Genomic DNA, 69752 nt, shown 5'->3' on the forward strand with positions numbered 1-69752 from the left:
AGGCAGGAGCCACTCTTCTAGAAGAGCGCTGCAGCTGTGGGAAAGCTGGACGGGATTCCAGGGGAGGAGACTAGGGTGGCCAGGGCAGAGGCCTACCCTACAAGCACCCTGGGTATCTGTTCATTTACTCGGGTGTACATCTGAAAACACTGATGGGAAGCTGGCGCAGAGCGGGGAGACAGGAGCCTGCTCATGGGCAGTGGGCCGAAGCGGGGGAGTCAAAGGAGAAAAGCACACAAGTGAGGTGACCTCAGATGGGGGCAGAGGTCAGGGACACAGCCCGTGGTCACGGGGCACCAGGGTAAGGGGGTACTAGGGCATTTCTCTGAGAAGGCAACGTGTGAGCTGGAACTGGGTGCCAGGAAGGAGCCAGCCATGGGGAGGGCTGGGGAAGGATGCTCCATGCAAGGCATGACATGTGCAAAGGCCCTGAGGTGGGGAGGCTGGAGTGACCAGAAATGTGATTAAAGGGGAACACGGGGAAGATGCAGATGGGAGGGGGTAGGGCCTGGAGGACGGTTTGGTTTCATGTGGAGGGCAATGGAGCTACAGGAAGACTCAGAGCAGAGCTGAGGCAGGAGTTACAGGGCTGGCACCTCAGGCTTCCCCGAAATGGACTAGCAGTACCCACTGCCCATGAGACAGATGGAGGAACAGGAGGCTTGCGGGGCCTCCAGGGACACAAGACTGATCCAAAGTCTCATGGTTGGAGCCTGGAGCGGGTACGGATCATCCCACCTACTGGCTGAGTCCCCACTGAGCAAAGACAGACCTAGGGGGGCTGGGGCAGAGGTTCTCATCAGCCCATGGAGCTGGCAGGGCCCTCCCCATCCGGAGGGTAAGTGGGACCCAGATGACGGTCCTCCCACGGGCCAATTTCCACTGGGACCAGGAGCCTCCTGGGAAAGGGCTTGCGCTAACTTCGAGGACTGAATTCAGACCTTTCTCAGCCTAGGGGGGGCAAATGACAAGCAGGGTGGTGGGGACTCAGACGGGTGAAAGGGGCTCCTGCCCTGTGGGCTCGGGTTGTCCGGCATGACGCCAGGAGGCCACCAGGGGGCCTGGGGCGGCCCCGACCTGACTGGAACACGGGGGATGCCCGGAGCTGCCAGGTGACCACACCATGAGCCCGAGGATGAATAAAGAGGAGAGCTGGGGTCTGCCAGGCACCGCTGCCGGGCAACACCTCCAAGACACTTGCAGAGGGTGGGCAATGGGGGCAGCAATAGTGATGCCCACCTTACGGATGGGGAAACGGGTGCTCAGAGAGGGAAGGCCAGCTGCCCCAGCCAGCCAGCTACCGAGGACCTCGAGACAGTCAGGTTGGGGAGAGCGCAGGGTGATTCTCCTGGGGTGACTCGGGCGCTGAAGTGAGATGACTGGGTGTCTCCCATGTACCCAGCTCTGCACCACCACCCTTTGGAGGGGGCTCTAGCCCCTCCCATCTCCCCATTTTATGGAGGAGGAAGTCAAGGCTCAGAGAGGTTGTGTCACTAGCTCAAAGCCACAGAGCAGAGTGGGGGCCAGACACTGAGTGCTCCAGAGCCCCCAGGGCAGTGCACATCCAGGCACAGTGGCGTCGGCACCCGCAGATCCCAAGTCTGATGATGACCCCAGCAGCCCGCCCGTCTCAGAGTGACAGCAAATCATATATCCCAGGCTGTTCTCAAAACCCTTTGCTTTCCTCAGTGAACCCATGACCTCCCCAAACGCACACCCCTCTCCCCTGTCCTTTGAGGCCACTGGCTGCAGCACGCCACGCAGCCCCCTGCCTCCGCCACCACCTCCTGGTGCTATGGAAGAGACCCCTCCACTGTTCAACCAACAGTCTTTTATTACCAGGCTCCACTGGCTGGCCTGGGACACCTGGAGACCAACGAGCCTTGGTCCCTGTCCTCCGGTCAGCACGGCGAGGCACCGGGGCCCAACTTACAGGTGAGAGACGCCGCAGCAGTGACGAGTGGACCTGCAGGAACAGAAGCAGGATCCCTGCCCTGCTTTGAGATCAGCCAGGACGGTTTCCAGATTTCAGACGGACCTCCAGCCGGAAGCAACGCTGAGGGGGCACTTCTCCTAGCAAAGGGCAGTGGGGTGGGGGTGGGGTGACACAGGGCAGATGAAGCCGACGCTCTCAACCGGCGACTGAGTGGAAGGGCGCGCAGAGGGGCCAGGACCCAGGGGCCACTTTCTGCCGTGCGGGTACCTCACTAAGAATCCCTTCCCGCTCCCTGGCCTCCACCTGGCACCGGTCAGAAAAGTCCTCTTCTGGACGGGGGAGGAAGCTGGGGGCAGAGTGGCAGGACACGGATAGCTGGCCTGCCCCCAGGCCGTTCCTGAGTCACACGACTCGCCCAGAGTCGCAGCGCACACTGGGCCTGCGGTCACGGCGCCAGGTCGCCCTTCTTGCCAGTCCAGAGCTCCCGGAGCTCAACGTGGCAGCCCAGGTCCCGCAGGGCGGCCTTGGCCACATCCTCACAGTCGCGGTGGGCGGCTCGGGCTCGCGAGATGAGGGCCTCAGCCCCCAGGTCCAGGATGGGCTGTGAGAAGGCTTCGCTGCGGGCCACCAGGTTCCGGATCAACATGCAGGCCTGTTTCTGGAAAGGAGAGCAGGTCAGTGGCTGGGAGTCAGGGGGTGGGGCCCACTCTGACCTTGGGGTCATCATAACACAACAGGACCGCTGGCAACATGCAGCGGGTGCCTACGCTCTGACTCATCAAGTGAGGCCCACGCCTCCACTTCAGCCTCTCGGCACCCTGGCTGGGCTGATTCCCCCAGCTCCCAGGTGAGGAGACTGAAGCTCAGGGTGGCCGAGTGTTGGGCAGGCGGGGCTGACTCCTCAGGCGTGGGACTCAAAGTCTCTGAGCAACGTCCTTGGGTGCTGGCAATAGCCTGGCCGGGGGAGGAGGGCAGGGAGACAGAGGGAAGCGCAGGGCTGTGCCCAGGGCCCATCAGTCAGCACACTGTGGGCTCATTCAGTTAGCATCCGGGCCTGCTGCCTCTGCTGGGCAGCAGTCCTGAGAAGCACCCCAACATGAGAGAGCCGGGGAGAAGCAGGTGAAATGAGGGCCTGCCTGGCCAGGGTGGTTAGGAGTGGGCAAGGTAATAGGCCAGCCGCGGGCACAGCATCCTAGATGAGGGAGCCAAGGCCCCCCGTGGGACTGAGCCTGGTGCATCTGCAGACCAACCAGGAGATCCCTGAGTCAGGATGGTATGAAAGGTGGGAGCGGGAGGAAGGTGGGTTTCTGACAAGGGTGTATATGGCCCTGTCTATGCTTCAGCCTGACTGACCTCCGCAACAGCAGCCTAAGGTGGAGCCGGGAAGCTTCCATGAATCCCAGCAGAGCCCCATCTGTGGGTCCACCCACCTCCCCCCGCCCGGCCCATATCCCTCTAGAGAGACTGTTAGGAAAAGGCAAGATCAAAGGCAAGAAGAGCAACGGAACAGGAGAAAGGACAACAGTGGGCAGAGTTCAGCACGTTCTGGAGGCTGGGATGGAGATGCAGGACACTGGGGGCTGAGCAGGAAGGAGGCCCTGGAGGCCTGGGTCACGGCGGGGGTGGGCCAGGCCAGAGAGGGCCTGCACCCTCCGCTTTGCCCACCCCCAGGACCTGCTGGCTGGCCCTCGCCCCACCTGCCCACCAGGTTCCTGTCCTCCCCGCCTGTCACCCACGCCTACTTGGACGCCAGCCTCCTGAGGGTGGGCCTTCATGGCCTGCAGCGCGGCCTGGGCCCCGCCGCCCTCCATGATGACGCGGCTGTTCGCTGGCTTGCGCAGGGCCAGGACGCACAGGGCTGCACAGCTCTGCTCGCACACCTGCAGGGAGGCCACGGGGATGGCTGAGAGGAGGCAGACGGAACCACCCCCCCCCCCAACCAACTCCTCCAGTGAGTGCTCTGCGACCCCACTGGGACAGACCACTGTCCATCTACATGTGTACCGACCAGCAGAAACGGGAACGATACCCGGATGCATCAACCGAGCTCTTAGGGGTGACAGTCTCGCCCCACCCTGGCCCTCACTCACCCCGCCTTCAGCCTCTGGCTTGCTGGCCTCACCCTAGGCCTGGCCTGGCTTCCAGAGATGGGAAAGGCCATCATGTGGCTACAGGTACTGATCCGGCATTCCAGCCATGTGGCCCCGCCTGTGTACCCCCCGCCCTGGGGTGGGTACCTGGGCACTGGCCAGGTGCCGGGTCATGGCGGCCACAATGGACGCGGTCCCACCGGCGCGGACGATGGCGTCTTTCACATCATCGTTGCCTGCGATGGCCCTCAGAGCACTCAGCACCTGCTTCACCAGCTCCTGGAGAGACAGCAGTGCACAGGTTTCCCCCAGCAGCACCCGGGCATCAGCAGCTGGATGGTGGGGGGTGTGGGGCTGTTTCAATGTCTGCTGTCTGAACACACAGGGGACCACTCTGGGGTGTGCAGGCAGCATGGAACAGCAAGCTTATCTATCACTCACTGTGTAGAGAAGGCAGGGGAGGCTTGGGGAGGTGGGCCCTGTGGTTCTGGCCACCTGCGTCCAGGACAGGCATTTGGATGACTTTGATCACCCCCTCCAGACACACAGAGGGGTGTGTGGCTCAGGTCAGCACCCAGAGCACAGGGGGCCTCGCTCAAGTGCCACACCCTTCAGCTGCCCCCACCACACCCACTCTGCTTCTCTCACTCCTGATTGAAAATACAAAGGTGCCAAAGGATGGTAAGAGAGGGTGGGTGGGTCTGTTTTTCCCCTGAGCTTTAGTTCCTTCTCACAGGTCTTGACAAGCGAAAACCGAACTTTGATTCTGGGCTCTGCAGACAAGGCCAGCATGTTCTGATGCAAGCCTGTCTGGCTGACCAGGGCCCAGAGGGGCCGAGTTCCCTGGGAGACCCAGAGCCTTTCCCAGATATCGAGAAAAACAACAGACAAATTCAGGCGAGGGACTTCCCTGGTGGTCCAGTGATTAAGAATTCACCTGCCAATGCAGGGGGCGTGGGTTCGATCCCTGGCCTGGGAAGATTTCATGGGCTGAGGAGCAACTAAAGCCGCACACCACAGCTACTGAGCCGAGTGCCCTAGGGCCTGTGCGCTGCGACGAGGGAAGCCACCGTAATGCGAACCCCATGCACTGCAGCTCGAGTAACCCCTGCTCACCGCTGCAACTAGAGAAAGCCTGCACACAGCAACGAAGACACACAGCAGCCAAGAATAAATAAGGCAGACTCAGGCAAAGGGACCTCACACCCTGACACAGCTGTGGACACCCACCTGGTGGTCACTGCAGTCAGCCAGCAGGGCCATCAGGACGCTGAGGCCCCCGAGGTCGACGACCTCCTGGCAGAACTCGTTGCGGACAGCCAGGCGGGACAAGGTGCTGCAGAGCTCGCTCAGGATGCTGGGATTGTCGGGGAACACTGCAGAGAGGGGAGGGGGAAGCCCGGGGTGAGGAGCGGAGAACCAGCCCTGGCTCTGAGCCGGCACTCCTGCTAGGAATCCCGAATCCCGCTCCACCAGGGCAGCCTGGCCCCTCTGCCTGGCTGGGTGGCTGCCTGGTGGGGTGGACGAATAAGGCAGGGGGAGAGGAAGGACCACTGGGGGCTGCCCAGGCCTGCGGTGCCCCCTGCTGGCTGCTGGGGAAGACACAGGAATGTGCTTTCCCCTCCGCTGTGCCCCAGATAAATTCCAGAACAACTGATGATCTTGACTAAAAAAAGAAAAACCATAATAGTGCTATAATAAACCACCCGAGACTATTTTTATGATCTTGGGTTGGGAATGACCTTTCTAAGTGCAACAGGACACCTAGAAACTGCAGAAGGACATATGGACAGAGTTGGCCCAGGCAAAAATTAGACACAGATGCTGTAGACAGAGTTCAGAGGCACCAGGGAGGATAGGCCTGACTGAGGGCGATGGTGGGCAGGAGGGTTAGGGAGTCGCCGGCGGAGGGTGGGCACAAAGAGCCGTAATAACACAGAGCTCAGCGGCAGTCAGTGCATACGGCCCCCTGGCCAGGCCACAGCCCCCAGTGGCTCCATGAACTGTAACTGGGTACGCCGTGGAGATACTCTGGAGATGCGGTGTCATCCATGACCAGCTGACTTTTAAGTGTAGCAGATGACCCTCAATGGTCTGGGTGGGCCTCGTCCAATCAGCCGAGGGCCTTAAGAGGGAAACTGAGGTCTCCCTGAAGAGGAAGAAGCTTGCTAGTAGACTACAGTGTTGGCTCCTGCCCAAGCCTCAGCCTGCTACAGACGTCTGAAAGCACCACAACCACATGAGCCAATTTCTTGCCATAAATTTTCCTGTGCGTATATGTATTCATGTATGCCAAAACACACACACACGCCCCCTACTGGTTCTGTCTGTCTGGAGCACTCTCTCTGGTGTGTGTGTGTAAGTCGTGTCCAACTCTTTGCGACTCCGTGGACTGGAGCCCACCAGGCTGCTTTGTCTGAGGGATTCTCCAGGCAAGAATACTGGAGTGGGGTGCCATTTCCTTCTCCACTCACTGATATGAACCCCTGTCAATAAACAAGGAAGATGTAATCCACCCCTCAGAAAAGCAGCTCAGCTTTGCAGCCAGTCAGGCCGTGTTTCCCCCTCTCTGGAGGGGCAGAGGGGAGACTGGGGCAGGCCCCACTCCCCCCAGACAGACCAGAGTCGCACACACTGGCCTGGCAACAAAGGCAGAGCCACAGGGCAGGCTGCAAAGGCAAGCTCACTCTCCTGGCACCTTCTGCGCGCAAGACCCCAGTCCGGCCTCTTCCAGGGGATGCAGTGCCCAGGGGCAGGAGTTCTGGTGCCCGAGAGTCCATGCTGTGGCCTCCTGTGGCTGGCTCACCGGGGTCACCTCGGAGTCAGGCACACGGCCACGCCCGAGAACTGGTGACCAAGTACGAACCAAAGTGCAAGCCTCCCCCTGGGAGCAGCCCCGGTGAGGGCCAGCAACACCTCCCCACCTTTGGGAGCAGCACCCTCCTTTCCCCTTTGAGGAGCCCTCCCACCCCACTCTCAGTCTGTTGTTGGACAGAGTCGAGCGCTTCCCTAAATGGTTCTAGAGCTGAGCACGGGATGTGGTCCAGGCCAGTGATCGCTGGCTTGGAACTCTCCTGGAAAAACTAGGGGTAAGGACAGCGTCCTGCTAGGGGTAGGACCGAACTGACAGATACGACTGGTGCCTGGAGCCAACCCTGCTTGAAGCTGTCCTAAACCCCGACTCTTCACTCTCGCTACATCTGCTCCTACCTTTGGCGGCCTCAATGAGCACCTTTAAGCCTCCATTCTCCTGCACGATCATCTTGGCGTGGTCGTGGGCATGACCGAAGGGCACACGGATGTCGTCATCAAAGGTCATGACGCGCAGGGCCCCGCAGGCCTCGCGGACCACGTCGGCACAGTGGCTGTGCCGGGCGATGGCGCCAGTCAGCAGGGGCAGCACGCCGGCCTTCACCAGGCGCTGCCGGTTCCGCTCGTGCTTCAGGCAGGCATGGCGCACACAGCGGATCCCGGAGCAGGTCACGCGGGCCGAGTCAGCATGGTGGGACAGCGTGGCCACGAGCAGCTGCAGGCCCTGGGTGTCCAGGAGGTCGGGCTGGCCATCCGTCAGGGCAGACAGGGCACTGAGGGCCTGGAGGAGGAGGCCCTGGTCGCCCGCCGCGGCCAACTTCCAGGCCTCCAGGAGGATGGAGTAGGCCCCCTTCTCGGCTGCCAGAAAGCGGCAGGCCTTCTCCTGCTTGCACTGCTCGCAAAAGCGGGCAAGGTGTGCGGACACCTCCTGGGGGTGCGAGCGGGCCACAGACTCCTGCAGGTCATCCAGGGCCTAGGGGACAGGGGAGAAACGTCAGGGCCAGCTCAGTCTGAGGAAGGTCACAGTGCCCGTGCTGGGCCCTGGTGGGATCCCTCCGCCTGGGATCTGGGCCTCGGTGGAAGTCCTGTGGGGCCAGTTCCAGCTGGGGCCGCTTCCACACCTGTGCTTTTAGGAGCGTTGACTGGGCTTGAGAGGCCACAGAGAGAGTGAGAGCGAGACAGAGGCCTTGCTTTCTCAGCGTCCCTGACAAGGAGCCACACACACAGAAGCACAGACATGAAACATTCTAGCTCTGGGCGCCAGTGCAGGAAGTCCCCAAGTGAGACCATCCAGCAGGACCATCCAGCTGAGGTTAGTCAACCCAGCAAAATCACCGCAAACAATAAAATGGCTATTGTTTGGGGCTGTTAGGCAGCCATAACTAGCCGACACACCCACCAACGGCCAGCTCCCTAAGGAAGGTGAAAGCCTCCTCCACCGGTTCTGCCCGTATCATATGCCTCCTGCTTGTCTCTCTCCTTCCCTCCGCAAGTATGTACTGAGCAACTGCCCAGTGAAACCAGACGGTAAACATGGTTGGTTTACCATGCACAACTCTAAGCCCTTGGGGGAAAAAGCCATAATGAGAGACAACAGCCTGAATGGGACAGACAAGTCCACTCCGTACCCTGACTGTGGCCCTGCCTCAGCTTGAGCCCACGATGAACCCGCGCACTCGGAGCTTAGGGCATTCTTTGCATCCAGCCCTAAGGAGAGTGGGTCTACAGACACCATCAGCCCTGCCATGACAGTCAACCATGCCTGTCAGCCAGTCCTTGCTGAGCTCAAATCTGTGGACTTAACTAAGCATATGTTCTGACGAAACTGAATATTAAGAAATTAGTTAAAACCAGGATGTGTGACTTGAATAAACATTTCTTCAAAGATACACATATAAATGGCCACTAAGCACATGAAAACGTGCTCAACATCACTAATCGCTGCTGCTGCTGATGCTGCGTCACTTCAGTCGTGTCCGACTCTGTGTGACCCCATAGACGGCAGCCCATCAGGCTCCCCAGTCCCTGGGATTCTCCAGGCAAGAACACTGCAGTGGGTTGCCATTTCCTTCTCCAATGCATGAAAGTGACAAGTAAAACTGAAGTCGCTCAGTCGTGTCCGACCCTCAGCGACCCCATGGACTGCAGCCTTCCAGGCTCCTTTGTCCATGGGATTTTCCAGGCAAGAGTACTGGAGTGGGGTGCCATTGCCTTCTCCACCCACTAATCACTAGGGAAATGCTAATCAAAACCACAGTGAGACACCATCACACCCATGAACGTGGCTATTGCTACAACAAAGAAACAGAAAATAACAAGAGTTAGCAAGGATGTGGCAAAAACTGGAACCCTGTGTACTGTTTGTGGGAATATAAAATGGTGCAGCTGCTGTGGAAAGCAAGTTCAGTGGTTCCTCAAAAAATTAAACCAAGCGATCCAGCAATTCTAGATACACACCCCAAAGAACTGAAAACAGAAGCTCAAAAATATGTTGGCACACCCATTTTCACAGCAGCATTATTTACAACAGCCAAAAGGCAGAAGCAACCCAAATGCCCATCAGTGAGTGAATAAACAAATGTGGTATTTCCATAGATGGAATATTATTCAGCCACAAAAAGGAAAGAAATTCTGACAAGTAGTACCACACAGATGTACCTTGAGGACATCAAGCTAGGTGAAATAAACCAGTCACAAAAGGATGAATACTGTATAATTTCCCTTAGGTTCACATCCAGGGCTGCCTCCTCCAACTTCTCTTTCTACTACTGCTTTCTTTTGCAGCTAGGTGAGTCACTTTTTCCTCTTTGGATCTCAATTTTCCCATCTGTTAAATGGGGTTGATAACCCCACCCCTGCAGGTATCTTTGGGCTAATAACTGAGACGACACAAAGCAAGTGCCTAGTATAGAACTGAATTCACAGATGGTTCTCAATAAACACTAGAACTTTCTGCTGTTTTACCAACAGCTTACCAGTTTGATGGATGACCTTAAGGAAAGACTGAACCTTTGTGAGCTGTATTTCCCTTGTTTGGGTCACGGTAGAGTGAGGGCAGGCTCTGGGTCTCTCTGTTCACCCATCAGAAAGCCAGGGATGACGTACTTACCTCACACAGGCCAGTTTAAGTGTGGTGAGGAGGGGCTGTAATGTGTCAGTAAACAGTGGATGCTTAATAAGTGACAGCCTATGATTACACTCTCTTTTCTTGGGATTCTTGCCCATTTTACTGAGCAAATTCAGAGCTTGGGAGGCCGAGAGAGGTTCCTCCAGGGGGCCCTCCACCCCAAGGCTCCCAACACCAGGACAAACATGAACACTGTCCACCCCTTAGGCCTAGAGGGCTATCCCTTCCCTGTCTACTATGTCAGCTCTAATCCCACAGTGTCACACGTCGGTGGGTGGGCAGAGCACGGGGGCCCCCACGAGGCCCTCAGACATTGACTCAGGAACCCCAGCTGCACACTCAGGCCTGCCTGTGCTTGCTGGGCTGGCTTGGACCTTCTGATTCTGTGCCTGCCATCTGGAAACACGCAAAAAGGTGCTCCCAACAGAGTAATGACATGACGCAGGATCATACACGTGAGGCTCACGTAGGCTGCCCTCTCCTACCTGTAGGATGTCATGTATGGGATCCTGGGGTCCATCCGCAGAGACTTTTGGGGTCATCTTTACAATGTTGCTCAGATCAACCCCTGTGGGAGGGCGGGGAAGTCAGGAAACAAGAGACAGTTGTCAACCCCGCGGGCCTGCAGCAGTCACACCTGGTGTCCCTTCAGCTGGGACCACCCTACTCTGGAGGCCTGGGATCTGCCCAGCTCTCCACCCCACCCCTCCCTGCCTGGGCAGGGCCCAGCAGCCATGCCTGCGTGGGGTGTGGGGTCTCTGCACCTTGGCCCTGCCCAGCCAGCGGGGGGCAGAGGAGCAGGGAGGACGCACACCAGTGCTGCGGTGAGGGAGGCACTCTGCCTGGAGGGCTCAGAAGGGAGTGCCGCCTGCGGTCTTCACCCTGGCTGCATCCCACCCTTGCTGGCAGACCCAGAAGAGGCCCCCACTGTGCGGAACACGTCTAGGTGCCCCTCCCGTCCCTGTCCAATGTTTAGTCCCTACTCTGTGCCCGGGATGCCAGCTCCTGACCTGGAAGGCTGGATCCCTGGACTTCCTTGCCATCTGGCGTCTGACTGGGTTGGCCAATGGGAAGCCGGATCTGAGAGCAGAGGCAGGAGGAGTGGGAGGACAGGGTGTTCATTCCCAGGTTCCTGCCTCTGCCTCTGTCAGGTGACCCCCGTTCCTTGCATGGCCTGTCGTGGGAAGGGGTAGGTCCTGCTGTGGGCAGCACGGTCTCCCAACCCTGCCCACGTGACTGCAAACAGCTCCCTCCTAACCATTCTCCTCCACGGTCTGGCTAGGGCTTGCTACCTGTTTTCAGAGGCTGGTGACCAATACCCCTTCTGCCTCCATGAACTCACACTCGGGTGCAGGGGGGGCAGGGTGGCAGGTGGCCCTGTTTCTTCGGAGGGAAGTCAAGAAAAGTCTCTTCAAGGAAGCGACCGTTGAAATGAGACCCACTTGGAGAGACCCAGCCCTGTAGATGTCAGGGTGCGGTCCAGGCGAGTAGAGCATAGGCATCAGCGAGGTGGGAGGGGGTGGCCAGCCTGCCCGGGGCACAGTGTAGAGAGAGGACACTGCCCAAGGCAGTCATGCCAGGAAGGATGTGCTCGCGGCAGGACACCGCTCTTTTACACACGAGGCGCCATGGATGGGACTTCCCTGGTGGTTCAGCAGTTAAGACCCCATGCTTTAGACGCAGGGAGCATGGGTTTGATCCCTGGTCAGGGGACTTGGATCCCATGTGCCAGGTGGTGTGGCAACAAGAAGAACAAAAAGAGCCGCGGACGGAAGGTGACTCTGAGGCGAAGAGCCAGCCCGGCGCCGAGACCCAGTCGCACCGCCCTACCTTGAGATTCAAACTGCTCCACGGCCTCTCTCACCGCCTCCTCCGGCCCCATCTCAAACTCCTGGATGTTCTCGCGAACAGCTGCGTCAAAGGTCTCCTGGGTGATGCGCTTGGAAGCCATCTTTATCTCCTCCACGTGGGGCCAAGGACACCCAATAGCTGCTCTCAAGCTGAAAAGGTAGAAGTTAGACTTGTTGAGGATCAGAGGGCAACGGAGAACCTGGCCACCATCTAGAGAGCACCTTCCAAGAGGCCAGAGCCTGTAACTGTCCTGGGAAAATTCTAACAGCCTGAGTCACAGCAAAGGGTGATATCCCCACAGCCACAGAACGCCTAAAAGTACACAAGAAGGCAGGTAGTTTAGTGTATTTTACCTGAATGGGGCATGTTAATATAACGTATGCCCTTAATGGTAAAAAGTTGCTGTTGTTGTTTAGTTGCTAAGTTGTGTCTCACCCTTTCCAACCCTATGGACTGTAGCCTGCCAGGCTCCTCTGTGCATGGAATTCTTCTGGCAAGAATACTGGAGCGAGTTGCCATTTCCTTCTCCAGGGGATCTCTTGGGCCCAGGGATCGAATCCCCATCTCCTGCATTAGCAGGTTGATTGTTTTACTGCTGAGCCACCAGGGAAGCTCCAGTAGTGAAAAGCAGCAGTAGTAAAATAGAGGTAAAACAGTATCTTAATAATATATGTCGTGGAATTTCCCTGGTGGTCCAGTGGCCAGGACTCTGCACTCTCAGTACAGGGCGCCCGGTTTTGATCCCTGATCAGGAAACTAGATCCTACATGGTGCAACTAAGAGTTTGCATGCCACCACTAAAAAGCCCAGTTGCCACAATGAAGATCAAAGGTTCCTCCACAGCTGAGACCCAGAGCAGCCAAATACATAAATAGTTAAAAAGCGATAATACGGTATACGTTATGCGATTATAATAACATTATAATATAAAGTTATACTACTCTATTGGAGAAGGAAATGGCAACCCACTCCAGTGTTCTTGCCTGGAGAATCCCAGGGACGGGGGAGCCTGGTGGGCTGCGGTCTATGGGGTCGCACAGAGTCAGGCACGACTGAAGTGACTTAGCAGCAGCAGCAGCAGCATACTACTCTATTATACAGTTATGTACTTTATATATAATTATATAATGAAATAATGTTATCCTAGCATACCATGGCACTAATAAAATATAAATGAAATTAATAATGATGTTAATTAAAATTAATATTAAATCACACCTATGATTACTTTTTAGACTTTTACTTTTTTTATTACTAATAATAAGTAAATTAGAAGCTAACAGAAATAGTTACCTGTAAGAGGAGGTAGAGAAAAGGGTGGTGAGAGCAGGAATAGAAGCTGGATTATTCTCTCTTAATGTACCTTGCTTTAGAGGGTTGAATTTGGAACTCAGGTAAATGATTTATGTGATTAAGAAAAGCAATATACCAAAATAAAAATAAAAGCAATGCCTAAAAATTAACAGCAAAATGAAACCCATGAACCTAACAGTATGTCTATGTGAATGAGATCATTTCAGGCAATTTTAAAACACAGTGATATGACTGCATATTCTGACTGGGATCTACCCTAAAGATGAAAGTGAGTCGCTCAGTCACATCTGACTCTTTGCAACCCCATGGACCTGTGGAATGCTCTAGGCCAGAATACTGGAGTGGGTAGCCTTTCCCTTCTCCAGGGGATCTTTCCCAACCCAGGGATCGAACCTAGGTCTCCCACACTGCAGGCAGATTCTTTTACCAGCTGACCCACAAGGGAAGCCCAAGAATACTGGAATGGGTAGCCTATCCCTTCTCCAGCAGATCTTTCCAACTCAAAAGACAGAACTGCAAAAGAAAACCTTCAACAGTTTTCAGTAATATGTTATTGGAAACCTCATTAGTAATATCATTTGGAAATGATTACAGATATAGTAAATAAGTAATGATGTTTATATCATGAATAATCAGCATAAAAAAAATAAGATTTTAACAAAATCAGAGAAGTAAAAACTCAGAACTCCTAAATTTGAATTGGAAATATAATATGAACTCATTTTCTCTTGAGCAAATAAAGAATCAATTTTCTATTAATATGAACTGAAAATGCCTGGAGAAAGTAATACTACCACGCAGCAATGAGCACCCAGAACACCAACTGTGGTCTCTACCATTTCCCACCAAAGAAACCAAGGCTCTTGGAGTAAGCGTGGATTCCAGTTTTAGGCAGGAAACAGGCCAGAGGAGCCAGGAGCATCAAGGGAGACCAGAAAGCAAAGAAGCATCTGAAGACCACTGCGGTCATGTCAAAGGACTCAGGAGCCAACCCTCTGGGGCACCTGCTAGCTAAAGATGGGACAAATGAGCATTAAAAAAGAACAAACACAAAAACTTCTGAGCCCACAAGCCACAACGAAGATCCCGTGTGCTGCAATGAAGAGCCCAGGCACCCAAATAAACAAACAAGTATTTAAAAAAAAATTTTTTAAGGACATTCTCTTATACATTCACAGCAAAACTGAAATTTAACACAAGGGATTTCACACTGACAATGATGCTATTTTCTAACATACAGTACACGACGGACTTTCTTGATTACTGTAATATCGTCTTCTGGAACAATTTTGTTTTTTTTCTGGTCCTGGGTCCATTCCAGAATCATGTGGAAAGCACAGAAACTGTGTTAGGGAGACGGGGGCAAAGATGGCAGTAGGCCAATGGCACAGGAGTGTGCAAGTGTGTGCCGTGGGGGGACAAGCCACCCAAGCCCTCGCTTGTCTCTGTGCAGGCAGCACAGGGTGTGACTGTTCCACCTGTGTTTGTGCAGAAGCTCAGGGTCACGTGGGGGAGGACAGGGGAGGCTGTTGGTCAATTCTCATGCGTGACACAAGGACAAAGAATCTGCCTCACAGAATGTGGTGAAAATCCAACCCACCAATTTCAACAAAGCACCGAGAACAGGATCTGGCACCGAGCTCAATAAACATCACTTAGTCGTTCTTTTCCTCTTTTGCTTAAGAGGTGCTTCGGCCAGTTCCTTAGTGGGTAGGGGATTTTAGGGACTTAAACACCTTGTCTCTCTCCCTTGCAGATCTCCCCCTCTTTATTTCCCAGAACAGGGAGCCTGTTCAACGGTTGCTAAGGATTTCCAAATCAAAGCGGGAAGAAAAGAATAAGGATCTTCTGTTTCAAGATAAAGAGTTTCTCCAACTTGACGGCCTGTGTGCTGCAATGAAAGATCTTCACAGAGTGAAGATCTTGGTGCTGCAGCTAAGACCCGATGCAGCCAAATAAATAATTTTTTTTTTTTTAAGATACAAGAACTTCTCAGTGGGGAGCCTGCTCTGGTGAGGGTAAAGGGTCCTGGCCAGCTCTGGGGCTGGGTGCTACTGGGGGGACTCTGCTGCTGGCTCTGCCACATGTTGCTTCCACCACCCTGGCCATGCTTCAGACCCAAGTGGGCCAATGACAAGAGGCCACTGGGTCAGAGAAGAAGTCATAAAGGGGAATGTCATTGTGTCTACTTTAAGGGTGACAAATCTGAAGCTCAGAGATGCAGCAAGAAACCTGCCAAGACCATTTTCTGTCTCATTAACACTTTCCCTCCACCTAGCTCCTCTGTGGAGCTTCCACCTGCTTGTCCAGGGTGCCTCCTCACAGGAGCCTTCCCTGGCTACTCAGACAGAGCCTGTGTACCCATGGCTCTTCCCAACTCAGGAACCTCTCTCTGCCCAGCCCTGAGATCTCTGGGCTAGGGAGGTCAGTGTCCGGCTCTGGAACCACCACTTACGAGTCCTTCGAGGTCCCCTGGATCCAGCAAAGCCTGTGTGTGGGGCTGGGGGCTGCGAGGAAAGTACAGGGCTGGAGCTCATGAGAAAGATGGTGCCTGGGAATGGTCCTCTGGGAGTCACCTGGGGAACAGCGCAGGCCGGGAAAGGAGAGAAACAGCATTACCAGCCTTCACGCTGCGTCCAAGGCAGGCTGGGCCCCAGTATTCACTGCAGCACTATTTACAACAACCGGGACCTGGCAGCAACCTAGATGTCCATCGGCAGTTGAATGGATAAGAAAGTTGTGGCACATAGACACGATAGAAGATTACTCAGCTATAAAAAGGAAAGCATTTGAGCCAGTCCTAATGAAGCGGATGAATCTGGAGCCTATTATACAGAGTGAAATGAGAAAAAGAAAGACAAATACTGTATATTAACACATATATATGGAATTTAAAAAGACGGTAATGACAATCCTACATGCAGGGAAGCAAAGGAGACACAGATGTAAAGAACAGACTTTTGGACGCCGTGGGAGAAGGTGAGAGTGGGATGATTTGAGAGAACAGCATTGAAACACATATATTACCATATGTAAAACAGACGACCAGTGCAAGTTTGATGCACGAAGCAGGGCACCCAAAGCCAGTGCTCTGGGACAACCCAGAGGGATGGGGTGGGGAGGGAGGGGGGGTCCAGGATAGGGGGATACATGTATACCTGTGGCTGATTCATGTTGATGATGTATGGCAAAAACCATCACAATATTGTAAAGTAATTATCCTCCAATTAAAATAAATAATTTTTTTTTAAAGGCATGCTAAGCTGGCGTGCTGCTATTCATGGGGTCGCAAAGAGTCGGACACAACTGAGCAACTGGACTGAACTGAACTGAAGGAGAAGGGAGTCACCAAGGCTCCCAACTAACAGCCCGCTTCCCTCTCTAAGCCACCGTTCTGCTTATCAAGAAAAGAGTGCCCTGACAAACCAGGGGCCCTGAATGATTAGTCCTCCCCCGCCTGCCACACCCACCTTGGTTCAGGTGGCATCACCTGCTTCCTTCCGGCCGTACCCAGTGCTTCTGTTCTCCAGGAGGCAGCCAGAGGGTGAATGGAAAGCAGAGACCATCTCACTTACTTATTTAAAACCCTCAAGTGGCTTCCCAGCCTTCTCTGAACAAAATCCAGTCTCCTTACCAACACTTGCCTTACCTAGACCTTCTCACCTGTGCCTTCCTGCTTCTTTCTCATTCTTCCCAGCTACCCGAGGGACATCCTTCATAAAGCAGCCCCCGCTCTCCTACTCTGTCTTATTATTTTAACATATCTCAACATGGAGTGAAATGTTTCTTCTATTTATTTGCTTTTACTGCCCTAGCCTCCTCCCCAATGAAATTTAATCTGCATGAGAGCTGGGGCTCGGTTTATTAAGTACCCCCCACTACCTAGGATGCGGCCAGGCACGCAGCAGGCACTCAGTACATAGTGAAAAACGAATAAATGAAAAGAAAACGACAGACAGGCGTGTGGGCAATTTTGTCCACGGACGGCTTCCGTAAGTCTATCATTTACCCAAGGCCAAGTCCTCGAGGGGCGCGCCCCCGTCACTAATCCGAGCCCGCGGCGTCCGCTCCCGGCTCCTCGCGCGAGGGGGCTCGGCGGCCGCCGCCTCTCTCCCGGTCTTCGGGGCCACGTGGGGACAGGGTGCGGTTCGCGGCGGTCTCGGGCTGCACCGCCCCTGGTCCCTTTCGGCCGCCGTACGTGCGCAGGCGCTCTGGCGAGGCCGCGCCTCGGCCTCCGTCAGCCTGTGACCCGCTCCCGGGGTGACCAAGAGTGACCGCGAGTACAGGTCAAGCTGAGAGAGCCAACAGCTTGCGGCGACGGCGTCTCTGTCGCCTTTTTCGGGTCGCTTCCCGTCGCCGCCGGCCCAGGGAGAGAAACTGTTGGCCCCGAGAGTGTCCGCCCTGAAGCTTGGGCAGTGCGCCTGCGCGAGAGGCGGTGGCGGCGGCCGCCTGCGCCTGCGCCCCGGGGCTCGGCCGCGGCCTGCGCCTGCGCGGCGCGGCGCTGCGGAGACCGTTGGCTTATTTGCATGTCCCCGCCTCGCGCGGTGGCGGCGGCGGCTGAGGAGCCTGAGGCGGTGGCGGGGGCGGCTCCGCGCGCGGTGGGCTGGGGGTGAGGCCCGGGCCCAGGCGTTGTCGGCGGGTGGGCCCGGGGGTGGGGGGTTTGGGCTCGATCCCGGGAACCCCGGGTCCCCACGATGGCGCGGCGGGCTCGGCCCTTGGACTGCGCGGCGGACGCATCGCGGCCGGGTCGGCCCGGGGGGCGATCTGCGGCCTTCGAGGCCCGACGCCCCCTCTTCTTCGACCTTAAAGGCCGGGAGGAGGCGGGCCGCGCCTGAATGGGTTCATTCGTTCGTTCATTCATTCAGCCTGAGCCGGGAGCGGCCCCTCTGGTGGGGTGATAACGGCGGCGGGGCGCCGACTCCGCCTCTAGACTATTTTTTTAACTGGTTCGGTCCCCACAGCAACCCCTACCAAGAGCTGCCGGTTTAGATGGGGAAGCGGAGGCACGGAGAGGTTAGATCACTTGAATTGATCCTGGCCACCTGGCTGGGACACCCTGCCCTTGTATAGCAGAGAACAAGGGGGCCAGGGAAAAGGCCTGAAGGATAGGGAAAGGGGGTAATGGTTATAAGAAATGACTGTCGGGCAGGGGCAGGCTTGGGTTTTGAGGTTGGAGGTTTCTAGATGGAAGGAATATCTTGCTGGGTAAGGACACCACCTCTGGATTTCTCAATATTGCTTCTCAGCCTTTCTCTAATCAGTCTTCAGGGCTTTGTCCCCACAACCAGTGCCCTGTTTGCCAGCTTCCAGCCCAGGCTGGTTGACCTTGGATGGGTCACGTAGCCTGAACCTCCCTGTTGCACTTTTGTGTCCTTTCATTCATAATAGGCCCCACTTGTTTATTGGGTTGTTGCAAGAAGTGTTGTGGGAGTCCCTCCCCTTCAACAGGAGCTGGCACAGAGTCAGCTCTGTCAGTACATCATTGGCACTAGTCAGGGATTCCCCCCTCACTTGCTGGGACGCTTCTGTCAGGGGAAGTTAGCTCTCAGAGCCTCTTCGCCATGTCTGTGAAATAGGAAAATAGAAATGGGGAAAATCGTGTCTTTCCTAAACATTATTTGTAAAGGTTTATGCTCCTGTTACCTGTGTTGCTTCATACAGTCTTTTAGCAGCCCCAGGAGACAGAGTCACTTTTATAGCACTTCTTTTAAGGAATTCTGAGAAAATGGCCTCAGAGAAGCAAAATAGATTGTCCAGGATCAACAGCATTGTCTTACTTCTTTACCCAGTGCACACCTGTGAGGTTATGTGGGCAGAGCTCCCCTTAAAATAAACCAGCCTTCTTCTGAAGTGCCATACCAGATTATGGATTACTGCTTGGTTACTCTGAGGATTAAGTGGAATAGATCAGGCTTTGTGAGCATTAGTTGTCATTCTTAGTGTCTTTTTCCCCCCTTTTCTCATTACAGGTCAGAGAAACATGGCAGCAAGGAGAATTGCACAGGAGACTTTTGATGCTGTATTGCAGGAAAAAGCTAACCGATATATGGACCCCAGTGGTGAGGCTGTAGGTGAAACTCTTCAGTTTAAAGCTCAAGGTAAATTAAAGTGTGTGGTTTTGGGGGGAGTGAGGCAGGTGGATGGAGCGTGTATTTAGAATTGGGGCCCAACCTGCAACTCCTTAGATTCTACCTTCTTAAGTGGAGATAAAATTTTCTCTTGGTCCACCTATTAAATCATTATGTAGAAGGATGTACTGTCATTATCCAGAGCTTCTCCCCAGGCATCCTGCCCCACCTAAAGAAGGGTTCTTGAATAAATTGCCTGACTCTGTGCCCAGTATCACTACCCAGGTTTGAGCTCGTATCAGGTCTTACCTGGATCATTGCAGTAATCTCCTCCTGAAATGTCTTTCAGTTTCTGGCTTCATTCCCTCAGATCTTCTCTCCCCACAGATCTGTTAATGCTAACTTTGCAGGACCAAGGCCAAGCTTAGGCTTTTGGGGCTCCCTATTTTGGTTTTACATCCTCAGATAAGTGCAGGAGCAGCCAAGTAACTGGTATGCAAGACAGGAGGGCCTCGGAGCCTTGTGGAGCTGCTGAATGTAGGCCCTGCCTGAAAACATTCCTTTTGCATCATGTTTTGAAGTTTTGAAGCATCATGTCAGCAGAATAAAAAATGGTCCTAGTGTAAATGGCAGGACAACTTGGAGGTCCCACCCCACAGTGCATGAGGCTCCTAGCTCTCATCCTCTGCCTTGGGATCACTGATACTGTGTGCCTGTTTGTGTTGTGCATCCCTCCTCTCAGCTCTGTGCGATTAACTCCCTCAGTCAGTAAGACCTGGTCCACAGATGTCTTCCTGCAGGAGGCCCTAGTAGGCCCTAGTAGGAGATTGATCTTACACTGTGTACTTGACCCCCTGCCATGGGCTGGCCTCCTCCAGGCCTCCTTTGGGCCTGTACTGTTTGCTGCTGCACCAGCCCTTGAGCCAGCCTTGGTGTAGAGAAGGCTTCCTCGGTGTTGGCTGGATGAGTCTAAGTGCTTGGGGTGGGGATAACTTATTGTGTGCTTTGGACCCAGAGAAACTGAGGCTTAGAAACTGTCTCCAAAGTCTGAGTTTTCAAAAATTGTATAAGCAGCAGACAAAACCTTTCCTGTTACAAAAGATTGGAAGGATTAAGTAGTTAAGCACAGAATGTCACGACTTCCCTGGCCATCCAGTGGTAAGACTCCACACTCCTAAGGCAGGGTTTGATCCCTGGTTGGGGAACTGAGATCCCACATGCCACACTGCGGGGCCAAAACACAGGAATAGAATACAAAAAGCCTCTTTGCTGCTTCCTTATTCCTCAGAAGTAACCGTATCTGTGGTGGTTTGTGCATCCTTTAATTCTTTTAGCCATATATGAATCCGGAATATTTCATGTGTTTTTATGTATATGTACATGTATGTGTGTGCATATGTACATACGTATATATGTATACGTAAAAACGTGTATGTGTATATCTATGTATGTATATATATATATATATTTGGAGATTTCAGTTGGTTTATCTTATCTAGAGACTCAAACACTAACACATACCTTAAGTTACCTCAAGAAAGGTTGGGGAGGGGGAGACTCTGAACCCAGTAGGACACTAGATGGTTCTGGAACCATCTCTGTGTCATAGAGCTGCATGGTCCATCAGTCAGCCTTTCTCTGTCTGCTGCATTTTTCTGAGGCCTTGTAAACCAGGTCCTGTGGGGCAGAATCCAGCCACTGCTCTTCCTCTAATGCTCCCACCATAACCAGGCCGTCGGAAACCATTGGTGTCTGGATCATCTTGGTGGACTCTCTGCTGGAACTTCCACTCTTGTCCCTTGCAATCTGTTCCCCACACAGCAGCCAGTGAGGTCATCCTTTTGCTCCAACCCCCCCATGGCTTTCTGTCTCATTCATAGTAAACTCTGGAGTCCTGTCAAGGGCCTGGCTTGATGTGGTTTGCACCCACTTCTGTTTGCATCTCCTGTCATAGTAGTTCACTAATTGTGCTGCACATTAGAATCCTTTGGGGGCTTTTTAAACGTCCTAATGCCCAGGTCACACCTCATCCTAGTTAATTAAGTCAGGATGCCCCAGGACTTCAGTGTGCAGCAGAATCTAGGTGCTGCCTTCTTACCGCTTTGTCCCTCCTTCCCTCTTGCATTCTCACCACATTTGTCCTGTACTCATCTCAGGGCTTAGTCCTCACACTCCCTCTACCTGGTAGGCTTTCCCTATAACTGCACGTTCTGACCCCTCACGCCAGGCCTCTGCTGCTCAGACACATTGTTGTTAGAGCTGCCCACCTCACCAGCCTGTTTAAAAATGGCTTTCCCTGTTCACATTCCCGCCGGTTTGGCATTTCCTTACAGCTGAAGAATTTTGTGTTTATTACTGGCTTCCTCAACTGAAACATCCAGGAAAGTAGGGACTTTGCTGTATCTTCCCTGCTGTAACTTCAGGGCCAGAACAGTGCCCACATACAGTAGGTGCTTAGTAAGCACTGGTTGGACAGATAAACTTGGATTTATACAGAGCCCTTGTTTCCTGTGGCCTGTTGACTCGTCACTACTTCCTGGCATCTTTCTCTTTTACGATTGACTTTTGGACTAGCTGATCGATTCTGGTTCAGAAAGTAAGAAGGGTGCTCTGTACAGATGTCTCCCTGAGAGATGTCTCTCTGTTCCTGTGCGCCCTAGTTCTCTTCTGTTTTTGACTTCTTACAGTTTCTTTCTTCTTTTTGGCTACGCCATGCTGCATATGGGATTTCAGTTTCCTGACCGGGGGCTGAACCCAGGTTCTTGGCAGTGAAAGCGTGGAGGCCTAACCACTGGACCACAGGGAATTCCCCTTACAGTTTCTTCGTGCGTGAATGAACACATGCAGACGTAGTTCGCTGTTTTTCTCATTTCTGCAGAGTGGAGGACGAGAGCACACCCTGTTCAGCTTCCACTGTGGTTTCTGTTGTCATGGCCTGTTTGCCTTCTGCCTCCCCTCTTGTTTGCTCAGTCTCTTTTTTCAGGTGTTGGTTGGCTTAATGACCTTTTCTGAGGGAGCCCGTCAGCCTCCTTTGGATCAAGCGCTCAGCTAAGGTCCAGCCAGCAGTGGTGGGTGCGGCGTCAGATGTAGCTCCTGCCTCGGTGGCACTGTGGGCCGAGAGTTCCCCATAGGAAGCAGGGGAGGCAGGCAGCCTCTAGAAAACCTGTCTGCTGTGTGATAGAAGGAGAACTTCACAGGCGTTCCGGTCACAGTAAGGACCAGGTTATGTGGGAACCGAATGCCCATCCCTCAGTCTAAAAGAAGGCTTGTAAAACAGAAAGTGAAGTGAACGTTGCTAGTTATGTCCAACTGTGCTACTCCGTGGAACTTTCCAGGCCAGAATACTGAAGTGGGTAGCCGTTCCAGGGGATCTTCCCAACCCAGGGATCAGACCCAGATCTCCTGCAGTGCAGGTCGATTCTTTGCCAGCTGAGCCACCAGGGAAGCCTTGTAAAACAGAGGTAGGGCAAAGGATCTGGATGAGTGAGCAGCACTGCTGCCTAGCCTCCATGGACTAACCAAGGCCAGATGCAGGCCCAGTTCTCATAGCTTTTCTGTTTGCATAAGTAGAAACCTAAGTTTTTAAGTGAAACCACACATATTTTCCATGTGAGTTTCTAAAATGCACTCTGACTGGGAAAGCACCCTGCTGGTGGTCTGCAGATCACCCACTTGCAGCCTCTGGTCTGACACATACCTTTGTGTTTCTTTTTGGATTGCTTATTTCAGATCTTCTAAGGACAGTCCCAAGAGCCAGAGCAGATATGTTTGATGACATTCACAGTGACAGCAGGTACACTCTGGGTGCATCTGTAACTCATCCTCGAGACACTGGGAGAGAAGGCCTGAGAGGTGATATATTTCCAGGACCTTCCTTCAGGTCAAGCAACCCTTCTGTAAGTGAAGACAGCTACTTTCGCAAAGAATGTAGCCGGGATCTGGAATTTTCCCACCCTAACTCCCGAGACCAGGTCTTTGGCCACCGGAAACTGGGACATTTCCGTTCTCAGGACTGGAAGTTTGCACTCCATGGCTCTTGGGAACAAGACTTTGCCCACTCAGTTTCTCAAGAACCCTCTTGGTCACAGGAGTGTAGTTTTGGCCCTTCTTCGTTACTGGGGAGCTTTGGCTCCTCCAGGCTGATTGAGAAAGAGTGCTTGGAGAAAGAGAGTCGTGATTATGACGTGGACCGTCCAGGGGAGGCAGACTCTGTGCTCAGGGGCAGCAGCCAAGCCCAGGGCAGAGGCCGAGGCCTGAGCCTTGCCGACCAGGAGGGTGCTCTCTTGGGAAAGGGGGAGACTCAAGGCCTGCTCACTTCTAAAGCGGGGGTTGGGAAACTTGTCATGCTGAGAAACGTGAGCACGAAAAAGGTACCCACTATGAGTCGTATCACTCCCAAAACTCAGGGCACTAACCAAATCCAGAAAACCACTTCAAGTCCTGATGTGACCCTGGCGACGAACCCAGGGACAGAAGAGGTCCAGTTCCCTACCCGGAAAGTCCCTCTGGGGCTTGATCTGAAGGATGTCCGGCTCCCCAGGAGAAAGATGAGCTTCGACATCATAGATAAGTCGGATGTCTTCTCGAGATTTGGGATAGAAATAATCAAGTGGGCAGGATTCCACACCATAAAAGATGATGTTAAATTTTCCCAGCTTTTCCAGACTCTCTTTGAACTTGAAACAGAAACCTGTGCTAAAATGCTCGCCTCATTCAAATGCTCATTAAAACCAGAGCACAGAGATTTTTGCTTTTTTACTATCAAATTTTTAAAGCACTCTGCTTTGAAAACACCCAGAGTTGATAACGAGTTTTTAAACATGCTTTTAGACAAAGGTGCTGTGAAGACCAAAAATTGCTTTTTTGAAATCATAAAGCCCTTTGATAAATACATAATGAGACTACAAGACCGGCTGCTGAAGAGTGTCACACCCCTGCTCATGGCCTGCAATGCCTACGAGCTGAGTGTGAAGATGAAGACCCTCACTAACCCCCTGGACTTGGCTATTGCCCTGGAGACCACCAATTCTCTCTGCCGGAAGTCTTTAGCTCTTCTGGGACAGACATTCTCCTTGGCCTCTTCCTTCCGGCAAGAGAAAATCCTGGAAGCCGTCGGCCTCCAAGATATAGCTCCATCTCCTGCCGCATTTCCAAACTTCGAGGACTCTACTCTGTTTGGGAGAGAGTACATCGATCACCTGAAGGCCTGGCTGGTCAGCAGTGGGTGTCCACTCCAGGTCAAGAAAGCTGAATCCGAGCCAACCCGAGATGAGGAGAAAGCTGTTCCTCCTACAAAACCTGAAATTCAGGCCAAGGCTCTGAGTGGTCTGAGTGATGGTAAGGAAAGCAGCAGCAGTTTCTATTTGTTGTGATTTGTTTGCTTTTTTGTCATTTCTCTCATTCTTTTTGATATTTGTACATAGAAGTTCTTTAGCCAGTTGGAAACAAATCAGAATTTTAGGAGAAAACTCACAGTGCCTGCCACTCATTCATACATGCCTGCCACTCATTCTATAAGCGTGTGGATGTATGTTTGTACATAGTATTGCTTTACTCTCTGGGTTGTTTGTATCATCTTACAGCCAAGGTTAAGAAGCCTTGTTCCAAAAGTACCCCTTTTCTGCCCCGCCCCGAGTTTTTACTTGAAAGTAAATACAGGCCACAGTCTCCAAGGATCCCCCAGGCTTCTGAGGGGAAGAAATCACAAACCCAGCCCCTCCTATGCTGGGAGTAAGGGGATATAGGAGAGGCCCCAGCCCAGCATGGGGAGTCAGGAAGGTTATTTCTGAACTGTTCTGAGGGCTAGGTGGTGGAGGTACCTTTCCACCTGCTCACTTTTCTAGACTGGCTAGAAGTTGAGAGATCACTTCAGTATACATGGTAACCTGCAGTTAAGGAGTTGGCTTACTGGGGAGGGGAAAGACAGGGAAGAAGGTAATAGAAATAGAAGTGACTGGCTGTGTGGTGTCCCTTTCCCTCCCCCTGCACTCCCAGGATGGATGTTTTCACAGCCCAGAAGGCCCAGAAGTCATGAGCACACATAGTGGCCACTGAGGAAGTCCCTTTTTCCTCTGATACAGTTTTCGGCTTCCATTGCCCCAGTCAAGTTGGCACCCTTGTGGAGCCCTGACTGCTCCAGGCACTAGGTAGGTCCCTCCATGGATGGGCGGCCGCACCTATTGCCAGAGAGGGAGCCTTTCAGAAGTGAGCTCAGGGCTGAAGTGGGACCTCTCTTCCCCACATCCCCCAAAATAGTGGGGTGGAAAGTGTGTAACAGTGATACTGAGAGGAACGAAAAAGTCCCGCACAACCTAAAGTTGCCCACAACCACCCCCTGCTTGTGCTGCTGTGCAGGTGTGCCTGTAGCTGCCATCTTGCTGTACTGAAAACACTGCAGTCTGGTCCTCTACAGGATTATGAAAGGCTCTTTGCTGTGTTTCGCAGCATTTGCTGCTTCTCCCGTGATGTTGGAGTCATAGTGCCTTTTATTAAAGGCTTCCGAGCCTGAGCAGAGCGAGGTCCCTGTGAAGTTGGCATCTGCCAAGCACTGGCCCTTGCCTGGTCATCAGGTAGATGGCGCCAGTGTCCACGTCTTACGGGACACAGGCTGCCACTACATCCATTTCTGCTAGAAATGCTGGGATGATATCTTCGGTTGAATTTCTAGATTCTTACTATTATTTTCATTAAAAAAAAAAATTTGAATTCTTCTTTAAAGGAGATATCCACAGAAAGATTGCTGGGCCAAAGGTAAGATCCACTTTCTGGCCCTTAACTGTGGTCATCTTCTCTAGAGTTGGTTGCAGTGATGCACAAATTTCATTGTCTTTGAAAACCTCTGACTTTGAAGCTCTTACTGTTTTTGTAAAATCCTGTGAAACTAGCAGTTCTATAAACTGAGAGCCCACAACAAAAAAAGAAAGTAATTTCGGAGGGGAAATGAGATGACAATTGAAGGATTGACGCATCCTGTGTTAAGAACTCACTGATGCTGAGAATGTCGATACCATTCCACAACAAACTGGAAAACCTCTCCAGTTCAGGGCTGATTTTTATTGATTGAATGAGCAGATAGACCATCTGTGCTATTAAAACTAGCAAATATCAAAGGAAATTCATACTTAAAAAAATTTTTTTTCAAACATTCAACAGATGCTTTCTGTGAACACCTATCTTGGAACTATTGATGTTTTTTAATATTTTTTAATTGGACAATTTTTCTTTGTGAGCTTATGTATGTTTTCTGATTATGCATCACATGTGTTTATTTTTTATAGATAAAGCACACAAAAAAGTGAAATCCCTGCTAAATCTACCACCCATAGATAACCTCTGCTGATTTTCTGGTATATTTCTGTCTAATCTCTTTTTCTGTGTGTCTGTTTATTTGTATCTCTTCTTCCTTTGTTCATATTGCAAATTACAGTTTAGATATACTTTTTACATTATTTTAAACCTAGCTGCATTTTATGTCTGTTTTCCCCTTAGTATTGTGAACAAGTTAAGCTGTATGCAAAAAGTGATAACGAGTTGCTACATACTGTTTCCTTCTATAGAATATTGCTCTGTACAGTCACTAAGTTTGCGACCATTTCTCTCCTAGTGATTATGCTCCTGTAGCTTTTGAGAGGATATTTTGCACATTGGTTTCTAGAATAACAGGCCCTTTCCCTCTTCAGTGCTGGTCTCTTGTGAAGGAGGATTTCAGTTGCTGGCGCCTGCTTAGGCTCCATCCTTAGGCTCTACCCTGATCTTCCCAGGCCCCATGCGGTCCAGTATGTTTCTCAGAGAAGACCTTCTGTGTGTTCCAGAGGTGCCCCAGCGAGCAGATCACAAGGTGGCGGACATCATTGACCAGCTGGTCGCACGCGTCATTGGAGGCAACCTGTCTCCCAGAGAGAGAGCTCTTCTCAAGGAGGACCCTGCTTACTGGTAGGTCTCTAAATGTGCTCTTCTGAATCCCTCCCGTAAAGTACAGGGCACTGTTTCTGTTGCTCTGATAGTGTCCAGAGAAGAAAGTGAAGTGTTTATTTTGAGCTGTGGTGTCAGTCAGTAGGAAGCATATGAGGGTGGGTCAGGTTCATATGGGTTCAGACTCCTTGTCTGCTGATTTGAGGATGAGGTGAGAGACGCGTGCAAAGAGTGAGTGTAAGATGAGGAACACGTCACAGCAGTTGTTTGTGATTTATTGCTACTTTCTGTTCAACTGTCTTCGTTTTGTCTTATTGCCTCTTTGCTTGACTAGAACGATTTTTTAAAATTAAAGTTTCTACCATGAATATTAATACAGCATTTGCTTATTAGAAAAGGAGAAGAATAGAAAGTTGGGCGAAGCCACCTGTGCTCTTACTGGCACGCGCTGGCATCTGGGGGTATTTGTTAGCAGTCTTTCTGCTCATGGGAGGCTCTCTGGTTTCTCACACAGTTGTAATTATGCTGTGATATACCTACTCCTTGAAAGTGCTCATGTTTCCTGCCTTTTGAAGACATTTCAGATGGCTGTGTTTACCGTCCTGAAGAGTAGATGATCAGTTTATTCAGCCATCCCTCTCTGTTGGATTTTTAGAATGCTTTGTTTTATAATGACGTACCCTTCCCTTATTTCTTAAACGTTGGCCATCATGTATTGGCTTGACTGAGTCGAGTCTTGGCTGCCCCCGTGGGGGCTGGCTCTCTCTGAGGCACGTGGACTCCAGCTGTGGCATGTAGGCTCCGTAGCTGTGTGTGGGCTTAGTTCTCTGCGGCATGTGGCATCTTCGTTCTCCAACCAGCTGCTGAACCTCTGTCCCCTGTGTTGCACAGTAGATTCTTTTTTTTTCTTTTAATTTATTTATTTTTGGCTACGCTGGGTGTCTATTGCTGCATGCAGGCCTTGTCTAGCTGTGGTGCGCGCAGGCCTTTTCTAGCTGTGGTGCGCGCAGGCCTTTTCTAGTTGTGCGCGCAGGCCTTTTCTAGTGGTGCTGCGCGCAGGCCTTTCCTAGCTGTGGTGCACGCAGGCCTTTCCTAGCTGTGGTGCGCGCAGGCCTTTCCTAGCTGTGGTGCGCGCAGGCCTTTTCTAGCTGTGGTGCACGCAGGCCTTTTCTAGTTGTGCGCGCAGGCCTTTCCTAGCTGTGGTGCGCGCAGGCCTTTCCTAGCTGTGGCACGCACAGGCCTTTCCTAGCTGTGGCGCGCGGGGACGGCCCTTTGTTGCAGGGCACGGGTTTTCCATTGCTGTGACTCCGTTGCAGAGCATGGTTTCTCGGCGCATGGGCTTCAGCAGTTGCAGTATGTGGGCTGAGGAGGTGTGGCCCATAGGCCTAATTGCCGCATGGCATGTGGAATCTTTCCCAACCAGGGATCAAACCCATGCCTGCTGCATTCGTAGGTGGATTTGGACCAGCAGGGAAATCCCCGAATTTTCTGTTCTTGCTGTTGTACTAAAGATGCTTGAAAGGTAAAAATTTCTGTGTAACGGGGCCAGAGCTTTGGTGGTAACCAGTATGATTTCCGGGAGGAGAGTTAGAAATTGTTATGGTTTTATTTTGACAGAATTCTTGAATTCACCAAGGTCATGTTCATATGTTGAATAAGATAGGCATATAACTTAAAAGTTAAAAAAAAAAAATAGCCTAATTGCCCCAGTATCATTTATTGAATACTTTTTATTTAGCAAATCTTTTGCTTTTTGTGCACTTGGTACCATAAGCACTTTACTGATTTAAGCACTAGCTGGCCGAACCCTCATAAACAACCTCTTGAAGTAGATATGTTGTCATCTTTACAGACAGACAGAAAACTTGAGGCTTAAAGAGGCCTCTTGCCTGGAGGCTACACAGCTAGTAACAGACAGAGCTGAGATTCACACTCAGGCGCTGTGGTCTCAGCAGTGCTTAGGCGGAAGGAAGGAGGCGACATAGCCTCAGACTGACAGATGAAAGCAGGGACCAATTCCTCTGGGTAGGATGTCATGTAGACCTGAGAGACCCAGGGGCAGTGTCCAGGGGGTTGTCGAGGTCATTGGGCTGCAGGGAAGGGGTCCTGAGAGGACTGGGAACATGTGTCCCTGGCCCCGTGACCGCTGCACACTCCCCGCAGGCTCCCGGTCACTGACAGCCAGGGTGGGGGACAGAAGCCGAGCCAGGCTTGGTATGTGTGGTGGTGGTGGGCAGGCCTGCAAATCAAAAGGTAAGCATGTGTTTGAGGAAAATCAGCATCATGAAAGAGGATCACCCAACTCAACAGATCTGACACCTAAGACAGTTACTATAAGAAAAAGAAGATTGTCTAAAAATACATATGTGATTAATAGTCTTAGATGGATAATAGCATATTATATCCATGAAAGAGGAACTGCTTATTATGGAAAATAGCCAATTAAGGATCTTGGAATTGAAGAATGATTGTTGAAATAATCTCAGTGGTTGGCTGATAGAAGCAACCTGAATGAAGAACAGATTAGGGAGCTGACTCAGAGATTTGATTGCCTGTGAACTTCTTCAGAATTGCCCAGAGCCTATAAGAAGGAAGAGTGTGCTAGGAAACAGTGTTAAAAAAAAAAGTAAGCTTAGGGTTTTGGTGTATATGTTTAAATTCTTAAGTCAAAATGGTATTTGTATGTGATTTACCAAAAAAATCAATGTTATAACAAAGAGCAAAATGTTTCTGCCATGATCCATTCTCATGCCAGTTCCACTCTTTTTTTTTTTTTTTTGGCCATGCCAGTGCAGCCTGTGGGGTCATTCCCCAACCAGGAATCAAACCCGTGCTCCTCCTACAGTAGAAGAGTGGAGTCTTAACCACTGGTCTGCCAGAGAAGTCCCTGAGTTTGCTCCTTAGAGACAGTCATTTTTAGTTCTTTAAGCTACTTTTAACAGTTAACTGTTATATCCCTAGAGATGACACACCGATGCTGCTCTTTTTTTTTTTTAAATGCCTGAGCTGTGCGTCTTGTGAGATATTAGTTCCCCAACCAGGGATCGAACCCAGGTCCTGGCAGTGAAAGCACCAAGTCCAAACCACTGGCCCACCAGGGAATTTCCCAAAGCATTTTCTTTATAATGAAAAGTATATAATTCAAGCCTCACAGCAACATGGTGAAATAACTTATCATTATCACCCGTCCCATCTTACAGATGGAGAAACTGAGGCACAGAAAGATTCAGTAAATCTCACAGCTAGTGAGTGACTGCACTGGGATTTGAGCCTGGCAGGCTAGCTCGGGAGTGCGCTGTGCCTTTTGATGTTGTGCTCCACTAGAGCTGGGGGAAATGGGCTTGTGACTGATGTGTTGAACCTGCACTTGGCATTAGAATCGACCACAGAAAAGGGACTCCCGTGGCGGGGGTCCAGGTCACCTGGCATTTACTCCGCTTTCTGCTGTGGATAGGGGGCTGCATTTGACTTGAGACCTGGAGCATCCCTGTTGGCCCGTCTTCCCTCATGTGGGAGCCTAGGCTGGTTAGGGTGCAGTCTTACAGGATGCTGCTGCTGCCCGGCAGAGTGTCTCGGGCAGCAGGGGAGCCAGCACAGCCTGCTCCCCCAGATCCAGCCAGACCTTGACTGTGTAGTGAGCATCGGCAGGAGCGCCATGCAGAGCCGCCCGCCAGGGACACACCACAGCACAGAGAGCTGCCAGCATCCTGCTGTGCACTGCCACCTCGTGGCCAGTCTGGCAATGGGGAACCTAATCTAATACACGATCTCAGTAGCAGACAGTCCAAAAGCCTCGTGGAATACTGCCATACTCACCAGACACTAGTTACTCTTTAACACAAACTGAAGTTGAATGTTCACAAAAACCTTGGTATGAATGAGGTCATGGGGAAAATTACAGACCATCCCAGGAAAGGAAAATCATGTTGGCCACATTGTGCAATCCATAACTTGAAACCAGCAACAGCCTAAATAAAACTGGCTTCTAATAACTTTTCATATGAAAGAGAATTAGAATTGAAATTAGAAACTCTTCAGAAGGAAGTAGCAGGTTGGGGGAAAGGTACAACCTTGCATGTGTTTATCAGAAATAAAGAGTGAAGATAACCATTCAATTCATGAGGCAAGGAAACAATGGTGAAAAAAGCCCAGACTAGGAAGGAGGGGTTAACAGAGACGAAAGAAAGTGCTAATGAAATGGTCTGCAAAGTAAATACTGTGAGAGACCCCCCCATTCCCCTTTCTCACCCACTCCTTAGAGCAAATTCTTGTTCACTTTTTATTCTTTCAACCTGTGTGGAAAAACACAAATACACATGGGTGTCATGTACACAGAGGCAGCTTCATAGGGTACGTTTCAGTGCTGGATTTCTGAGCTTGCTCTCCACGGGCTGTATCACGGGTCTCTGTCTGTGTTAGTACATGTAATGTCAGTGCATGTAACTCAGACTCCTCTTTTCTGGACTCTTCTCCTTATGCCTCCGGCACGTGATTTCACATCAATGGCACACTGTCCTTAATGATGTAATTAAAAGGTCGCTGAGTGTCCACCATTTGAAGGGTTTCACCTCCTGAAGGCAGTGTCTGGGAGCAATCCCTGCCATTCCCTGGCAGCAGAGGGCTTCCATGTGAGGCCACCAGGAGCTGTGAGCTCCTCCATGGTGCTGAAATCAAGGAGGAATCAACCAGTGCTCCATCAAAGCTCCTGATCACCCTGTGGTCGCTCTGAGCAGGACACATGACCAGGGCCCAGCGCTGGGCCCTTGGTAGAGCTGGGCAGAGCCTCTCCATCAGCAAGGAGGCCACCAAGTAGAAAGGGTTTGCAGAAGTGCATTTACAGCAGCAGTTTGGTTGTGCTGGTATGTTCACAGATGTCCTGCTGTTCCTGTTTTGTTACATAGGTTTTTGTCTGATGACAGTAGTCTGGAGTATAAATATTACAAGCTGAAGCTGGCAGAAATGCAGCGGATGAGCCAGACCTTGTCAGGAGCAGATCAGAAGCCAGTGGCAGCAGAGTGTGCGGTCCGGGCTATGCTGTATGCCCGGGCGGTCCGGAGCCTCAAGAGGAGGCTGCTACCAGGGCGGCGGCGGGGGCACCTTCGAACTCAAGGGCTCCGGGGCTGGAAAGTGAGGAGAGCCACCACCGGGACCCAGACCCTACTCTCCTCAGGCACCAGGCTGAAACACCATGGCCGGCAGGCTCCGGGCTCCCTGCAGGGCAAGCCACCCCAGCCAGACAGAAGTGATGCTGCCAAGGACTGCCCCCCAGAGCTGGCTGGACCCTCACCTCGGGACCCCAGCCCTGAAGCCTCCGGCCCATCCCCCAAACCAGCAGGCTTGGATGTCTCCGAAGCCCCTCAGACCTCTTCTCCCTGCCCGTCTATTGATGGTGAGTGCTCACCCCTGCCCCTGTTCTCTGGGCCCCAGCCCCAACTCTGATCCATCTCCAGGGGTCTCTGCAGAGGCAGGCAGCTTCCGTGAGCTGGGCAGGGCAGGGCTGGGCAGCAGACGGCAGCGAAAGGGACCCGGCCAGGATGGCGCACACCGAGGCATGCTCCTCTCGCCTCCGCATGGTCTGGCCCTGGAGTCCTGCTGCCCCCTCCTGTTGTCCTGAGCGTGGGGCCAGCACGCCTGCCGCCTGCCGAGTCTGTGCTTCGCTGCGCAGTTCCCCTTCTGGCCAGCAGGGTGTGCCACATGCACGTGCTTGGGGCGTTGAGCTCCGTGATCAGATTCTCTCTATTCTTGCCCCTTGCGCTTCTCATAGGGCTGCCCTGGTTCTCGTTCTGTTTCCTCTTTCCTGCTAAGCTGTCTCGTTTCCTTCCTTAGGGTTAGGTGACTTGCAGTTTCTTCTGTTTCTCCTGAGCATTGCCTTCTCCTTCCACAACAGGGCTGCCCTATGGCCAGTGCTTCCCCTCAGCACTAGATGGGAATGTAGAGGGAAAAACATTTTTCTAGTTATTGCTATGTAACAAGCCAGTCCAAACTATGGCTTCAAAGAAAGCATCGGGTGTTGTTTCAGGTCGGCTAGGCTGGGCCTGCTAGCTGCAGGCAGTGGCCAGTAGTCAGGGACTGTTTGTTAGCTGAGGAGATGAAGCTTGTGGGCTACATGCCTGTCACCCCCCAGCAATAAGCCTGATGGTTGGATTGGGTATCCAGGAGACACAGAGGAGGTGCTTGAGGCGCCTCAGGCCCAGGCTCCACGTTTCTGTCACATTCTCAGTCAGAACGCGTCCCAGGGCCAGCCCCAGTTCAAAGGAGAGTCCACCTCTGCTGGACAGAGCGGCAGAGGCACGTGGCGAAGGGTAAGACCACAGTGACGGGCCGTCTTTGTAATCAGTCTCCACAACCCCATGATGTTCACATGGAAATTGCCAGCTCAGAACCGGTTCATGACAGTTGCTTTATTTTGTAGTTGATACGAAGACAATGGAGACTGCAGAGAAACTGGCCAAATTTGTTGCTCAGGTGGGACCAGAGATTGAACAGTTCAGCATAGAAAACAGCATTGACAACCCTGACCTGTGGTACGTACCCATCACTCCCCTTTGATTTATGGTCACCTCATGAGTGTCCTGAGAGCCCATAGAGGGTTGCCGCCAGGATGGATCATGACTTCTCTTCCACTGAACTCGGGGCTTTTCGGGAGAAGCATCTGCCTGGGGTTGTTGGAGACCTGCCCTCGTCTGGGGCGTCAGGAAAAGCCGTCCCCAGAGGGAAGTTTAAGCTGGATCCAAAGGCTCAGTGGATGTTGGCCAGGGGAAGGGGAGAGAACGCCCCGGCAGAAGGACGTGAAGGCTCCCCAGAACCTTTGCAGAGGCAAAGAGGAGAGTGTGCTCGCCGTGAGCCTGAGGAGGAGGGCGCTGCCCCTGCTGGTGCTGGCAGCTCTGGCCGGGCTGGGTGTGCTGCTCGTGTGGCACAGCAGTGGCATTTGGTCCCAGTGTGAGCAACAGGCACGTCCACATAGTGTTGCCTTGGCACCCTTGTCCATTCTTCAGTGGGGTGAACATTCAACATTCTATAGCCCAAAGGCCACAGAACCCACTCTGCCTGTGGGGTGCGAATTCTCCTGAAGGGGGAGGCCGCCTGAGGGCCATGTGTTCTCAGTGCCGAGCCTTAACGTGGCTGAGCTCTGCTTGGAGTGGGTGGGATTCCCATGCTATCTGGATTGCATTCTACAGCCAGCTAGGGCTTCTGGACCCTTGCCCTGATCCCAACGTGCTGGAGAGTTGTGCCTTAGTTTACTTAAGGATACGGTGAAAAATTTTACATTTCCTGGAACATTTCTGGGAGTCAGTGTGTCTAGGCTCTTATAGCAAATTTGGACGTTGAGTAGGTCTCCTGCACTGTGTACCTCTTCCTTCCTGTGAGACCCAGACCAGCCACAGGGAGCACTGGTGACCTTGCAGGTACTCAGCCTAGTACTGCCTTTTACAGGCCTTGGGGCTGCTGGGCTGCCACTGCATGCAGGACCTCACACTGGCAGGGCCAGGCAAAGGGGACAACTCAGTGAAGGGCAGGCGGGAGCATTTCAGCAGTTTTCTCTTTTCTCCCAATGCAGAAAGAGAACTCTGCATTGTCCTGCTTACTTGGCACTGGCAGGGTTTGGCGTTATTTCTCAGTCTCTGTGGCAGCCTTTTCTGAGCAGTGTTCTCAGAAGATGCTGTCCACTTTGTACCCTGCAGAGAGAGCTAGAAAACTCCAGCAGCCTTAGTGGGGTGATGCATTCTCGCCCCCAGTGCTCGTAGGATAGTTGGAAAATGACTGCATCCAGCACCCACCTATTTAGTAAACAGCAAGATGACTTTGTGTTGCTTTCCCTTAGAAGAATCCCACCTGTAATGTGTTCAGTAGTTGCTTCAGTTAATTCATTTTGTGTTTGTGGTTATGTCATCAGTTTGACACAGTCAAGTTCATTTGTTTCTGCTGAGAATCTAGTTGAAGGTTTTTTTCCTTTCTAAATTTAATTTTTAAAATAAGTACAGAATTTGTATGGCTCTAAAGTAAAAATTACAAAAGGCAAACTCTGAGAAGTCTCATTCCCCAATCCATCAATAATAAGAAGCCATTTTCACTTATTTGTAGCATGTGTGTGAGTATTTTTCTCTCAGGTCTTACAGCACAGGTAGGTTTCTGTGTGTAACAGGGGCTTTTGTGCCTCGCTTTCCCCCTCACAACACATTCAGAAGCCCCTCTGCCTGTCCCACCCGTGTTCTTGCTCTCCAGCCTGTTGTGTTGTCCTGCCCATGCAGCCACATCTCGCCCTGCTCCCAGTGTGCTTGAGTTATGGGTCAGCTTCAGAATGCAGTTAAGAGGCTTCGCTGCAGCCAGGCTTTGCGAGTGTGCCTGCCAGCACAAGGGCATAGGCGCAGTGCCTGCCCCGGAAGATCCCGCAGCCCTGCTGGGCCCACATGCCGCAACTGCTGGAGCCCAAGCGCCCTAGAGCCCCTGCTCCGCAGTGAGAGAGGCCACCAGAGTGAGGAGCCCGCCCGCCTCGGAAGAGTAGCCCCTGCTTGACACAGCCAGAGAAGCCTGCACACAGCAACAAAGACCCAGCACAACAAAAACAAATAAATACGCCTTGGAAAAAACGGAGTACAATTAAGAGATGTGCATGGGCTGGACTTGCAAAGGGATCAGCCTGCCTTTGGCAGGAATTTTACTGCATCCTTCCTTGGAAAAGAAGAAACATAAAAAGAAACAGCTTGTTCAAAGTCTGAATTCTTACTTTATGGATGTACAAAGTCCAGGTAGCTACAAGATTACCCTGGTAGTCAGCCATGCTCAGACTGGTGCTTTGTGTAAGATGTTCAGTAGTATTGTGTCAGTCAGTAGGAGGAAAGACCAGGTTCCTAGAAGGGTGTTCATTTAGAAAAGCAACACTGGTGATCCACACACCCTCCTGAGCCTGTGTTCTCACAGGAAGCCTCATCAGTTCAGTAATTCCAGTTCATCTGCCTCATTAACTAATGATGCTTCATTTTGTAAGGTATACAACTCGCTCTCCTATTTTGATGTCAGTTTTTCAATAAAGTTTTGATTATGCGTGAAAAAAATACAATTAAAAATATTTCCTGTAGCACAGAACCAGTTTAAATATTTTTCTAAAAAGCTGCCTAGTTGTCCCAACACCATTTGTTGAAAAGGTTGTTCTTTTTCCACCTTCGTCAGATACTATGTTTCTGGTCTTTCTCTGGATCTATCTGTCCATAGACCAGTATCATACTGTCTTAACTGTAGAGGCTTTACACACTTTGTAATATGTGGTGGAGCTGGGCCTCTTACTGACCTTGTTCCGGGGGTGCTCCTAGGTACTCTTGCATACTTGCGTTTCTGCATGCGTACCTGGTGGCTCAGACGGTGAAGAATCTGCGTCCAGTGCGGGAGACCTGGGTTTGATCCCTGAGTCAGGAAGATCCCCTGGAGAGGGAAATGGCGGCCCACTCCAGTTTTCTTGTTTGGAGAATCCTATGGACAGAGGAGCCTGGCGGGCTATAGTCTGTGGAGTCACAAAGAGTTGGACACGACTGAGAGATTAACCCTTCACTTCATGAACTTAAGAATCACATTCAGATCCAGAAAAAAAATGATGCTTTTACTTTTATACATTAATATTTAGTTAGGGAAGAATTGACTCCTTTATGAGGCCGAGTTGTCCTTTCCAAGAACAAGGGCTGTCTTTCCTTTGGCCCAAGTATATTTTGTGTGTTTTTGGTTTCTCAGCACTAGCCACACCTCCAAGCTATGACTAAGGCCATTGAACTCTGAGGTGCAGAGAGGCCTTGTTGCCCCCGTATTCACACAGCTTTGTTGCGGGACGTGAGGCAGGAGGTGCTGTGGTTGGCACACCTTTCTCCATCTCATGGCTGGAGGGCGGGAGGAGCAGAGAGTCACGCCACACGCAGGCCTAGAGTGGCCGGTGGCGTAGAGAGAGGTGAGGTAAGGCCGGGCCGGGTCTCCCGGCTGTGGTGGCAGAGCTCGTTCCAGCGTGTTCCCTGACCGTCCCTGCAAACTTTGTTCCTCCAACTCCCTCCCCAAGAAAGCAGTTAGGGCTCTTATGTTTCTGCTCCTTTGTTAAATTACTAATACTCCTCAAACTTTCTGTCTCATTGTAAGGCTTGCCATCAAGAAAGAAAGGCTGACTTTCTACCACAGCTGGAAGAAAGCGGTCATGTATCTGCTGCTTTGTGCCACCTCCAGTTCTGTCAGGTCCATTTGGACAGTTTCAGCAAATAGGAAAGTTTAGAGAACCCTCTGGTTAACCAGTGTATCTCATCTTTATCCTAGGTTTCTACATGACCAAAATAGCTCAGCTTTCAAATTCTATCGAAAAAAGGTATTTGAACTGTGCCCGTCGATTTGCTTTGCGTCATCTCCACTGACCCTCCACGCCAGTGAGAGTGCCGATTCTCAGGAGAGCCCCCTGGAGCCCATGGAAGGAGAAGGAGAGTTTGAGGACGAGCCCTCTCAGCATGAGGCTGAGCTGGAGAGCCCAGAGGTGATGCCTGAGGAGGAGGAGGAGGAGGACGAAGAGGAGGACGAGGAAGGGGGTGAGGAGGCCGCCCCTCCTGAAGGGGCCTCCAGGCCGGCAGAAGGGTCCAAGTCTGAGGGCTCGGAGGGCAGCCCCCCAGCTGATGGCCTCCTGAGCGAGGTGGCCGAGGACAGCCCGGCTGGCGGGCCTGCCCTGTCCCAGGCCTCCTCAGGGGCCTGCTTCCCCCGGAAGAGGATCAGCAGCAAGTCACTGAAGGTCGGCATGATCCCAGCTCCCAAGAGGCTGTGTCTCATCCAGGAGCCCAAGGGTGAGTGCCTGGGTATTAGTCCAGTGGCCACAGTGCATCTTCTGTTTAATACCTGAGGAGGAATGATGCTCAGCTGGGGGCCGTGGAAAATTGTGGAGACGTGGCCTGTTTTGAGGAATTTACCTGATCCCCCCAACCCAAGTTTAGCTGCAAGATGACTGCTGGCCCCTGTCACCCCTTCTGCCTCTGATCACTCCAGCTAACCTTTGAGAATCCCCCTAGGACCAGCACAAGCAGGGGCTCTTTGGTCTTGTATTTTATTTAACCTAGGATAGTCCTGTTGGTTTTGCACACAGTCCAAAATGTTCATGAGAAATTGACGTTTCCAGAGATGGCACTCTAAGGAGATGCTGCCTTTGGCTTCCAGCACCCCGCATGTTGCTCGTTATTTTCCGTTATTGCTCAGCTTCCAACAGGGGGATCCTGGCTGTGGAATAAACAGGCCTGGGTCGTCTTGGCTGTTAACTGCCTGTGATCTAGAGGGGTGCCCAGCTTTCTGAGCACTGCCCGCCTCCCTCCTGCAAGGCCCCAGGGTAGTGATAGCTGCTTGATGATGTTGAGGCAGGGGCCATGGAGCAGTCTGGGGCCGCAGTTAGTGGGGCCTGTGGAGTCCACGCTCTGCCGGCCTTGGCCATGGAAGGCCGTCTCCTGCTCGTCTGTAGGACGGGTCACGGTTCTTGAAGTATGGTTTGCCAGCAATGAAAGCGCACCCTTTCCCAGTGGACAGTCCATGGAGTTCTGGCAGAGGTGCACAGGCGCGTGCCTCCAGCACTGCCAAGCTGGGGCTTCTCCCAGAAGTGTCTCTCTGCCCTCCACAGTCTCCTCCCTGGCCCCGGCAACCACTGACCACTTTCTGGCCTTGTGGTTTTGCCTTTTTCGGACTGTAAATCATAGCATGTGCCACTTTTGGTGGGCTCCCTGCTGCCCACCCAGGTCTCCGCACAGCCAGGCCTGGGTTTCTTTTGTGGGGCTGATCCTTTGACGCTTGTGTGGGAGGAGGTGGTTTTGGTGAACAGTGCCCCGCTGTGTGTGTAGAATCTATGTGTTCTAAGTTTTTGAGAGCATCATATTCACACCCAACAGTGTCAGTCTAGTTTTGCCTGCTAACAGTTCTCATGGTTTCTGTTTAGAAACAGTGTTGCAACCGATTGCTAACTCTCTACTACCAGAGGGCAGTAGCACATCAGAATGCTTGTTATGATGGCCTTCCTGGGGGAAAAGTGAGCTTCTCTGAATTTTAGAAGCTCTCAGTTATTTGATAGGGTGGTTGATGAGATAGTACCAGACCTGCTAGTCTCTCCTTTCGTCAAGTATTATAATAATAATATGATCTAGTGCTCTGTATGGAGAAGGCGCTGGCGCCCCACTCCAGTCCTCTTTCCTGGAAAATCCCATGGACGGAGGAGCCTGGTGGGCTGCAGTCCATGGGGTTGTGAAGAGTCGGACATGACTGAGCGGCTTCACTTTCACTTTTTACTTTCATGCATTGGAAAAGGAAGTGGCAGCCCACTCCAGTGTTCTTGCCTGGAAAATCCCAGGGACAGGGGAGCCTGGTGGGCTGCCGTCTATGGGGTCGCACAGAGTCGGACACGACTGAAGCAACTTCGCAGCAGCAGCAGCAGCAACAGCAACAGCAGCAGTGCTCTGTATGAGAAGTGTGATTGTTTTTACTGGAAAGTTCTCTGTGGACTTTATTTCTTTATCTATGGAACACTTGCAGAGACATGAAGAGGGCGCAGTGTCACAAATCAGTTATTTATTGAAGCAAAATGCCTTCCTGCAGTCATGGAAAGCAGTGCGTGTGTTGGGTCCGTCATCGTAAACGTGGCGGTCACACTTAAGGAGACTCCTCCAGCAAGGCAGTGCTCAGCTGAGCCTCTGTGCTCCTTTCCGTGCTCTGCGGGCCAAGCGGCTGGCCCCGCAGTGCAGCTCCTAGCCTGCTCTGCCGGCAGAAGGGCCGTTAGCCAAAGCTGCAGCACGCTTGTTTTCTAAGTAATCTGGAGAAAGGACCTGTGTATTTGTATATACACATTTCTTTTGTCTTCCAGTTCACGAACCAGTTCGAATTGCCTATGACAGGCCTCGGGGTCGCCCCGTGTCCAAGAAGAAGGTGAGCATGGCTGGGCATCCTCACATGTGACACAGAGCTTGCCCTAGTTCTCAAGGGTACTGGCTGCAGGCTGCACTCACTCTGCAGGCCAGGTGTCAACATGCAAAGAGCAACAGAGCCTTGTGCCTCTTAAAGCTGCTTGCATTGCCCAGAGCACAGGATGGAGCAGTTAGCCTGTTTAACGGATGGGTGGGGCCTGGTGTGTGCAGTGGGTCGGCGAGGTGGGCAAGACCGCGTCTCAGCCATCGAAAGGTTCAGGTTCAGTAGGCTGCAATTGTGGTTAAGACAGTGCGCTGCTCTGCTGGTAAGCTGAGTGTCTGTGTGCATGCGCGAGTGTGTGTGTGCGCGCATGCGTGTGCGAGTGTTCATTAATGAACCGGCACCGACACCCTGTGCTCTCTCTTCCATCTGCCCACCCAGAGGCAGCAGTGAGCAGGGCTGTCAGCTACAGAAATGTGCAGAACCGAGCATGGTGGGTGAGGAGGAGCAAGGTGGGAGGCCTGATAGAAGCCCAGGGCAGGCACAGGTCAGCAGCGAGCCCTTTGTGCCTAGAGTGGGGCGGTGGGGGTGGGGCGGTGAGGAAGTGGAGGTGGCAGCAGCCAGGTCACATGGGGTCTCTAGGTGGGTGTCCGCACTGTGCCCCTTCTTTGGGAGAGGTGTCAGGGGGCCAAACCACGGTGGGGATTTGGGTAGAAGACCTGGCCATTATAACTACTGTGTGGAAAGCAGCCTGTGGGCTAGTGGTCCAGGCGGAGCTGGGGCCCAGGCGGGGTGAGGCGGAGCTGGTGGGACTTACTGATGGACGGGATGTGGGCCAGAGAAAGCCAAGAAGAGTCCAGGGTGACTCTGAGGGTGTCGGCCTGCACAGTGAAGGGACCAGGGCTGCTGTTGCCTGAAATGGGCGCCCCTGTGGGGGGTGGGTCATTGGAAGGAGATGAGAGTGAACCTCAGGCAGGTGAGGCTGACCCAGGTCACCTGGGGCACGTGGGGACATCACAGGTCCCTAGCAGTCCAAGAGGTAAGTGGGGAACCAAGTGTCTCTGCAGGCGTCCAGGGCTGAGGAAAGCCCGTGTGGTGGCTCAGACTGTTGTGAGTGCATCGCGCCAGTCTCAGCAGACAGATGAAGCATCAGTGTGATCTCAGTTACAGCTGGGAGCAGGAACCTTCCTGTGCCTGAAGTGTGTGTTTTTAACAGAGAGAAGGCAGCCGTTTCAGGCTCAGCCTGGCCATGTAATCTTGGCATGAGGTGCTGTTTGTACATCTGTAAAGTGGGACAGTTGCACCTACCTTGCAGGTAGGAGATCCCGCGAGGATTAAATGAAATGGTGTTAACCCAGTGTGCGGCCAGCTGGTATCCTGCCACCGTGGGTCTCGCTTTGGGGCGACTGCTGACAGGGAGGAGGTCTCCTTGCAGCGCTCTGCACTCTGCAGCCTGGCCTCAGGGGCATGGCTGTGCTCTAGCCCCAGGAGACCGGGCAGGCTGATTCTGAGACGCAGTTGAAAACTCACGAAGAGCTGTCTGGCTCAGTGGACCCCTGTTCCTCTTGTTGCTTCCACTTGTGCAGCCTTCCAGAAGCTAGGTGCAAGCCTGCCCTTGGGGGACCTGTGGTCGACCTTTCCTGTCCCTTCTCCACCCTCTTCCCACCCACACTGGAACCCTCCCTGCTGCTCCTCGCTGCCTTGATTAGGACAAGGGAACCTTCTCCCTGGGAGCGCGTTCGCCCCTCAGTCTCCCAGGCCATAAATGGATTAAAGAAACAGGCTCAGGTGGCAGGAATTGTGAGCCTCTAGCTGCCCAGACTTCGCAGCACATGAATATTCATGAGTGAATGGAGATCCCTGTAGCTCACACCGGGCAGGTGTCTCCTCCAGAGGCCTCTGGGCCTTTTCATTTGTCTTTCCACAGCCTGCTCTGGAGCCCAGATCTCTGCCAGGGCTTCTTACTTCTCCACCCACAAGGTCATTCCCAGGCCCCATCCTTCCCAGCTGCACCCACTCTCAGCGAGGTCTGCTCTGTACTAGACATGGACCCCAGAGTCCAGGTAAAACCTCGTCCCTGCCCCTGGGAGCACTCAGAGCCCCAGACCTGAGAAGGACCAGACACACACATAGGTTTGGTTAGTAATGCCTGAGGGCTGCCCAGGAAGCTTCCAGAATGGAGTCACTGTCCAGCGTTTTGAAAGCTCACAGAAATGAATGAAACGATGAGAGAGGAGTGGACGTCGAATAGAGAGGGCCCTTTGAGACAGCTCTTCTGTACAGCCTCTCTCCATTCCTATCTGGCCCCCTTCTGCCTTAGCCCTGCTTCCTCTCTGACTCTGGCACTCCAGGGCCTTCCTGCCTCAAGGCCTGTTCACCCAGCCTGGGATATGCCCCCTGATCATCACATGGCCACTTTCTTTATTCAGGTCTCCACTCTGGGATCTTCCTAGTCAAAATTTTGGGCCCAGCCCCTACCATCCCCGCACAAAGTTTAGTTCATAGTCTCAACACCGCAACAGGAGTGGTTGCAGTGAAGCCTGACAGACTGCTCTGGTTCAGTTCTCTGGGGACACCTCAAGCTGTGACCTCCAACCTTTACAAATATCAGCCCACCCAGGGAATGCTGCCAGGACCGTGACTTGAGCCTCTAGGGGCATCAAAGGGGCATTGGGGTGTTAGTACTGGACCACGTCCAGGTGCAGCCCAGGGCAGACTCTTGATCCAGGTGCTTTGCTGCCTCTCATGTGCCACACTCTTCTCTCTCCTCAGAAACCCAAGGACTTTGACTTTGCCCAGCAGAAGCTGACCGACAAGAACCTGGGGTTCCAGATGCTACAGAAGATGGGCTGGAAGGAGGGCCACGGCCTGGGCTCCTGTGGGAAGGGCATCAGGGAGCCGGTCAGCGTGTATGCGGCAGGCGTCGGGGACCAGGGGGCGGGCGGCTGTGCCCGGGGAGACAGGCTCTCTGGGGGGTTCTGGCCCTGAGTCCTTTGACTGGCGCCCCTTGGTTTCCCCGGTGTTGAGCGTGGCTTCTGGCAGGGCGTGTCCCTGTGCAGGTGTTCACAGTTTCTGACTGCGTTTGCATAGCCTTGGTCCCTGACGTTTGGCCGTGTTCATTATGATCAGAAAAGCCGAGTGGTAATTCTGGGTAGTCACACTAACAGCCACTCCCCTTTTCCCGGAACCCACACTCAGACTAGCCAGGAGAGAGCACGGCCCACAGTTTAGGAAGCCCCACTAACGTGCAGCAAGCATTTCCGTTAAAAGTGAGCTTAGCAGCTGCTGGGGAGGCTTTCTGCTGTAATAAGGGGCTGGCTTCTGAGCATGCTTCTCAGAAGGTCCACGGGCCTGCACAGGTGAGTGTCCCTTGTCCCCACCATGAGCTCTGTCTCGATTTCCTCTTTCCCTTGCTGTCACCTGTGTGTGTCCCTCATGCCGCCGTGCCCCTCTGGCGGCTCGGGCTGTGTCCGTGCCCTGGTGGCCAGGCCGCGGGCTCAGGCGCAGCTAACTGTCCATTTTGCTCCTCAGGGGAAGCGCGTCGGAAGGGGAGGGGCTGGGTGCCGACGGGCAGGAGCACAAAGAAGACACGTTTGACGTGTTCCGTCAGAGGATGATGCAGATGTACAGACACAGACGGGCCAGCAAATAGGTATGTGTGTGAGCCAGTGGGGGCTCTCTGCCTGAGCTGACGTGCCAGGAGGTAGGACACAAGCACCAAGGTGTCACTCCCCCCAAGATCATAAAACTCGGTGAGGGAAGCACTAGGGGTGTTGGGCTGTGGGTGCGTCCTGCCCCTCACCTTCCAGGTTTGGCTGAAGGAGCAAGCCCCACACTCGCCCTGCGCGCCGCCTGCAGCCTGTGGTGGGGCCTGAGCGCCAAGCCGCCCTGCGGAAACAGGCTGCCTCAGGAGCGGCCTTGTGTCCTGCGCGTGTCAGGGGCACCGCAGAGGACGCCACTCGTCCCTCGTCTCGATTTGAGGGTCTCCAGTCCTTTTCCTTCCCGAGGGCCTTCGGCCTATAAATATCCTTATCTTTCTCCCCTGCTTTTAGTTGTCTTCCCCACCCATAATTTCCAACTCAGTTTTGAACAAAATCGTTCTCTCCCCGAATAGATGAAAACCATTGGTGAGAAAGATAAGGCTTGCAGCAGCAATTACTCTTAAAACACCACCTCTGTCCCGGATCAGCCCTGGAGCCAGTGCCCAAGCAGGTTTGGTGTGTACACAGAAAACAGACATCTCTGCAGTTTCTGGTGTGGAGGTTCCACCCCCTGGCTTTTCTTTTTCTTAAAACACACAAAAAAAGGCCCCGTTTCCAGCCTGCTTTTGCCTTTCCCCTTCTTCCAAATGCTTCTGGCAGCAGGTCTTCCACAGGTCTCTGCTGGCCCCACTCAGAAGGTGGGGTTGTCCTTGTAGGCACCAGCGCCCTGCGAGCGCTCGGGAGCCGGCCACTGTCGGGTTTCCTGTCCCAGGACACGCTGCCCTCTAGGAGCAGACTTGATCCCGAGACAGTCATGGATTGTGTCTTCTCAAATTCAAATAGGGAGTATGGATCAGGAGCAGTGAAGCCTGCGCCCTAGTCCCACAGCCTGCCGGTCTGGGTGCTGAAGCTCTTCACACACGTGGGTTCAATGAACATGTTATTTATGGAGTCTCAACTCTTAAATGCATCCCTAGAGACTCAATGAAATTTCACCAATGTATTCAGCAGCTAAAGTCATTGGGGAGTAGACATTACACTAATGAAACTTTCCCCAAATTTACATTCTCTTTAAAACCCACAAAGCAAACTAGTTTTTTTTTGAAAACCACATATGGAGTGTTTCCTGCAAAGGGGTAGGAGGTGTAAACTCTTCAAGATTTCGTTTTTTGCGTGTGTGGCAGTGTACAGAATTGTTTTATTAGGGCCTTTGTGCAGAACAGAAAGGATCCTCTTGGGGTGGGATCTGCAGCTGTTTGCTATTTCAAGACGTATGATTGCCGCGCCTTCCAGCTTCTCACACTCTGCCTCTTGCAGCTACATGTGGAATTCTCAGGCTGTGGGGATCTCTCAACCCTTCATCAGAAAGCAGCAGTGTTGAAGTTTTAAATATCTGTCAAAATCGGAAAAATCCTGCTGATACTGTGAACTTGGGGGACAGAGCAGTGAATTACCCCATCAGCCACTTTTATTGGCATTTACGAAATCCTCATTTTCTCAGATCCTCAGCTCTCCTGGGCTGTGGTCCCAGCCGCCTCTGGGTCTCTCTCTGTCTGGCCCGCACTCCGTGGCACAGCGCCGCGCTCCCACCTGGCGGTACCTCTCTTCATGTCATGGGTAGTCCCCTGAGCGCTGCTTGCTTCTGGTCACTCCTGTTGTTTTGGCAGACCTTTATGGGTGGACATGTTGGAGGTTCTTCAGCAGAGTTGAAATAGCCTGGTGGTGTGGTTTGGGGGAACCTGGGGGAATCACCTCCTTTCTTCTTTAATCCTTCCAGCAGCCTTCCATGCTGGCTGTGAGTCAGGCAGAGTGATCGAACTCTGAGACGTGGGCCTGGCTCCCCATGGCCTGCCACAGAGCATGCACGGCCAGCGCACGCCCAGAGCTCTCGCTCTTCAAGCATAGCTTTGACCATCATATTCACTTGGTCCTAGTATGCTCTTTCTTAGCTTTCTGCTTTTATTTATAAATAAAATACTTTAGGAATTCCCAGGATTCAAGCCCTATTCAATCCACAGCCTCCTGCCACTCCTCCTGGGGGTGTCCTGCTTTGGCTGACAATGAGCCTTTGGCAAACGTCAAAGGGAACACCTACTTCTTGAGCCTGGAAAGTCCCGTAAACACTCAGGTGACATTTCTGTGGAGATGGCATTGAGGCAGTCAAGGCGTTGTGGGGGCTAGGGAGGAGCATGGCGGTGCGTCCTGTGCCGTCCGTCGGCCGAGGACCAGCACGCTGGCCCTCCACGCCTGCCCTTGCTCTCTCCGGCAGAGGCCACTCTGCAGGGAGCATGCATGCAAGCAAGCGTGACGTGCAGCTGCGTAGCCTTGTCAAAGTCACAGTGTCTTTTCTGTCATTCTAGTTCCAGGGGCTCTTCCGTGAGGACGACAGGCATCCGGAAAGTGCTAACTCGCCACTTTGGGTGCTTACTGTCTCTGCCTCGTTTCCATCACTGGAAATCATATAGAGAATTTTAGCTTTTTGGTCTTTGGCAAAACCTAGAAGACATTTGTGATGTTACAAAATGGAAGTTTTGGGGGTTTGGGGTTGTTTTCTCTTTTTTTTTTTTAATCTAAGAAGTTGTGGATGTTGTTAATCATTTAGCAGTTGAAATAAATGTAGAGAAAACCCAATTTTCCATGGTCTCCATTGACGCATTTTTCAATCATACTGGCCAGGGAACATGTGGGGGATGTGGTGGGGCCTACATGGAGACAGATTGTAAAATTGCTGCCTCTCAGGCATGTCCTTTGCCAGCTTACTGCCCTGCTGCAGCCGGGGGGCCTGGTGAGTCACGAGGAAAGCCTGCAGGGTGCCAGGGAGCAGGTAGTGATGAGGGCCAAGCATAGTGGCTGGGTCCACCATATTTTTTGTGGAGAACAAGGGGCGAGTTGACGGGTACAGAGATCTGCCTTTGAGAGAGTGTCGGGATATGGGAGCTTTACCTGAGCTACCCGCAGTTCACCTGCCCACCTCATAGCCTTCCCAGGGTTGGGATTCGAGCTGCCAGAGTTAGAGCAAGGCCCACTTGGGCTTCGCCCTGACTCCAGAGCCGGCCTGTGGAATATCTTGAGAGCTCGTTGCTGTTCCCGTGTGCTGTTCCCTGTCTGTGTCTGCTCGCCCCATCGGCAGCCCCTGGCCCTTCTGGTGAGGAGGGAGGATCCAGAATGCAGGCAAGCCTGGCGCCTGCAGGACCTGTGGGGACCTCCACCTGAGCGCAGCCTGATGGGCAGCAGCCTGCTTGGGCCAGGGCAGCAGGCAGCCCAGAAGGTCTGGGGGCTTCGTTAGCAAGTTAGAGGTGGAGGAGACGAGGCCCCTTAGGAAGCTGGGGTGGGTCCCCTGAAGTGCTCCTCTCACTGTCCTGGAGGACGCCCAGGAGTGACAGGGCCACATAATCAAGACAGGAGGGCTTGTCAGCCAAGAAGCCCCACACGTGCTGTCCTCGCCAGAGCCCTGCAGGCGGTGTCTGCCCACGAGAAAGCTGAGAACCCACCAGGGCCCCACCCACGCTCCTCCTTCCTCTTGGGAGACCCCCTTCCCAGATCCTTTCACTGCCCGGGGATGGGGAAGGTTACCTGGACAAAGGCACACAGCAAGGTTCTCCACCCAGGAGAACTCAGGACGGTCTTCACCTCAGGCCTATTTCCCCCTGCGATTTGGGAAAGATTTCTTTCTGTTTGGAAGGTAAAATTTCCTCTGCTACCTTGTCATTTAGGGCTGATTGGAACCTGAACATAACATTACCAGTGTGGATGGCCTCTCCCCACCCCTTCCTCCCCCCTCATCCTCCGCTCTCCTGGGAAGCCTTTGGACCAGGACCTTGAGAAAGGCAGGTGGTGCTGCTGGAGAAGCTCTAGTCTATGGATCTATGTAACATGTACGTGTAATACACGCAAGCATACACGTCCAGGCAACATGAATATGTTTTCATTGTCAAAGATTTGTTAAAATGCAAAACCCAGATAAATGCAGAGCAAAGCACAGAGGTTTCCCCTCTTTCACACTCCCATGTAAAAGTAACAAAAAATAAAAATTTAAGACTCATCATGCATGCTACCTTGCTCCTTGGAAGAAAAGCTATGACCAACCTAGACAGCTTATTAAGTAATTTTGCCAACAAAGGTCCATCTCGTCAAAGCTATGGTTTTTCCAGTAGTCATGTATGGATGTAAGAGTTGAACTATAAAGAAAGCTGAGCACCAAAGAATTTATCCTTTTGAGCTGTGGTGTTGGAGAAGACTCTTGAGAATCCCTTGGACTGCAAGGAGATCCAGCCAGTCCATCCTAAAGGAGATCAGTCCTGACTATTCATTGGAAGGACTGATGCTGAAGCTGAAGCTCCAATACTTTGGCCACCTGATGTGAAGAACTGACTCGTTAGAAAAGACCCTCATGCTGCAAAAGATTGAAGGCGGGAGGATAAGGGGACGACAGAGGATGAGATGGTTGGATGGCATCACCGGCTCGATGGACGTGAGTCTGAGCAAGCTTCGGGAGTTGGTGATGGACAGGGAGGCCTGGCGTGCTGCAGTCCATGGCGTCACAAAGCGTCGGACACAACTGAGCGACTGAACTGAACTGAACCGCCTGCTACCTAGAGACTTGCTTCCTCATGGTCTAAACAGTGTTTCCACATGAGTATAATTTTCAAGTACTGTTTGTGAATAAGTAATGCCTAGCTAAAGTCAAAATATACAGAATTGTGTTCCATGGGAAAATAATTTTCGACAACCCAAGGCACCCAGGCCTCAGATCCCTTTGTGTAGATGATTTTATATATGGGTGTGTTTTAGACAGAACCCTTCTTAAAAATGCAAATTATACTTCACATTCTATTCTGCCTTCTGTGTTTTTTCACTTAACTTTCAAAAAAAACATTTAAGTATATATATGTCTTGGACTGGTCTTCTCAGGTGGGTGCTAGTGGTTAAGAACAGCTGCCAATGCAGGGGACATAAGAGATGTGGGTTCTATCCCTGGGTCAGGAAGATCCCCTGGAGGAGGGCATGGCAACCCACTCCAGTATTCTTGCCTGAAGAATCCCATGGGCAGAGGAGCCTGGTGGGCTAGCCCATAGCGTTGTAGAGTCAGGTGTGACTAGGCACGCATGCACACGGATAGCCCTGGACTATCACTTCTCTCACAAGTTCCCGACCCATAGCCACAGGAGTTGTCCAGAACCTTTGGCCTGACATCACAGATCATCTTCGTGGATACAGCTCTAGGAGTAGCATTTCTGGAGCCCTCCCTGCGTCCTCTCCACCTCACTGCCTCCCTCCACAGTGCTCCCATGCCACTCGACTTTGGGGGCAACCCTGGGGGTGCCCTTGTTTCCCCAGCTGTGTCTGCCTTGCCAGAGCATAGAAGGGCTGTGGATCCTGAAAGTGCTCCACTGCAAACCAGAGCCTGTGACCCTGACCCCTCTGGACCATGTCCTTGTACTGTCCTCAGGACCGAGGCCCAGCTGCCATCCCTCTTGGCTTCCCCCGGATTCCTTTAACCCCATCACCCCCTCCACCCTATTTTCACCTGTGTGAAGTAAGCTCAGCTGCAGCCAATGGTTCCCAGAGTGGCCATCAACCAGGGTAGGGGACCCTGCCTCTCCAGGCTTTGACTCCCCCCCTCTACGCCTGCCCAAGTGTCATCGTGAGGGCTGAGGATGCACCAGCTGGGAGTGTAGGAGAGGGGAAAGGGAGCCTGCCTTAGCAGGCAGCGGGACTCTACACCTCGACTCCTCCAGTGAAATGCGATAGCTAATTTGCAGGGGAATCCAGGCCCACTTGTGGAGGGACTGGTATCGTTACTGACCCTTCCTTACCCCATCCTGTTGGCCCTCAGTTTCCCCACCTGTGAAGCAGGCATTGACCGTGAGGATCCCAGCCCCCTTCAGAGTGCCCTCCTCACCCCCCCCCCCATGGGCAGAGCCACACCTCCAAAACTGCCCCCGTTCCTAGGCTGAGGCCTAGGGTCCAGCCTCTAGAAGAGGAGTAAATTGTCAAACTCCCACGTGTTTGGGGCACGGGTTCTATCGGAGGGAACAACCAGGGGTGACATTCTTTTGCTGGGGCTGGAGCCAGACTCCTGCTCAGCTGGAAGATTCTGCCAGCTGTCCTGTACCTTTTGTACAGATGGGGAAACTGAGGCCCAGGAAGGGGAAGAGCCCAGCCCCAGGCTGCACAGGGAGCACTTCAAAGTCTCTGTGCCCGCTGAAGCCTCGGTTTCCCCATCTAGGGAGGGGCTGGCGCTGTGCTGCAGCAGGCGGCAACCTCTGAGCCAGTCCTTGAGACTTACAGCTGAGCCCTGGGGTCAAGTATTGTCTTCTGCTCCTGGATGTCAAGAGTGAGGGAGACTCCTAAACTGCCCCGCTGGCCATCAGTTGGGGGTGACTCTCCACCCTGCCCTGAGTCCCCACTCTGCCTGCAGGATCTCTATTCAACCTTCAAGGCCCACCTCCCATGTCTCCTCCAGGCAGCCCTCCCTGCTCTGCCCAACAGAGGCCCGAGTGCCTCTCTGGCTTCCCCAGGTCCGTCCCTCAAACCTTTGGCTTAGGGCGTTCAAGTCCCACTCTGTCTCACCCAGGTTGAGAGCTCCTTCACCCAGGCCTTCTTGTCTTAAACCCCCAGCATTGAATGAGTGTTTCATGAAAGGGCAATGAGCACAGTGTCTGAAGGGGAGCCACTTTGGGGTGGGACGTGCAGACCCAAGTCAAGCCCTAAACCGGGGCCATGACAGTGGGTGACCTTGACCAAGGTCCATGACCTCTAGACTCCATCTCCTTCATCCATAACATCGGATGATGAAGTGTAAGTTCAAGGAGTCCGAAACATACCACTAATTGAAAAACCACTTTTCTCCAGTATTTTACAGTGCTATTTTAATTATTTACTTTTAATTTTTGGCCGCACCACACAGCTTGCAGGATCTTTGTTCCCCAACCAGGGATCGAACCTGGGCCCCTGGGCAATGACAGCGCTGAGTCTAGGGAAACAGAGATACAAGCTCAGAAAACATGCATGCATCATGACAGACAAATTCTGGAAAACTCCACACCCACCTATCAACAGGGGTTCCCTGGGAAGTGGGCTGAACTGTAGGTGGGGTCTCCTCTAGTTCTCTCTTTGTGGTTTGAAATTTTTGCTTATATGATTTTAGAGTGACAGAAATTTATGGTCTAGGAAAACGTGGATGATGAACTAAGCCTTGGCTTTGCTTTCAGAGTCAAAGGAGATCACAGGTGTCGACTTCGGAGCCTGTAGCCCAGACTGTGTGCTGTAACCAGTCTCCTTCCAATGGTCTCCCTAGACTGTGATCTTCACATCCAGCAGGAGCTGGCCCACTTCCCGGTGGAGAAGCTGAGGTCTGGAGTCTGACTCCAGACTTACACTAAACACCAGGATTTCCAGTTAGTCTCACTGTTGCCGGAATCTTGGCTCCTTGTCCACCAATGCCAAACAGAAATACGGAGACAGAGGTTGGAGGAAATAGAGAAGAGTAGCTTTATTGTTTTTGCCAGGCAAAAACAAAACACAGCAAGCTAGTGCCTCAAGAACTGTGCCCCTTTCTTGGGAAGAGGGAGAGTTTTATATCCTCTTGAAGGGCTTGCTTTATATTTTTTTCTTTTGCAGAGTTTCAAAATGAACACAGCTAGCATTAGGCAGCCCAGCTGGGTCCGGTGTCCCTGAAGTTATCAGCCCCTGACCTTTCTGAAATGCAGAATGCTACAAGGGAGAGTAGATGGAGAAGAATGCCAGGCGCAGATTATAATCTATATGGAGTCAAAGAGGAATTAGCTTTGTAAAGGACAAGGCCAGCTACAAGTGTTTGTTAGTAGTAACAGTTAAGAATAACTAAGATTGTTTAACTCTTGCAGGCCTGTTTGGCTGTTCACTCATTTCTGTTTTTGCTACCACAAATTCCTCCATTAGCTTATTCCCTCCAGATCAATGTAGGAAGGAAAATAGGCATTGTTTCTTGTCTGGCTAAAGGCAAAACTTCAGTTTTGCTCCATTTGACAAACATCAGTTTCCTGGTCCAGGGGCCTCATCTATTTCCTTCTTCAGCTGCTTTCTTCAGAACCCCAGGAGGGGGACCCCTTGAGCTGAGCTGAGCTTGATTTTTCTCCAGAGACTCCTCTGTTTGGGCTTGTGGGAGTGCCATCTCCCAGTTTCTGGAGTTCCTGGTCCAAGTGTGAGATATGAGGCTTCGGCTTCAAGATCTCAGTGTCTGCTTCTTGATAACTTGCTTTTGTCCAGAGGCAGCTCAGAGCAAAGCAGAACTTGAGGGTTTGAATCCTCAGTCCTAATATGTCCTCCCTGTGCTGTGTGACCTAGGGTGAGTGATTCACCTCTCTGAGCCTTATTGTCCTCACTTATGAAACAGGAGAATAGTAGCATCTAATCCCAGGCTTCTGAGAATCAGCAACGGCATGCTTCAAAGCTCACAAATATTCGCTGTACTGTTTCCATTGTTCTGTGAGGCTGGACGCCTGTCACTGAGGGTCCTTGTTGGCCTTCTCCTCCTAAAAATAAAGTCCCAAGTTCCTGATGTGAAGGAACAGCCATAATGGGTGATCTTGGAAAATTCACCTCACCCCCTGGGAACCTCAGCTTCCTCATTTGTCGATAAGGATATCAACGCTGTCCTGGAGCGTCAGCCAAGAAGTGTGAATGAACAAGAGATTTGGAGGAAAGCAATGCATGCAGCCAATAAATCCCCAAGAAGAGGTGGCCTTGCTGACCACAAGCCCCGACAGGTGTGAGATCACTAATGCCTGCTGGCTGCCTGCATCGGCAGGAACAGCACTTCCCTCCTTGCTGGCTTCCATGAGGATCACCCCAATTTTTTGTTTCTTATTGATGTAAAATTCACATAACATAAAATTCACCGTTTTATTCATTTATTTTGAAAATTTAAAGTTTTTGGCCGTGCCGCATGGCACGTGGGATCTTAGTTTCCTGACCAGGGATCGAACCCACACCGCCTCCCTGCCTTGGGACCATGGAGTCTCTTAACCCCTGGACCACAAAGGAAGTCTTGAGATTTACCATCTTTAAGTGAACAATTAAGTGACATTTAATACGTTCATGACATTGTGCGAGGACCATCCCTATCTAGTTCTAGAACATTCACCCCAAAAGGAACTCCTCGGTCCCCCGACCCAACTGCTAATAATCTGTACTCTCTGCTCTGCCTTCCGTCTCTGGCTCTGCATGTTCTGAACATGTCATAGAAACCGATCACACAGTATGTGCCTTTTGTTTCCGGTTTCTTTCGCTCAGCACGGTGTTTTCAGGGTTTGGTCGTATTGTAGAGTGTTTCAGCGCGCCCTTCCTTTTTACTGCTGAGTAACATTTTGCTGTGTGGCTTCATCCATTCGTTTGTCATTGGACATTGGGATTGTGTCCTCCTTTTGGTGACTGTGAATAGTGCTGCTCAGAGTACTGGCTTATAGGTTTTGAACTCCTGTTTTCAATTCTTCAGGGTCTCCGCCTAAGTGTGGAATTATGGGATCCCCTAGAAACTCTACATTTAATCTTTTGAGGAGCTGCCGAGCTGTTTTCCATGGGGTTGCTCCATACTCCAGCCTTTCTGCCAGCTGATCTGGGCCAGTGTCTTTAAAAGCCATGGTCTTCCCCCTCACCTGGCAAACACACTGAGGTGAACCTAGGGCCTGACTCTCGAAGTCCACAGATGTGAGGCAGAATCCTGAGAAGAGAGCAAACAGAGGGAGGCAGGGAGAAGTTAAGGGGTCTTTGATGTGAGATCTGATGTAGCTTTTCACAAAGAAGTTAGACCCTGGGGGGACAAAATCCAAAGCATGATATGATTTTTTTCTTTAGGAACCTAAAGGATAAAATTGCAAAGTGTGATGTGATTTTTGTAGAAAACATAGTATATAAAATGTAAGCAGATACCCCACATGCAAAGAGAGAAGGGTCTGCTCCAAACTGCCTGAGTCACGGGGAAAGTGGTGGGGGTGGAGCAGAAGCTCCTCCCATCCCTTCCCCAGCCACCTGCCTGGGCACAGCAAGAGTGCACGCCTATGCAGTTTGAAAAGAAAACCCACTGAAGAACATTCAAAGGAAGTGAAAATGATGAAGCGCGAGCCGGCGTCAGTTGTCGGTCTTTGTTTCAGAGGCAGCTGCAATCTTCGGAGAAGAAAGAACCAGATGTGAATCTAGACAGTTTCTTCCCGTGTCAAATAGGTGATTAAACAGCGCTTCCTGCAGGACTGCTGTTTGTAAGCTGCCGCGAAAGTCCCTCCAGCACCTCCCTGGCACCATCTTGGTAGCTAGCCCCTGTCCATCTCTGTTGGTTCACCACTCATTCCTTCATTCTCTCATTCATTCATTCACTCACTCATTCATTCGTTCACTCATCGCTAATTCATTCATTCACTCATCACTAATTCATTCATTCATTCACTAATTCATTCATTTATTCACTCACATATTCATTCATTCACTCACATATTCATTCATTCACTCACATATTCATTCACTCACATATTCATTCACTCACATATTCATTCATTCATTCACATTCATTCATTCACTCATTCATTCGGTCACATAGTCATGGATTCATTCATCACTAATTCATTCTTTCATTCACTCATATATTCATTCATTCACTCATTCATTCATTTATTCACTCACATATTCAATCATTCACTCACACTCATTCATTCACTCATTCATTCAGTCATGCATTCATTTGCTTACTCATTCACTCACTACACATCTGAGAAACACCTAACTGCTCCTTCCTGGGGGAACTTTCCATCCAAGATCTAAAACCACAATGAAATTACAGCCTGCAGTCAGTGATATGAAGGAAGCTTCCCTGATAGCTCAGCTGATAAAGAATCGATTCCTGGGTCAGAAGATCCACTGGAGAAGGGATGGGCTACCCACTCCGATATTCTTGGGCTTCCCTTGTGGCTCACCTGGTAAAGAATCAGCCTCCAATTTGGGAGACCTGGGTTCAACTCCTGGGTTGGGAAGATCCCCTGGAGAAGGGAAAGGCTACCCACTCCAGTATTCTGGCCTGGAGAATTCCATGGACTGTATAGTCCATGGGCTTGCAAAGAGTCAGACACGACTAAGAAACTTTGACTTTCACTTTCCCAAGGTACAGGGAAAGGGCTGTACTGGAGCCTGGTCTGGGAAGGGTGAATAAGAGCAAGCTGGGCAGGGAGAATGGCACGTAAAAAGGTCCTGAGGTATAAATGTGGAAGAGGAGGGAGATGAAGAGAAGGGGAAAGGTTGAGGGTGAGAGGTGTTTAGGGTGGGGGATAAGTGTAGATTTTGTCCTAAGACAGTGGGGAACCATGGGAGGCTTCAGAGCACAGCAGGGGCAGAGCCCTATTTATGCTTTTTTTCAATTGTTGTAAAAGTTACACAACATAAAAGTTACCGCCTTAAAATGTTTAATTCCACAGCATTTAGCATATTCACAATGTTGTACAACCACCACCTCTATGTATTGGGTTGGCCAAAAAGTTCACTCAGGTTGTTCATAAGTTGTTACTGAAAAACCCAAGTGAACCCTTTGGCCAACCCAATAGTTCCAGAACACTTTCACCATCCCCGAAGGAAACTCCATCCACATTAGCAGCCCCTGGCCACCATCACTCTGCTTTCTGTCTCTGTGGATTTGCCTGTTCTGGACTTTGCATATAAATGGGATCACACAGCACGTGGCCTTTTATATCTGACTTCACCAATGTATACTTTTAAAAGAGCAACTTGGAAGGGCAGGAATAGACACAGATACCCTGCTACTCCATCCACACCCCTCCATCCCTCTCCCTGTCTAACCTCGAGGACACTGTGTGATTGCTTGTGGTTACCACGGGATCCTCTGGGCTCCTGGAGCACCCTTTGCCTGCATGCTGACCAGAGGGCCACAAGTACCTTGAGATGACATCCCCCAGGGCAGCCCTAACCAATGGCATAAAACATTTCCAGATCTCCCAGCAGGACAGAACCAACACCACCCTCCAAGGACTCTGCGGGATGCACGCCTGGACTTTCCTCCCATGCCTCCCCCTGCTCACATCTTCCCTTCCCTGTCCTGCGATTTTCTTTAAAAATCACTCGAGGGAAAAAAAGTCACTCAAGTGGTCCAGTGGCTAAGACTCCATGCTCCCTGTGCAGGGGGCCCGGGTTCGATCCCTGGTCAGGGAACTAGATCCCACATGCTGCAACTAAGAGTTTGCACACTGCAACTAAGATGAGGTGCAGTCAAATAAACACATAACTATTTTTAAAAAATCACTTGCCCACAAATGCTTGTTTCAGGCTCTGTTCCAAGAGCCAGTCACAGATGCGAGAGGCCAGGGCAGAGGGTGTCAGTCCTCCAGGCCAACGTGCCACACCATTCCTGCCCCTTAGTGGGCCAAGAGACACAGAGCAAAAGACCCCATGTGCTGAACAGCTAGCTGTTTAGCAAAACAACCACCAGGAAGGACTTTTCAAGCGGTTCCACTAGTGCATCAATGCTACTGTCTCTCTGGGGCTGTCAGAACAGCCTCCGACCTCAGCTGTTACCTGAAACGGGACAGCAGACACAGTGGCGGGCTCCACCCCAGCCCTGAGCCCAAAGGAAGTCACTTCTGGGGGTTTCGGAGCCAAGCCTGTCCTCTCTGGGAGCGGCTCATCTCTCCCCCTGGCCACCTGGAACCTCGGCGTCGAGAGCCCAGCCTGAGATGCCCACTCCCCCCATCCTTCTGGCCTTCGGTGTTCTTGGAGGACGGTCGCAGTGGGGAGGAACGGTTGGGCTCACCGGCATCACTTAGAAAACCTTTCCGTGTCTGTATCAGGAGGAGCCCAGGGTGAGCTGGAGGTGTGTTAGATAACACTAGAGATTTTATAACACCAGGCACATGGGACTTCCTGGCGGCGGTCCAGTGGTTAACACTCCACGCTTCCACTGCAGGGGGCACAGGTTCAATCCCTGATTAGGGAACTAAGATCCCGAAAGCCAGCTGGTGCAGCCAAAAACAAACAAAGAAAAACACCAGGCATGGCACAGCTCAGGGCACCTGCAGGGCACTCATCCCTTGTGCCCCTTTCAACTTAGATAAGCACAACTTGTTTTACAGAGGAAGAAACCAAGGCCCAGAGAAATGAACAACCCTTAATTAAGGGCTAGATCCACGCCAGCTCTGTCAGCTGCATGAAGGCTAAAGGGAACTAATTGGTTGCAGGGATTGAACATGATAGCTTTGGGCGCAACTGAACCAAGGAGCTTAACCTACTTCCCTAGGCAGCCTCTCTGTCACCTCTCAACTCCGCTGTCCTGTGTCAGCTTCATTTCCAGGCAGGCAAGATCATGGCCAGCTGCTCTGAGCTGACAGTCACACACTTCAGCGACGTTTAAAAGAGCTCTGTTTTCTGATAGTTATAGTAGAAGCAGGGCTTCCCAGATGGTGCTCGTGGTAAAGAACCTTCCTGCCAGTGCAGAAGACACAAGAGATGCAGGTTGGATCCCTGGGTTGGGGAGATTCCCTGGAGGAGGGCCTGGCAACCCACTCCAGTATTCTTGCCTGGAGAATCCCATGGACAGAGGAGCCTGGAGGACTATAGTCCTGGGGGCCGCAAAGAGCCGGACTCGACTGAAGCAACTGAGTGCGCATGCGCAGTGGAGTCACCACGACTGCGTGCTATTGGTCCAGCCTAGGGCAGTTGCCTCTCTCTTCAAGCCAGTTACAGTGGTTAAAGGGCCCCAGTACACTGATTGGGAGGGTCTGGGAGACTTCACTGAGAGGGGAGAGGATCAGCCCTATTCACACCAAGATGCCGTTCCCAGAAGGAGCAGAAACAAAGGCTGCGGGTAGGCAGAGCCAGCGTCAAAACCCGAGCCTCCACCCAGAGCTCTACTGATCTACTGATCTCAGCTGCTTTTGACCAAGCACATCCATCCCTTCAGATACCTCCCACTTCAAAATTGCCAAAAGTCAGACCTGGGGAGGATATCTGGAGCACCTCACTACTGAATCCCAATCTCTGCTCTCTTCCCTTTTCCTTTTTTTAAAAAGCCCTTTATTGTTTCTTTTCTATTTTCTATGTGTTTGTTCTTTTTGGCTGCGCTGGGTCTTGGCTGCTGTGCACGGGCTTTCCCCAGTTGCCGAGAACAGGAGCTTCTCTGTAGCTGTGCTTGGACTCACCGCGGTGGCGTCTCTTGTTGCGGAGCACAGGCCCTAGGTGCAACGGCTTCAGCGTTGCAGTACGTGGGCTCCAAGGCTGAGGTGCACCTCTTGTTGCGGAGCACAGGTCTAGGTGCAGCGGCTTCAGCGTTGCAGTATGTGGGCTCCGAGGTTGCGGTGCACCGGCTTAGGGGCTCCTCAACATGTGGAATCTTCCCAGAGCAGGTATCGAACCCATGTCCCCTGCACTGGCAAATGGATTCTTATCCACCATGCCACCCGGGAAGTCCTCTCTCCCTTTTTCTGAGCCTCAATTTCCTTCTCTGTAAAATGGGCTGAGGGCAGGGAGCCTATTGCACTCAGTGAACAGTCAAAGGTCACCCTGGGTTTACAGAAAGAGTTGCAAGGGAAGGACTTTTCTGAGTGCTAATGGAGTCCATCCTGAGAGAGGTGTCAGCCTCAGGGGTCAAGACCCAGCAGGGAAGGCGTCAAGAGGCTGGGAGCAGCTGGGGGCCCAGCAGAGGCTCAGCACACGGCTGTCAGCCCAGCCCTGGGAGGCCAGCCTCTGAAGGCTGCCTTCATCTTCCCAAGAAAATCACTATTCTCTCTTTCCCCTCAGCCCTTCCCAGTCCCCTCCTCCGCCCTCGTTTCTTGTTTACTCATTCAGGGCCATGATTTATTTTTGGATGAGAATGTCAGTCCTCTTTGCTCTCGCGGCCACCCGCCAGAGCCACCCGCTGGCCACACTGAGAGAAGGGAGGCCAGGGGGACTCCAGCCTAGCTGAGATAGGGCGGGTCCTGTGGGGAGGGTCTCCATCAGGCCCAGCCCTCGTTCTTTTGTTTATCTTCACAGACAGCAACTAGGAGAACAGGCAGCCAAATTTTTGGATTTCTCCACTCTTGATGAACAAAGAGACTGACCTGTCGTCTATAGCACTATCTTTGCTGCGGACATAAACAATGTTGCTCAGAAACGGACATGGGTAAGCCAGGCATGGTTTGGGGTGGGTTGTGAAGTGTCCAAATATGCACTCTTTCAGTTCATGCAGACAAGTAAGGATGGGTTTGTTTTCATTTTTAAAATTGTGTTTAGGAATTCCATGGTGGTCCAGTGGTTAAGACTCTGTGCTTTCTTTCAATGTATGGGGTGTGGGTTTGATCTGTGGGCAGGGAAGTTTCGCACACACATGGCCAAATATATATATATATGTATCTCCCCTCTCTGTACTGTAAGAGAGGAAGCCTCCAGTACTATGGCCATCTGCTTATGACCCTGTCTCCTGCTCTGGGCTCCATTCTAGCACCTAGCTCAGTGCCTGGCATATAGTGGGTGCTCAATAAATGTGGGACTTCAGGGGAACATTTTTAGAAAACAGCTTTATTGAGATATAATTGAGGTATCATTCAATTCATCCATTTAAAATATATAATTCAATGGTTTTTAGGATATTCACAGATACGTGCAGCCACCACCACGGTCAATTTCAGAACCCTTTCCCTACCCCCAAAATAAACCCTGCGCCCATTCCAGTCACTGACACGCCCCCTCCCTGCAGCCCCTGGCAACTGCTAGTCTCCTTTCTGTCTGTATGGATTGGCCTGTTCTGGACACTTCATACTAATGGGATCCCACTGCGTGTGGTGTTCTGTGCCTGGCTTCTCTCGCTAAGCATGGCTTCAAGCTCCATCCACAGTGTAGCCTGTGTCAGCACTTCATTCTTGTTGATGGCTGAGTAATATTCCATCGTGTGGTTGGACCACACTTTGTTCATCCCTTCTTCTGTCTGTGGACGCTTGAGTTGTTTCCACCTCTGGCTACTGTGAACATGTGTGTCCAGGTGTTTGTGTGGATGGAGGTTTTCACTTCTCTGGGGTATGTCCTAAGGACCGACAGCAAATGTTTCCTGGTTATATTGAACCCTGTTAGACTCCGGTCAGATAGTCACATGGGGGGATTTCCCTGGTGGTCCAATGGCTGTGAGTCTGTGCTCCCAATACAGGAGGCCCAGGTTCTATCCCTGTTTAGGGAATGAGATCCCATATGCTGTAACTAGGAGTTTGCACGCTGCAATGAAGATCGAAGGTCCCAAGTGCCACAACCAAGACCTAGCACAGCCAAATGTATTAATTAACTAATTTTTAAAATAGTCACCACTGTGGAGAACAGTAAGAGATTCCTTAGCAAACTAGGAATGGAACTACCATATGGCCCAGCAATCCCGCTACTGGCCATATACCCTGAGAAAACCAGAATTCAGAAAGACACATGTGTCCAATATTCATTGCAGCACTGCTTACATTAGCTAGGACATGGAAGCGACATAGGTGTCCACTGACAGCTGAATGGATAGAGAAGCTGCGGCACTTATGTGCAATGGAATATTACTCAGCCATAAAAAGGAACCAATCTGAGTCCGTTGTAGTGAGGTGGATGGACCTAGAGCCTGTTATGCAGAGTGAAGTACGTCAGAAAGAGAAAAGCAAATATCATATATTAATACGTGGAATTTAGAAAAATAGCACTGATTAACCTATTTACAGAGAAGAAATGGAGACACAGCTGTACAGAATGGACTTGTAGGCACAGTGGGGGAAGGAGAGGCTAGGAGAAATTGAGAAAGTGACGTTGACTTATACGCACTTCAATGTGTAAAATAGACAACCAGTTGTTGCTGTTCAATCACTAAGTCATGTCCGACTCTCTGAGACCCCATGAACTGCAGCATGCCGGGCTTCCCTGTCCTTCATTATCTCCTGGAGTTTGCTCAAACCCCTGTCCATTGAGTCAGTGATGCCATCCAACCATCTCATCCTCTGTCGCCCTCTTTTCTTTCTGCCCTCAGTCTTTCCAAGCATCAGGGTCTTTTTCAGTGAGCTGTCTCTTCGCATCAGGTGGCCAAAATATAGGAGCTTCAGCTTCAGTATCAGTCCTTCCAATGAATATTCAGGGTTAATTTCCTTCAGGATTGACTTGTTTGATCCCCTTGCAGTCCAAGGGACTCTCAAGAGTCTTCTCTAGCACCGCAACTTGAAAACATCAATTTTTCAGTGGAAAGCTGCTATATAACACAGGGAGGCCAGCCTGGTGCTCCGTGAGGACCTAGAGGGGTGGGATGGGGGGAGTGAGGTCAACAGGGAGGGGACATATATATAATTATGGCTGATTCATGCTGATGCACAGCGGAGACCATCACAACATTGTAAGGCAATTATCCTTCAAAAAAAAAAATCAGTCACCTTGGTTGGATAGATAAACAATCCAACCCCTCAGGCTTTGAAATCAGGAATGCCAGCTGGAATCTCCCACTGGCTCATCTATGAGGAGGACCCCAGAGGCTCCTGGATTCCTCTGATCGCCTTGTAGAAGTCTGAGAGTAGAAAGTGCCCTCTCATTGTCAGCTGGTATGATCACTTCCTCTCTCCTGGGTCTCTCTAAAATGAATTTTTTGGTGTTTTTTTGCGGCCAACTGGTCCACCCCTCAAGGTGGTGGGGAACCAAAGATAGCCCTGTCCATGGGACTGGAGACACCTAGATCTCTGATCTGGATCAGGCCTTGGGGTTTTGGAGCGGGGCTGATCTCAGAGCATGCTGCCCTGGGTTTATTTTGATTGAGGGCGGTGGGCTGGGTCAGCATGTTGGGGATGGCCTGTGCCCAGGACCATGAAACCTGAGGCCTCAAATCCACGTCCTTGGCATGCAGGTGTCTTGGATGGCATCCAAGGCCGAGAACCTGGTCTGGGTCCAGCTGAGAAAGGTCGAGGTAGGCTGTTCTTGCCTCTAGATCCTCTCATTTTGTCAAGGAAATCCCATCTCTAAAATGCAAGCCCTGGACCTCGCTGATGGTCCGTGGTTAAGACTCCATGCTTCCAGAGCAGGTGGCACAGGTTCAGTCCCTGGTCGGGAAAGTAAGATGCTGCACGGACAAAAAAATAAAAAGCAAAGGCTTCCCTGGTGGCTCGGTGGTAAAGAATCTGCCTGCCAGTGCAGGAGACGTGGGCTCAATCCCTGGTCTGGGAAGATCCCACTCGCTGCTGAGCAGCGAAGCCATGGGCCACGGCTACTGAGCCTCTGCTCTAGCGCCCAGGAACCGCAGCTACCGGCTCTTCCACCCAGAGCCTGGCGCTCTGTAACGAGAGACGCCACTGCAGTGAGACGCCCGCCCACTGCAGCTAGAGAGCAGTCCTGCTCGCCGCAGCCAGAGAAAAGCCTGAGCAGCAACAAAGACCCAGAACAGCCAAAAATTAAAATAGATATCAGTTCAGTTCAGTTCAGTTGCTCAGTCGTGTCCAGCTCTTTGCGACCCCATGAATCGCAGCACGCCAGGCCTCCCTGTCCATCACCAACTCCCGGAGTTCATTCAGACTCACGTCCATCGAGTCCGTGATGCCATCCAGCCATCTCATCCTCTGTCGTCCCCTTCTCCTCCTGCCCCCAATCCCTCCCAGCATCAGAGTCTTTTCCAATGAGTCAACTCTTCACATGAGGTGGCCAAAGTACTGGAGCTTCAGCTTTAGCATCATTCCTTCCAAAGAACACCCAGGGCTGATCTCCTTCAGAATGGACTGGTTGGATCTCCTTGCAGTCCAAGGGACTCTCAAGAGTCTTCTCCAACACCACAGTTCAAAAGCATCAATTCTTCGGCGCTCAGCTTTCTTCACAGTCCAACTCTCACATCCATACATGACCACAGGAAAAACCATAGCCTTGACTAGACGGACCTTAGTAGGCAAAGTAATGTCTCTGCTTTTGAATATACTATCTAGGTTGGTCATAACTTTTCTTGCAAGGAGTAAGCGTCTTTTAATTTCATGGCTGCAGTCACCATCTGCAGTGATTTTGGAGCCCAAAAATATAAAGTCTGACACTGTTTCCACTGTTTCCCCATCTATTTCCCATGAAGTGATGGGACCAGATGCCGTGATCTTCGTTTTCTGAATGTTGAGCTTTAAGCCAACTTTTTCACTCTCCTCTTTCACTTTCATCAAGAGGCTTTCTAGTTCCTCTTCACTTTCTGCCATAAGGGTGGTGTCATCTGCATATCTGAGGTTATTGATATTTCTCCTGGCAATCTTGTTTCCAGCTTGTGTTTCTTCCAGCCCAGCATTTCTCATGATGTACTCTGCATATAAGTTAAATAAGCAGGGTGACAATATACAGCCTTGACGTACTCCTTTTCCTATTTGGAACCGGTCTGTTGTTCCATGTCCAGTTCTAAGTGTTGCTTCCTGACCTGCATACAGGTTTCTCAAGAGGCAGGTCAGGTGGTCTGGTATTCCCATCTCTCTCAGAATTTTCCACAGTTTATTGTGATCCACACAGTCAAAGGCTTTGGCATAGTCAATAAAGCAGAACTAGATGTTTTTCTGGAACTCTCTTGCTTTTTCCATGATCCAGAGGATGTTGGCAATTTGATCTCTGGTTCCTCTGCCTTTTCTAAAACCAGCTTAAACATCAGGAAGTTCACGGTTCACGTATTGCTGAAGCCTGGCTTGGAGAATTTTGAGCATTACTTTACTAGCATGTGAGATGAGTGCAATTGTGCAGTAGTTGGAGCATTCTTTGGCATTGCGAAAATAAATAAACATAAATTTAAAAAAAATAAAAAGCAAGTCCTGCCTCTGCCCACCGTGAGGCCTCTGGGTGCCTGTATCAGTGAGGGCCTTCTAAAGAAACAGAGTAGTACGGCACATGTTGGGACTTCGCTAGTGGTGGAGCAGATAAGAACCCACCTGCCAGTGCAGGGAACACGGGTTTAATCCCTGGTCTGGACGACTTGATAAGCCATGGAGCAGCTAAGCCCATGCGCCACAACTCCCGAGCCCCAGTGCTGCCGTTACTGAAGGTGGGCACCTATGGCCCATGCTGTGCTACAAGAGAAGCCACCCCAGTGAGCAGCCCACAGGCCGCAACCAAGAGTGGTCCCCTGCTCGCTGCAAGTAGAGAAAACCGGCGCAAAGCAACGAAGACCCCGTGCAGCCAAAACGAGACTGAACAGATAGCTGCTCTAGGTCTCAGCTGCAGCACGCAGGACCTTCGGCCTTTGTTGCACTGTGTGGGATCTTTAGTTATGGCACTCGAACTCTTAGTTCCCTGACCAGGGATCGAACCCGGGCTCTCTGTATTGGAAGCACCGAGCCTGAGGGAAGTTCAATGGACCACCAGGGAAGTTCCATAACTTGCAGTCTTGAAGAGAGTTCTTTTTTCCCAGGAGACTCTGTTTTGGCTCCTGAGGCCTTCAATTGATTAGATAAGGCCCCCCCAGAGTCTCAAGGATAACTTCCTTGCCTAAGGTTGACTGATGGGAGGTGTTAACCACATCTGGGAAAGATTTTCACAGTACCCTCTAGACTAATGTGTGACCAACCCCCTGGGATCTGTTGCCTGCCGAAGCTGACACGTACATTTTCACCATCGATGTGTTTTCATGTCTCCACCCCACCATGAACCATCCGTGAGAATGCCAGCTCCTGTGAGAAGATTGTGGGAGTGCTCCCCGGTCACAAGGGAGAGCACGTGGAGGCATGTTGACTGACCGCATCTGGACAGAGAAAGTGGGACAGGAAGGAAGCACGTGGGCATGTGGGGTGTCTGCGGGAAGGTGGTGGAAATGTCAGCAAGGGGCGAACGCCAAGGCCAGGGCCATGGGGAGCCGTAGTAGGTGTTGGAGCATGTGGCATGGTTGGATACAGCCATTCCCTTCTCCAGGGGATCTTTCTGACCCAGGGTTCGAACCCGGGTCTCCTGCATTGCAGGCAAATTCTTTACCGTCTTAGCTACCAGGAAAACTCGTGGTTGGATGCACTAACCATTAAAAAAGCTTGCCGCTGGGGGAACTTCCCTGGCGGTCCAGCGTATAAAATTTCATGCTTCCAATGCAGGGGGCCTGAGTTCAATCCCTGTTTGGGGAACTAAGATCCTACAGCACAACCAAGCCTGAGCATCTCGGCTACTGAGCCTGAACGCGCTAGACCCACTTGTTGCAGCTGGAGAAGGCTGCGCACAGCATCGAAGACCCAGAGAAGCCAGAACAAATAATATATCTTTTAATTTTAAAAATTACCTAACAAAAAATTACGGAAAAAAGAATGTCACTGACTGTTATGGGTCTGTCAGCACCCTCAGGTCAGGGCAGTGAGTGTTAGGATCCCAGTCCATGCAGGACATGGCAAGGCCTGGGCCCAGGGCTGTAGGGATTGGGATGGGGCTAGTTTAAAATGTTCCAGGTACATCAGCCTGGGATGAGTGTTAAGTTGCTAAAATCAACACGCTGAGCTCTTTGGTTCAGGCCTCTACTCTCTCTGGCCATTATGTCAGAATGACCCCCTTGGGCTGCACAAGGTCAGTGACCTGACCCTGAAAGTCTGTGGTGCCTGTGCCCCTCCCCCTGTGGGATCACTGGGGAGCGGTTGCCTAGAGACGGCCGCCTCCCCTTCCTGCTCCCAGTGGAAAGCTAAGCCCCTCTCCCCTGGCAGACAGTCTGGAAGGAAAAACAGGCTCCGTCTTGCCATTCCCCAAACATGCAGAGACTTTTCCTACCCCAGGGCCATTGCACCGGCAGTTTCCTCCGGCTGAAATGCGTTTCCTATCATTTTCCCCACGGCCAGTTTCTCCTCGTCCCTCAGGCTCGACCTAACTTTCACCTCCCCCAAGAAGCTTCGCTATTGTCAGTCTCGTCGTTGCTGTTCAGTCGCTAAGTCTGATTCTGCTGAGGGAGGAAAGGAACAGGCCGAGCTGACTCCATCTTGAAAAAGAAGGAAAATCCATCTTGCACTTTCAGTGAGCTTTGGACCATGTGCCTGGTACCATGATAACATACCTACGGCTGAACTGGCCTCCTGGACTGATAAACACCAGATTCCATACCAAGATTTCCCGTCGCCAAAAAGAATGTAATGATCCCCTATACGGTCAATCACCTTTGTAATCTTGACGGCACCCACTGGTGTAGGCCGCAGTGTATAACCAGCTGACCCTTCTGATTATGAATCATGCCTGTAACCTGATTGTATCTCCCTTTGACATTTTCCAGGCTAGGTTTAAGGAATTTGGGGAGGTGGGCTTGAGCACTACATGTAAGGTATATAAGGTTTTCACAGAAGTCGGTCAGAGTCCTTGGCTAAGGGAAGCCCTGCCTTGGCCCCGCCGGTGTAATAAACCACACTCCACTATCTGCATCGTCCTTCTGAGTGAGTTTGTTTCCCGGAACACGTGGCTACAACATTGCGACCCCATGGACTGCAGCACGGGAGGCTTCCCTGTCCTTCTCCATCTCCTGGAGTTTGCTCAAACTCATATCCACTGAGTCGGTGATGCCGTCCAACCATCTCATCCTCTGCTTCCCTCTTCTCCTCCTTCCTCCCATCTTTCCCAGCATCAGCACCTTTTCCAATGAGTCAGCTCTTTGCATCAGGTGGCCAAAATATTGGAGCTTCAGCTTCAGCATCAGACCTTCCAATGAATATTCAGGGTTGATTTCCTTTAGGATTGAATGATTTGATCTCCTTGCAGTCCAAGGGACTCTCAAGAGTCTTCTCCAACACCACAGTTCCAAAGCATCAGTCCTTCGGCGCTTAGCCTTCTTTATGGTTCAACTCTCACATCCGTGCACGACTATCGGAAAAACCATAGCTTTGACTATATGGATCTTTGTCAGCAAAGTGATGTTTTTGCTTTTTGATATGTTGTGTAGGTTTTTCATAGCTTTCCTGTGTCTCTGTGACATCACCTGTTTTACCTCCCAGGGTCTAAAACAATTTCATTTCCTTTTATGCTTCCCTATCTGGAGTGTGGAGCCATGAGGATGGGATTTTTTCTGCCTTGATCACGGACACATCCACAGTTCCCACAACAATACCTGTCTCTCAGTAACTGCTTGTTGAGTGAGTGAATAAAGAGCCACACCCCCTTCTTATCCTTCTCTTACCCTTTAAACAGCGACTCTGCTTCCCCTCCTCCCCCCAGGGTTTCCATGTCGCCATGGAGACACTGATGCCACTGCTTTCCTCTCCTATCGCTCGCCTGAGCCATTCCTGCAGCTCTGCCCTCACTCCTTCCGATCCATCTCCAGAGGAATATTTTATTTTTCATTATTTCTTGGTTGCCCCGCACAGCATGTGCAACCTTAGTCCCCCAGCCAGGGATCAAACCTGTGCTCCCTGCAGTGGAAGCGTGGATCTTAACCAGTGGGCCACCAGGGGCATCCCAAGCTGAACATTCTTGCAGGAGGTTGTGTTGATGACATGGAGGGATCTTGCCTAAGGGGTGGTGTAATGGAACTCACAGCAGCCCCACTACTGTGGGGCTCATCTTGTTTTTTAAAAAATTGTTATCTGTTTATTGGCTGCTCTGGGCCTTCGTTACTGTGCTCAGCCTTTGCAGCGAGCGGGGCAACCCTCTAGTCGCGGTGTGCAGGCTTCTTACTGTGGTGGCTTCTCATTTTGGAGCCCGGGCTCCAGGCACGTGGACTTCAGTAGTTGTGGCACGTGGGCTTAGTTGCCCCGCGGCACGTGGAATCTTCTAGGAGCAGGAATCAAACCCAAGTTCCCTGCACTGGCAGGCAGATTCTGAAGCACCAGGGGAGCCTCAGGAGCCCCTCTTAGAGATGAGACGTTGGAGGTTCAGGGAGACCAGCGGGCAGGCCATCCACCGGATGGTGCCCCCCAGGGGCAGGGTGCCATTCTGGACCCTGCTCCACCCGCTGTGGGGCACGGATGTCACTGAGACCCGTGCTCCTCACCTAAGCACTGGAAGCACGGTTAGACTTGGTGAGGAGGTGCTGCGTGACCCACCCCAGGCAGTGTGCAGTAGGACCCCAGTCCTCAGGCTGCTCGTACAGTGTTACTCTCTGTTTCAGTGTGCCCATCGGTAGGATGTGTGTAACAGACTATTTGCCATCCTAACCATCTTTGAGCACGCAGTTCAGCGGCACTAGGTACACTTACATTGTGGTACAACTATCGCCCCGGCCCACCTCCAGAACTTTGCCATCTTCTCAAACCGAAACCCTGTGCCCGTGAAACCCGAACTTCCCGTCCCCTCCCTCAAGTCCCTGGTAACTACTCTGCTTTCTCTATGAATTTGACTATTATAGGTATGTCATTATAAGTGGAATCATAAAGGCATCCTTTAAATGGTTTTTTTTTTTGGCTACTGTACAGCACTGGGAACTCAATATTCTAGAATAACCTATATGGGAAGAGAATCTGAAAAGGAATGCATAAATGTAGGATTTAGTCCGCAAAAACAGAGCTATGTTAAGCAACATGGAACTGAATATTATTTTTCAAGCAGAGTTAAAAGCACATTGTATTTGCCTTCTGACCACTTGCCCAGTCCCCATCTATTCAAGAGAGATAAGCTTCATCTAAATTGTCTCATCTGATTGATAGCTGTCATTTATAACTTTATTGCTACTTTTGTCTCGGGCATTCCTTTGGAAAAGGTGTACAGAGTCATTACATGTTCTAATGTATTCTCTATAGATAAGATAAGTCAAGCATTTATCTGCCGATACTTTTGAAGTTGACCTTTCTTTATACTTAGAAATGTCTCTTACCAGTAGGCTTCCCTGGCGTCTCGGATGGTAAAGAATCTGCACGCAGTGCAAGAAACCACTGTTTGATCCCCGGGTTGGGAAGATCCCTGGGAGAAGTAAATGGCAACCCACTCCAATATTCTGGCCTAGAAAATTCCATGGACAGAGGAACCTGGCTACAGTCCATGGGGTCTCAAAGAGTTCAGACATGACTGAGCAACTATCACTCACTCACATGTATACCTGAATCACCTTGCTTTACACCCGAAAGTAACAGAACATTTGTAAATTGACTATTGGCTGCTGATGTGTATGTGTGCACAGCTGTGTACGACTGCGACCCCGTGGACTGTAGCCCGCCAGGCTCCTCTGTTCATGGAATTTTCCAAGCAAGAATACTGTACTCTAGTATAAAACTAACAATTAACAAAAGAAAATGGTAAAATAAAATGTAGAGTTTACCATCTTAACCATTTTTAAAAAGATCTTTTTATGGACCACTTTTAAAGTCTTAAATGAATTTGTTACAATATTGCTTTTCCTTTATGTTTTGGTTTTTTGGCCCCAAGGTATGTGTGATCTTAGCTCCCTGACAAGGGATCGGGCTCACACTTCCGGCATTGGAAGGTGAAGTCTTAACCACTGGACCAGGGAAGTTCCCGTCTTAGCCATTAAGTGTACAGTTCAGTAGCATTAAGTATGTATACTTTGTTGGGCAACCATCACCACCATCCATCTCTAGAACCCTTTTTACCAGGTAAAACTGAAATTCTGTTCCCATTAAAGAACTCTTCATTCCCACCCCCCTCAGCTCCTCAGCTCCTGGCACCCACCATCCTTTCTGTCTCCATGAATCTGATCATTCTAGGTGCCGTATGTTAACTGGGATCCTGCAGTATTTGTTCTTTTGTGACTGGCTAACTTTTTGGGCTCCAAAATCACTGCAGATGGTGACTGCAGCCATGAAATTAAAAGACGCTTACTCCTTGCAAGAGAAGTTATGACCAACCTAGACAGCATGTTCAAAAGCAGAGACATTACTTTGCCGACTAAGGTCCGTCTAGTCAAGGCTATGGTTTTTCCTGTGGTCATGTATGAATGTGAGAGTTGGACTGTGAAGAAGGCTGAGCGCCGAAGAATTGATGCTTTTGAACTGTGGTGTTGGAGAAGACTCTTGAGAGTCCCTGGGACTGCAAGGAGATCCAACCAGTCCATTCTGAAGGAGGTCAGCCCTGGGATTTCTTTGGAGGGAATGATGCTAAAGCTGAAACTCCAGTACTTTGTCCACCTCATGCAAAGGGTTGACTCATTGGAAAAGACTCTGATGCTGGGAGGGATTGGGGGCAGGAGGAGAAGGGGACGACCGAGGATGA

The 69752-nt window shown here is 51.5% G+C and overlaps 2 protein-coding genes and 1 long non-coding RNA gene across 3 annotated transcripts in view; 2 read left to right on the forward strand and 1 right to left on the reverse strand.

Annotated features, from left to right (window-relative positions):
* Positions 1 to 1814: 1814 nt before the first annotated feature.
* Positions 1815 to 16616, reverse strand: ARMC6 (armadillo repeat containing 6). Its single transcript, XM_052643742.1, has 8 exons — positions 16600 to 16616; positions 11795 to 11964; positions 10450 to 10532; positions 7237 to 7810; positions 5257 to 5402; positions 4174 to 4305; positions 3679 to 3816; positions 1815 to 2594 (listed from the first exon to the last, which is right to left on the reverse strand). Exons 1-8 carry the CDS (start codon positions 16614 to 16616, stop codon positions 2382 to 2384), a joined length of 1473 nt encoding a protein of 490 aa, XP_052499702.1. The 3' UTR covers positions 1815 to 2381.
* Positions 16617 to 17684: 1068 nt separating this feature from the next.
* Positions 17685 to 47443, forward strand: SUGP2 (SURP and G-patch domain containing 2). Its single transcript, XM_052643211.1, has 11 exons — positions 17685 to 17738; positions 19099 to 19227; positions 22927 to 24534; positions 26958 to 27129; positions 32010 to 32497; positions 33521 to 33632; positions 37393 to 37904; positions 39953 to 40014; positions 42766 to 42902; positions 43525 to 43645; positions 47408 to 47443. Exons 2-10 carry the CDS (start codon positions 19110 to 19112, stop codon positions 43643 to 43645), a joined length of 3330 nt encoding a protein of 1109 aa, XP_052499171.1. The 5' UTR covers positions 17685 to 17738; positions 19099 to 19109; the 3' UTR covers positions 47408 to 47443.
* An 11144-nt stretch (positions 47444 to 58587) lies between these two features.
* The window catches only part of LOC128051360 (uncharacterized), a 25533-nt gene continuing 14368 nt past the window's right edge, over positions 58588 to 69752 (forward strand). Inside the window, exon 1 of the long non-coding RNA XR_008199711.1 lies at positions 58588 to 58827. This is a non-coding gene — a long non-coding RNA (uncharacterized LOC128051360). The remainder of the gene's footprint in view (positions 58828 to 69752) is intronic.

Source organism: Budorcas taxicolor, chromosome 7, assembly GCF_023091745.1.
Source record: "Budorcas taxicolor isolate Tak-1 chromosome 7, Takin1.1, whole genome shotgun sequence".
Classification (NCBI taxonomy): domain Eukaryota; kingdom Metazoa; phylum Chordata; class Mammalia; order Artiodactyla; family Bovidae; genus Budorcas; species Budorcas taxicolor.

Bases quoted from the DNA above. Each gene is read 5' to 3' on its own strand.
- ARMC6 (XM_052643742.1), bottom strand. The intron at 4,306-5,256 runs GTGGGTGTCCAC...CTGTCTCTCCAG, and splicing joins CTGACTGCAGTGACCACCAG to GAGCTGGTGAAGCAGGTGCT. The intron at 2,595-3,678 runs GTAGGCGTGGGT...TCTCCTTTCCAG, and splicing joins CTCAGGAGGCTGGCGTCCAA to AAACAGGCCTGCATGTTGAT.
- SUGP2 (XM_052643211.1), top strand. From the start codon at position 19,110: ATGGCAGCAAGGAGAATTGCACAGGAGACTTTTGATGCTGTATTGCAG. The intron at 19,228-22,926 runs GTAAATTAAAGT...TGCTTATTTCAG, and splicing joins TCTTCAGTTTAAAGCTCAAG to ATCTTCTAAGGACAGTCCCA. The intron at 37,905-39,952 runs GTGAGTGCCTGG...TTTGTCTTCCAG, and splicing joins TCTCATCCAGGAGCCCAAGG to TTCACGAACCAGTTCGAATT.